Here is a 72,089-nt window from a genome sequence, read left to right on the forward strand (position 1 = left end):
GGTGGGAGGGATGAGAGGTTGGGGGGTGGCTGAAAGCCGGGGGAGGGGTGGGGGTCGGGAGTCAGAGGAGGAATTGGAGGTGGGGGGATGCTTTGTGGGGGTTTGGAGGTTGGGGGCTGGAGCATTGTGGGGGATGTTGGGGGTAGTCCCTTGGGGTCGGTCTGGGTCTTTACAACAGTTACCCAGAAGTTAGAAGAGGTTTTGAGTTGCGGTTTAAACTGCATTTTTGGATGGTTCCCAATGCAGGATAATTGTCCAGAGGAAGTTTGCACTTTTGGGCAATTGCCATCCAAACCCTTACCTGGGAACTACCGAGAGGGATTCCCCAGCAAATCTTTGGGCTACGCTGGGGAGTGCGGAGGTTACGGCCCATTCTATGTTCCAACAGATTGACTGGGAAATGAATCGACATCAAACTTGCCTCGGTAGTGAAGAGTTCACCAACCAAATCAAGCTGTGACTAGAACTGTGCAGCAACACAAGCAGTTTAGCAATGTGCCTTTGTCTTTTTAATCCTTCCCCCTCATATCCGGAGCTTCAGCTGTTATTAACCTTCATTTATTTATTTGGTTCCAATACACCAGTGACTGAGATAAAAAAAAATAAGCAAAATTAATTTGCTGGGTTCTCAAAATGCTGCACCGTGTGGGTAAGTGTGACTCACAGTTATCGTGACTGCAATCAGGAGAAACAACATAAACTACTTTAAATTCAGTCTTTAATTTTTATTGCAGGATTTTAATCAGTAGCTGCACCGTCAGACCAGTGTTCAACTTGTTCAGTTGCAGGTTGCTCAGTTAATCGGTGCGATAAGCTTTAAACTGAGAATTATTAACTATTTTTCACAGTGCTAACTGGACTGACCATCCGGTGCTTCTCGCTTGGTTCTGAAAGATGCTAAAACAGCTGTCTCTATGGTGAGTCATTTGCTGCTGGGAGACAATGAGTTACAGCAAAATGCCTGGACACCTTTCGTGTAAAACTAATAGGGTGCAGGAACTGTGAAAAGTGAATAGAGTGAGGGACTTACTGCTCAGAGAGAGGATCAGAATGAAACAGTCCACAGCACGAATAGAGACACAAGTTAGCTTGTGATATACAGGGAGAAGATAAAGATTAAAGAGTGAGTGATCCTGTAACATACAAAACTCTTTGGGAAGCTTTCAGCTCACTACTGAAAAAAAACAGCCCTCAGTGATGTACTGTGAAGGGTGAATGTAAATAGTCTATATCATCAGTGATGTAAGATTACATGACAACAGAGCATGCTGAGAAATAGTTCTGTGTGAAGCTTCAGGCTAAGCCTTATCCTGTACATAGAATAATAGTTAATAAAGGTTAATGTTTACCAACAGCCTTGCCTCTGGCAGTCTCTATTCATCTTAATAAAGGACAGCTTAACAGCTGTCCCACAATGATGATAACAGAAGTGAAAACTGAGCTGCCTTATTGGCATAACACATGAGAAGAAATCAAAACTGTATGGATCAAATTTTTTTTGCTATTTCAACATTTTGCTGAACCACAAAATGGCGGCTACAGGTCACATGACTCACAAGATTGGCCATCTGTTCTGGAAAGTTCCAACAGAGACTACAAGAACAAAAGAGTTCCACTCCTATCCTTGTGGAATCTCACACCCCATTGTAAGGTCACAGTATAATCACATAACTAGATGACTAACAAACAAACTGACTCCCACAAGCAGGATGGTAACAAAGACAGAGACAGCAAAACTCGTTATACATGAAGAAGTGTTAACAGCCACCATTTTGCTTCTAAAGGAGACAATGGGTTTTAGCCTAGCACAGAAACTGCTTGCGAGGCTGCATGTAACTCATTAATGGGCCACGTTACATAAAGTCCTGCTTATAGCCTTTTGGATCATTTTAATATTACATTTCTAGCCTCACAGATCAGATTGCTGATTTAACATCAACTAGAAAGAACTCTAGCAACTCCCGGCTGATCAAGCAGCCAACCACCATCTCTCAACTCCTCGAAACCTGTTTGACCTTAAAAGTCTCTGATCAATGCCTGCCAAGTGGTCTAAGCACAGAAACTCCATCATGCTGTATTGTCATTCATTTCAAGGATTCTTGTGCTGTTATCTCCAACCAAAAACTCAACTGGATTGAACTCCACCATGAAGGCAACACCCTCTGGACTTTGACATCTCGGACTCTGGAAATCACATGAACGAATATTCATTTTTGTGGTTCTTTTACTGTCATTGCCCATAGTTGTAAATCTTCCTCTTCCCTATCCCCCCTTTCTGTATATGTCTGTGTGTACACATGTGTGTGTGTGTGTGTGTGTGTGTGTGTGCACGTGTGTTGAAGTAAGTCTGGGTACTAGATTTTAGTGTAGCCCAAACTTTTTCAAGTTAATTTCAGTTATATTCATTGTAATAAGCTAACAAGGTCAAAACTCCATTTTGTGCTAACACTGGGGTAAGAAACCATTTTGACGTTGTTAACCTTTTACAATAAACTAACCCAAAACAGTATTATAAAGCAGTCACTGACTAGCAACAAATGATTGACCAAAAAGTGTACCTCAGTTAAGTTACAACTGAAGGATAAGTAATTAATAATCAGTAGTTAATTAGAAGTCACTCTATTTTATTTCTGTATTTCTCCAGTAGCTTTTCTTATAAGAAAATTAAAGTGCTGTAACAGCTGGGAAAGAAATCGGATAAGCCTTGGACGATCTCCCTATCAGGAACACACACTGTACTTGATTGTTGAGTCTGTCTTAATGAATGGGATCCCTGTAAAGATAACAAGATAAGAGACATAGCTTAAAGGAAGGCATTGTCTTAAGTTTAAGACAATGTGCGCAATTAGCTAGAACCAATGGAGCTCTGAAGAAGAGCCATATGGACTCGAAATGTTAACTCTGTTTTTTTTTCTCTCCACAGATGCTGTTTGACCTCCTGAGTTTTTTCAGCATTTTCTGTTTTTGTTTCAGATTTCCAGCATCCGTAGTATTTTGCTTTTATCCTTTCTTGCTATTCTACTTATTCCATCTCGTACTACCGGAGCTACCCCACCAACCTTTCCTTCCTGGCTGTCCTTTCGAAAAGTCACATACCCTTGAATATTTAGTTCCCAGCTTGATCTCCTTGTAACCATAATGGCTATAAGATCATACCCATTAACCTCTATTTGTGCCATTAATTAATTTGTTTTGCTCCGAATACTACATGTATTTAAGTAAAGAGCCGTTAATTTTGCCTTTTTATATTTTTTTTCCACCTTTGACCCTATTTGCTGCTGCTTTTTATGTTTGTACGTTCTGTCCCTTCCTGTCACATTCTGGGCATCGATACCTAAATAGCTGCCCTGCAATGCTGCCATATCCTTTTGCTTTGTAAACCTACATATCCTTTCTCCAGAACCCTCCCCCCGCCCCCTTAATGGTTAGGCGGAGAAAGAACCTGTTTGCATTTGTGTATGAAAGTAATTATTGTGATTGTTGAGTTAGTTAAAGTTAAACTATGGGCAGCATCTTCGGGTCGGTGAGCTTGCCACTGTGTAAAATGACGCAGGATGATGTCGGGTGGAACTCCCAATGTCACTCCGCGTCATTTCAATTTTTAGGTCGGTCAGGGTGCAGCTGAGTCAGCTACATGCCCGCCGACCTGTCAATGGCCAACTGAAACCATTGAGAAACTAAATAACATCACTAATGCACCTGCCCATCCAACCTTAAGCAAATGAGTTATACCATCATTTCAGTTTAATGAGATTGTGGCCTTCTTAAGAGACTGAGTTTGCTCGGCTTGTTGAGCTAAGTGGCAGAAATCCAGCTTGAACTGCAAAAAACCATCCTATTTAATTTGGAACGTGTGAAATTTCTAAATTAAATTTGGCGTTTTAAGGTTAATGAACCTGTTTAAGTTATAAGCTAGAAGCCTAATTGCTGGACTCACAGTGAGACCTTTAGTTACAACGTCACCGTGTATGTGGAAATCTTTCATTCTGGATAAAAAGACACACACATATGCTGGGCAGTTTTAAATTTAGATGTTCAATTGTGTCGATTGGAAATTGACTCTGGTTAATGGTTGTACCAGAAAAAGTAAATTTTCTAAATAATTATTACACAGGCAAATAAAAAAGCTTTGGGGTATAGTAAGGTTTCATCTAAGGTGCAAAATGCCTTCTTTTATAGTTAATGCCAGTAAGGATTATTTTTCTTGTGCTTAGTTCCCTAGGAATTTGGATGGGAGAGAAAAGTAAAACATTTGAAAAGCAGGGTTTAAAAAAATGGCGTTTAGATCTAAAAGCAAAATAGTGCGGATGCTGGAAATCTGAAACAAAAACAAAAATAGCTGGAAAAACTCAGCAAGTCTGACAACATCTGCGGAGAGGAATGCAGTTAACGTTTCGAGTCCGTATGATTCTTCATCAGAACTAAGGAAATATAGAAATGAGGTTAAATATAAGCTGGTTGAGTGGGGTGGGATGGGTAGAACTGGAAAGAGGGCCAGTGATAGGTGGAGACAAAGAAGAGATTGCCAAAGATGTCATAGACAAAAGGACAAAGGGGTGTTGACGGTGGTGATATTAGCTAAGGAATGTGCTAATGATGACATTAAGGGTAGAAAGCAGAACGACAAGGTACAGATAGCCCTAGTGGGTGTAGGGTGGGGGGAAAGGATTGAAATAGGCTAAAAGGTAGAGATAAAACAATGCATGGAAATACAAATAAAAATTATGGAAAAAGGTAGGAAAAGAAAAATATATATTAAAAAAAATATAAATTATTGGAAAAGGGGGGATTGGAAGGGGAGTGGGGATGGAGGAGAGAGTTTATGATCTGAAGTTGTTGAACTCATTGTTAAGTCCGGAAGGCTGCAAAGTGCCTAGTTGGAAGATGAGGTGCTGTTCCTCCAGTTTGCGTTGAGCTTCACTGGAACATTGCAGCAGACCAAGGACGGACATGTGGGTATGAGAGCAGGGTGGTGTGTTGAAATGGCAAGCAACAGGGAGGTCTGGGTCATGCTTGCGGACAGACCGAAGGTGATCTGCAAAGCGGTCACCCAGTCTGCGTTTGGTCTCTCCAATGTAGAGGAGCCAGAATTGGGAGCAGCGAATGCAGTAGACTAAGTTGGGGGAAATGCAAGTAAAATGTTGCTTCACTTGAAAAGAGTGTTTGGGCCCTTGGACGGTGAGGAGAGAGGAAGTGAAGGGGCAGGTGTTACATCTTTTGCGTGGGCATGGGGAGGTGCCATAGGTGGGGGTTGAGGAGCAGGGGGTGATGGAGGAGTGGACCAGGGTGTCCCGGAGGGAACGATCACTACGGAATGCCGACAGTGGGGGTGAAGGGAAGATGTGTTTGGTAGTGGCATCATGCTGGAGTTGGCGGAAATGGCGGAGGATGATCCTTTGAATGCGGAGGTTGGTGGGGTGATAAGTGAGGACAAGGGGGACCCTATCATGTTTCTGGGAGGGAGAAGAAGGTGTGAGGGCGGATGCGTGGGAGATGAGCCGGACACGGTTGAGGGCCCTGTCAACCACCGTGGGTGGAATACCTTGGTTACAGAAGAAGGAAGACATGTCAGAGGAACTGTTTTGGAAAGTGGCATCATCATAACAGATGCGATGGAGGCAAAGGAACTGAGAGAATGGGATGGAGTCCTTACAGGCCTTTGTTTGAAAAGATCACGTAAGTTTTGGCAACTGTGAGCCTCCAAGAATGGTTTGCTCTGCCCATTTAAGTTCTGCAGAGAAGTTAACCCTTTCAGCAGGCAACTGATCTTTTAATATCACCACACAGCTTTTGTATTTTCAGTGTAGCTTGTTATATATTGAATATTATTAATTCGTAAGAAGTTTTTGACAGGTAGCACTGTATCTGTATTCAGGCATTGGGCTCCTGACCAGAGCCACAATGGATTTTTGTTTTTTTTCTACAGGTCCCACGGATCCAGTTTGATGTGAAGAATAAGATGCACATATGCTCTTTAGTTTAAGCAAATAATATTGAACTAAATTACACCGGACCTTTTTATCATTCAATATTAATTTAGTAAGTTGCTTTTGAGAAATGGAAATATCATCTAAAATAAAGAATGAATAAGCAAAATATACTAACACCTGGAATTGAATAGAAATAGTTGATTTCTATTTTAAAGATATGATGAGGATATCTTATTGGACTATAAAGTTTCTCCAGGGCTCATGAACGAGGTATGATGTTAACTATTGCTTGTGTAAAATAGTATGAGGAGATAGAATTAGGGAAAAGGACACAACACCAAATGGGAATTGGAATAACCTATCTTGAATGTAATCAATGGAATATATCAATCTGAAGTTAAGGTATATTCTAGTGAAGGGGAAGTGTAGACGAGATTAGTAAATTAAAAGATTCCTCTTGGAGATGTTGTGTCCTTGCCCAGGAACCTTTTTAAAAAAGAGAACTGAATTTGATAGACTGGCCAATACCTGAAGCACCGGGACCATACATGGAGAGATAAGTAAAGAGTTCAAGACCTTTTGATAAGAGCACCTGAGAGTCAAGAATGTGTGGCATGATATTGAGACGCTGCATACACTGCATATATGTGAAGCAACCAACAGAATATAGAGGAAATCAGTTCAAAAATGGGCTGGCTCAAAGGGCAGGAGATACTTAGTGAAATGCATTGAAGAGCAGGTCTCAGTCATGTGCAACTACTTGACAAATGGCATGAAATGGTTAATGTGACCAGCAGGGTGAGAGAACATCCTCAAATCAGGGCCCTGAAACACCCTCCATAGAGAAACTGACTTTAAGACAATTAGGATGTTAGTGGTTAGAGAAAGTCAAATTAAAAGTAAAAGTCAAACGAATTTTGGATTGGGACAAATGAAGGCCAGGAAGGAATGATACTGAGCACGGAAGATCCACAAATTGCATAGTTTTAAAGAGAGAGAGCTGAAGGATCTTTTAAATCCATTTGGTTTGATAGAGAAGACATTAATACTTATATGTAAATAACTTAGAAAACACATTTGCAAGAGAATTTTATTGATTGAGGCAATCTGTAGGTGAGGACAATCACTGCAGTTGAATAGTGACTAAAAGCCACATTCACTCAAGAAATTTTCACTCAAATGCAAAAATGATTTGGAATCGCATACAAACTTTATATCAATCATCATCCACTGCCTTCTGGAGTGGAGAGAGGGAACAGAACTTTAAAAGCAAAATTGAATATTTGTGCACAGAATGCCTCACTCAATAGGCTAACATGTTACTACTATGAAAGGCAAAAGTAAAGATTGCAAAGTGCATCGTATTAATCAGTTAAAAACTGTGAATGAGTCAATACTACACTTTGCTTTGCAACAGATGTATATCCTGATACCCTACATCCTCATATCCACGGCCTGCCCGAACTTCTTCTCAAGGATTAACATTGTACCAATAGGGATGGAAGCCCCTGAATCAATGCCACCTCCCAAGAGACTATAGGCAGGAGTGTTGGTGAGCGGGGGTGGGGCCCGCTCTCTGACGCGTAAAATGACACGCAGTGACGTTGGGGTTAACTCCTGACGTCACCGCGCCCCATTTAAATTTTCAGGAAGGCGGGAGCGCAGCAAAATCAGCTGTGGTGCACGCCGACCTGTCAGTGGCCAATTGAGGCCATTGATAGAGGCTATTAAGTCACGAAAGGACCTGCCCGTCCAACCTTAATGTTGCTGGGCACGCCAGGAGCCCCGGCGCGAATTGGGAAAAGCATGAAAACTCATCCACCAGCAGGATGAGGTCTCATGTAGCTTTTAAAAAGTTTAAATAAAGCTTTTGTGAAAATTATGGACCTGTCCCACCTCACATGACACTGTCACATGAGTATTCATATAAGGGAAATTTTATTTTTCTATTTTTATCTTTTTGACATTTACAGCCAATCTTCCTGAGGCTGCACTTAGCCTCAGGGAGATTAGTGTGCTCTTTTGTGTTCATGTGCGAAAGAGCGTGCTCTCGATTTTGGGATTTCCTCCCCCGCCTGCATAGGGAGTGCACAGCGCTTCTGTGTGGACGCCGATCGGAAGTGTGCCTGTGCGTGCCCACCCTTCAACGTCCCCCCCAAGGGGGGGGAAAGTTCAGTCCTATGTGACCGGACAAATTTTGGCAATTTCACCGGTCATTAATGCAACTGCTGTAACATGACTGTCTTTTGTGACAAATGTAACTGGGCCACAGATGGTGTCGATAGAATAATTACGGTCAAAGAAGGTGAAGGACTGAGAATTGAACATGATTGCATGAGTTTTGGCAATAAATTCTCATGCATCAAAATAAAAAAGATAGAGATCAAATAAGTAGTGAGGGATCAGTAGATAAAAACAAAAAACTGCGGGTGCTGGAAATCCAAAACAAAAACAGAATTACCTGGAAAAACTCAGCAGGTCTGGCAGCATCGGCGGAGAAGAAAAGAGTTGACGATTCGAGTCCTCATGACCTTTCGACAGAACTAAGTAGAAATAGGAAAGGGGTGAAATATAAGCTGGTTTAAGGGGTGTGTGTGTGTGGGGGGTGGGGGGGTGGGTTGGGTGGGGATAGAGAAGTGGAGGGGGACGTGTGGTTGTAGGGACAAGCAAGCAGTGATAGAAGCAGATCATCAAAAGATGTCACAGACAACAGAACAAAAGAACACAGAGGTGTTGAAGTTGGTGATATATATCTAAACGAATGTTCTAATTAAGAATGGTTGGTAGGGCACTCAAGTTATAGCTCTAGTGGGGGTGAGGGGAGCATGAAAGATTTAAAAATATTTAAAAATAATGGAAATAGGTGGGAAAAAGAAAAATCTATATAAGTTATTGGAAAAAAAAACAAAAGGAAGGGGGAAGAAACAGAAAGGGGGTGGGGATGGAGGAGGGAGATCAAGAACTAAAGTTGTTCAATTCAATATTCAGTCCGGAAGGCTGTAAAGTGCCTAGTCGGAAGATGAGGTGTTGTTCCTCCAGTTTGCGTTGGGCTTCACTGGAACAATGCAGCAGGCCAAGGACAGACATGTGGGCAAGAGAGCAGGGTGGAGTGTTAAAATGGCAAGCGACAGGGAGGTTTGGGTCATTCTTGCGGACAGACCGAAGGTGTTCTGCAAAGCAGTCACCCAGTTTATGTTTGGTCTCTCCAATGTAGAGGAGACCGCATTGGGAGCAACGAATACAGTAGACTAAGTTGAGGGAAATGCAAGTGAAATGTTGCTTCACTTGAAAAGAGTGTTTGGGCCCTTGGACGGTGAGGAGAGAGGAAGTGAAGGGACAGGTGTTACATCTTTTGCGTGGGCAGGGGGAGGTGCCATAGGTGGGGGTTGAGGAGTAGGGGGTGATGGAGGAGTGAACCAGGGTGTCCCGGAGGGAACGATCCCTACGGAATGCCGACAGTGGGGATGAAGGGAAGATGTGTTTGGTGGTGGCATCATGCTGGAGTTGGCAGAAATGGCGGAGGATGATCCTTTGAATGCGGAGGCTGGTGGGGTGATAAGTGAGGACAAGGGGGACCCTATCATGTTTCTGGGAGGGAGGAGAAGGCGTGAGGGTGGATGCGCGGGAGATGGGCCGGACACGGTTGAGGGCCCTGTCAACGACCGTGGGTGGAAAACCTCAGTTAAGGAAGAAGGAGGACATGTCAGAGGAACTGTTTTTGAAGGTAGCATCATCGGAACAGATGCGACGGGGGCGAAGGAACTGAGAGAATGGATGGAGTCCTTACAGGAAGCGGGGTGTGAGGAGCTGTAGTCAAGGTAGTTGTGGGAGTCGGTAGGCTTGTAATGGATATTGGTGGACAGTCTATCACCAGAGATTGAGACAACGAGGTCAAGGAAGGGAAGGGAAGTGTCAGAGATGGACCATGTGAAAATGATGGAGGGGTGGAGATTGGAAGCAAAATTAATAAATTTTTCCAAGTCGTGACGAGAGCATGAAGCAGCACCGAAGTAATAATCAATGTACCGGAGAAAGAGTTGTGGTGGTGCTGTTGTTGTCTGGCGCACTGACCTCTACCTCGCGGATGCTGAGCATCAACTCGCAGACACTTCCTCCTACCTCTCCTTGGACCATGACCCCACCACTGAACATCAAGCCATTGTTTCCAGGACTGTCACTGACCTCATCTCCTCTGGGGATCTTCCTCCCACAGCTTCCAACCTGATAGTCGCCCAAACTCGGATGGCCCGCTTCTATCTCCTACCCAAAATCCACAAACAGAACTGTCCCGGTAGACCGATCGTGTCAGCTTGCTCCTGCCCCACAGAACTCATTTCTCGTTATCTTGACTCCCTTCTCTCTCCCCTTGTCCAGTGCCTTCCCACCTACATCATTGATTCCTCTGACACCTTACGTCACATCAACAATTTCCAGTTCCCTGGCCCCAGCCGCTTCCTCTTCACCATGTATGTCCAATCCCTCTACACCTCCATCCCCCACCAGGATGGTCTGAGGGCCCCTAGCTTCTTCCTCGAACAGAGGCCCGAACAATCCCCATCCACCACTACTCTCCTCCATCTGGCTGAACTTGTTCTCACACTGAACAATTTCTCCTTCAACTCCTCTCACTTCCTCCAAATAAAAGCTGTGGCTATGGGTACCCACATGGCCCCAGCTATGCCTGTCTCTTTATGGGGTATGTGGAACATTTCTTGTTCCAGTCCTACTCCGGCACCCTTCCACAACTCTTTCTCCGGTACATCGATGATTACTTCAGTGCTACTTCAAGCTCTCGTCGGGACTTGGAAAAATTTATTAATTTTGCTTCCAATCTCCACCCCTCCATCATTTTCACGTGGTCCATCTCTGACACTTCCCTTCCCTTCCTTGACCTCTCTGTCTCAATCTCTGGTGATAGACTGTCCACCAATATCCATTACAAGCCTACCGACTCCCACAGCTACCTTGACTACAGCTCCTCACACCCCTCTTCCTGTAAGGACTCCATCCCATTCTCTCAGTTCACCCCCGTCGCATCTGTTCTGATGATGCTACCTTCAAAAACAGTTCCTCTGACATGTCCTCCTTCTTCCTTAACTGAGGTTTTCCACCCACGGTCGTTGACAGGGCCCTCAACCGTGTCCGGCCCATCTCCCGCACATCCGCCCTCACGCCTTCTCCTCCCTCCCAGAAACATGATAGGGTCCCCCTTGTCCTCACTTATCACCCCACCAGCCTCCGCATTCAAAGGATCATCCTCCGCTATTTCCGCCAACTCCAGTATGATGCCACCACCAAACACATCTTCCCTTCACCCCCACTATCGGCATTCCATAGGGATCGTTCCCTCCGGGACACCCTGGTTCACTCCTCCTTCACCCCCTACTCCTCAACCCCCACCTATGGCACCTCCCCATGCCCACGCAAAAGATGTAACACCTGCCCCTTCACTTCCTCTCTCCTCACCGTCCAAGGGCTCAAACACTCCTTTCAAGTGAAGCAACATTTCACTTGCATTTCCCCCAACTTAGTCTACTGCATTCGTTGCTCCCAATGCAGTCTCCTCTACATTGGAGAGACCAAACGTAAACTGGGCGACCACTTTGCAGAACACCTTCGGTCTGTCCGCAAGAATGACCCAAACCTCCCTGTCGCTTGCCATTTCAACACTCCACCCTGCTCTCTTGCCCACATGTCTGTCCTTGGCTTGCTGCATTGTTCCAGTGAAGCCCAACGCAAACTGGAGGAACAATACCTCATCTTCCGACTAGGCACTTTACAGCCTTCCGGACTGAATATTGAATTCAACAACTTTAGGTCTTGACCTCGCTCCTCCATCCCCACCCCCTTTCTGTTTCTTCCCCCTTCCTTTTATTTTTTTTCCAATAAATTATATAGATTTTTTTTTCCCACCTATTTCCATTAATTTTAAATATTTTAAAATCTTTTATGCTCCCCCCATCCCCACTAGAGCTATACCTTGAGTGCCTTACCATCCATTCCTAATTAGCACATTCATTTAGATATATATCACCAACTTCAACACCTATGAGTTCTTTTGTTCTGTTGTCTGTGACATCTTTTGATGATCTGCTTCTATCACTGCTTGCTTGTCCCTACAACCACACATCCCCCTCCACTTCTCTATCCCCACCCAACCCACCTACCCCCCCCACCATACACACACACACACACACACACACACCTTAAACCAGCTTATATTTCACCCCTTTCCTATTTCTACTTAGTTCTGTCGAAGGGTCATGAGGACTCGAAACGTCAACTCTTTTCTTCTGTGCCGATGCTGCCAGACCTGCTGAGTTTTTCCAGGTAATTCTGTTTTTGTGAGGGATCAGTATATTGGGGATATATTTCAGCCTCAACCCGGGAGTTGTAAGTAAATCTGGGTACTAGATTTTAGTGTAACCCAACCATTTTCAGATTAATTTAAGCTTTATTCATTCTAATAAGCTAACAAGGTCAAAACTCCATTTTGTGCTAACACTGAGGTAAGGACCCGACAACAAACTAACCCAAAACAGTATTATGAAGTATTGTCCAAATGGTATACCTCAAGTACAACTGACGGATAAATAATTAATCATCAGTAGTTAATTAGAAGTCAATTTATTTTATTTTGGTATTTCTCCGTTAGCTTTTATTAGGAGAAAATTAAAGTGCTGTAACAGCTGGGAAAGAAATCGGATAAGCCTTGGACGCTCTCCCTATCAGGAACACACACTGTAATTGATCCAACATTTTCACGTGGTCCATCTCTGACACTTCCCTTCCCTTCCTTGACCTCTCTGTCTCAATCTCTGGTGATAGACTGTCCACCAATATCCATTACAAACCCACTGACTCCCACAGCTATCTCGACTACAGCTCCTCACACCCCGCTTCCTGTAAGGACTCCATCCCATTCTCTCAGTTCCTTCGCCTCCGTCGCATCTGTTCCGATGATGCTACATTCAAAAACAGTTCCTCTGACATGTCCTCCTTCTTCCTTAACTGAGGTTTTCCACCCACGGTCGTTGACAGGGCCCTCAACCGTGTCCGGCCCATCTCCCGCGCATCCACCCTCACGCCTTCTCCTCCCTCCCAGAAACATGATAGGGTCCCCCTTGTCCTCACTTATCACCCCACCAGCCTCCGCATTCAAAGGATCATCCTCCGCCATTTCTGCCAACTCCAGCATGATGCCACCACCAAACACATCTTCCCTTCACCCCCCTTATCGGCATTCCGTAGGGATCATTCCCTCCGGGACACCCTGGTCCACTCCTCCATCACCCCCTACTCCTCAACCCCCTCCTATGGTACCACCCCATGCCCACGCAAAAGATGCAATACCTGCCCCTTCACTTCCTCTCTCCTCACCGTCCAAGGACCCAAACACTCCTTTCAAGTGAAGCAGCATTTCACTTGCATTTCCCCCAACTTAGTCTACTGCATTCGTTGCTCCCAATGTGGTCTCCTCTACATTGGAGAGACCAAACGTAAACTGGGCGACCGCTTTGCAGAACACCTTCGGTCTGTCCGCAAGAATGACCCAAACCTCCCTGTCGCTTGCCATTTTAACACTCCACCCTGCTCTCTTGCCCACATGTCTGTCCTTGGCTTGCTGCATTGTTCCAGTGAAGCCCAACGCAAACTGGAGGAACAACACCTCATCTTCCGACTAGGCACTCTACAGCCATCCGGACTGAATATTGAATTCAACAACTTTAGGTCGTGAGCTCCCTCCCCCATCCCCACCCCCTTTCTGTTTCCCCCTTCCCTTTTTTTTCCAATAAATTATAAAGATTTTCCTTTTCCCACCTATTTCCATTATAAAAAAAACCCCACTAGAGCTATACCTTGAGTGCCCTACCATCCATTCTTAATTAGCACATTCGTTTAGATAATATCACCAACTTTAACTTTAACACCTATGTGTTCTATTGTACTATTGTCATTGACATCTTTTGATGATCTGCTTCTATCACTGCTTGTTTGTCCCTACAACCACACCCCCCCTCCACCTCTCTGTCTCTCTATCTCTCCGCCCCCAACACACACACTTTAAACCAGCTTATATTTCAACTCTTTCTTGGACTCGAACTCAAGTTCTGTCGAAGGGTCATGAGGACTCGAAACGTCAACTCTTTTCTTCTCCGCCGATGCTGCCAGACCTGCTGAGTTTTTCCAGGTAATTCTGTTTTTGTTTTGGATTTCCAGCATCTGCAGTTTTTTTGTTTTTATCACTGTACTTGATTGTTGAGTCTGTCTTAATGAATGGGATCACTGTAAAGATAACAAGATAAGAGACATAGCTTAAAGGAAGGCATTGTATTAAGTTTAAGACAATGTGTGTAATTAGCTAGAACCAATGGAGTTAACACAGCACATTATTGACGAAATAGCCATTTCCAACAACTTGGCTAAGGTAGGTTTTCAACATCTTTTGAGCATAAGAAAAGGGGTTGTGGGAACCATCTTTGTGTACATCAAGTACATTAAGTTTAGACCTTCAGGGATAGGTGAGAATCCCATCAGTGTGAAGGTCATTTCCAATAAACATCAGGGGCAGGTGAGTAGTTAGTACTGGGACAGGGTCAGTGATGGATTCCCTGCCTGTAGGAATCCCAGGAAGATGTAGTGCTTCTCAGAGGCAATGACAGTTTCTCTATCGGCGAGAGGACTTGAGGATTGTTGTCCACTTCTCTTGGATTGATCACCCGTTTGAAAGTGTGGAGTTGGTAGAGTTTCATTGATAAATGAACTTTACTTATATTCTGCTTCTGTTGATTAGTAGATAAGTTTCTAAAACTTGATTATAATCAATAAAGTTCAATACTTTTCACTGATATGGTTCCTGAGTCTTTGCCTGATGGTGAGATCTCTGTCAAATTCAAACCATTTAAAAGGACAGTTTGAGTTCAAGTTTTAGGCAGTGCACAGCTGAATTGGGATGGTCTAAAGTAACAAATACTCCATTTATATTTTTAACATGTGTGAGGTTGCAAACACTACCCCCCCCCTCTCCCCAAAGGGTTTGAATGTGAAGTAAAACTAAGCTTCTGTGTTAAATATAGCACAGGTTTGCTGCGATTTATTATTATATTGGAGCACACTAACTTAGGGTTGGGGAATCACGCCAGACTACTTTAAAAATAGTTCAAAAACACCTCTGCTTACGGACAGATGGGGAGAGAAAAAAGAAGTTCAGCTTCTCTCTGTCCTGTCCGTAGCAATTGTACAGCACTAAACTCAAGTTTACCCTCTGAAAGGTCACTGACAGCCTTCCACACTGCTGTTGGTGTCACATACAGGCCTGCTATGATTTAATGTATGAAGTAGGAGTCTGTAGAAACTAACAACAGGATGTGGTGGAGAGAGGCTCAGTGACACCGCCCAGTGAATGCGGAAGCTGATCCCTTGCCTCTAACTACAGGCTGCCAAAAAAACTCGACCCAACACGACTAACGGTGCAAGCGCGTATTCTATGTCCCCAACATCGACAATTGGTCACAGATGTAAGTCTTGTTTGTCCTTGATAGAATCACAGATTTTTAATGGTACAGAAGGAGGCCATTCAGCCCATCGTCTGCACACTGGCTCTCCAAATGAGCATTATGGCCTAGTGCCGTTGCCCTGCCTTTTTGCCGTGCCCCTGCACGTTGTTTCTTTTCAAATGATCGTCTAATGAAGAGGAAAATGACCATGTTCATCATCTGGGGTATTTGGTAGGATTCCAGTGGGTGCTAAGATGACTGCTAGGGCAAATTGTACCCAGAAGGTTCTGCTGCAAATGGGACATGATACTGCAGGCGATTGATTTTTGGACATGCTTCTGATATGCACTTGTTTTCGAAGGAGGCCAAACCATTTTTAATTTGGTTGTGCAGGTGCAGTGACCCTGGGTGAGTTTCTCCACGGACTCAGGGTCGATATCAACACTCGTACGCGAAGCCTTCAGAGTATCCTTACCAGCACTTCCTTTGATCATCAAGAGAGTGCACCCCAGATTCTCCATAAAAGATTTGCTTTGGTAAGTGAGTGTCAGGTGTTCTGGCTACATGACTAGCCCAACTCAGTTGTGACTGTCTCAATATGGTGTGATTGCTTGGCATGCCAGCACAGGTGGACACCTCAGTGTCAGGTATTTTGCCCTGCCACCTGATCTTCAAAAGCTTGTGAGGGCAGCTCAAGTGAAAGTGGCTGAGCTTTTTGGCATGACACTGGTGCAAGTCTCACACATGTAGAGAAGAGTGACTGATTCATGAACTTATCAATCGTTCTCCTCTCTCTTTATCCTCTCGCTCCAATCCCTCCTGTCTCTATCTGTCCCTCCTCTCTCTCTTTGAAACTATAACCCCCATTTATATATTTCCCCATGATGGGAATTGTTCTCTCAGCACCTACCCTGATGTAACGACCAGGATTAGAGGTGTGCACAAATTGTCAAGCTCCACTCGCTGCAGGCAGGACCATTTATTTAAATGTATTAATTAATTTCCCACTGAAATGGCCAATGGCGTACCTGTACCTCTAGTACCCAGAAGAAAAGAGACTCTGACCAGGCTTCTTTCAAAAACCCAGAATGATTAATTTATTTTAAAACAAAACTTATTTTAACAAATTGCAAGTATTGGTTATCACACAATTGTGGTCGGGCACTGTAATTATCTATCTCTTCCTAAATAATTCTCCCAGCACACACCCAAACAAACAGAGGGCAAATAGACAGTCTCTTGGCAGAGATGGGCTTTGGAGGATGGACATTATAAAATAAAGGATAAATTTCGTAGGGTCTCGAAGCTGTCGACCTGGAGTTCTCTCGTGTGTAGACGAATGTAGAAAATGCTGGTCCTGGTGAATGTCTGGAAGTTCTCACCAACTGGTCCAGCTTTGCAGGCCCAAATGCAAACTAGTTACACTCAGATGAGGGGTCCCTGGCAACAGGCTCATGGCCACACATAATTTTAGGTAAGGTAGAGAGAGTGAGCTGGTCAGGGTAGCCTTCTTTCCTCAGCCTGTTCCCCAGCAAGGCTGAAAGCAAAACCACAGGTTCAAACTCAAGGTTTTCCTCCCCCATGTGATTACCTTTTTGTCTTCCAGCTTTTCATTAATGAAAGTTCTTTGCAATTCAAAACAAACAAACAACTCCTCAAGTACCATATAGGTCAGATGATTTCTTGGAAGGGCCCTGCTTGTTGGCACTTCCAAGGTGAACTTATGACCTTCTTTAAAAAAAACTCACATTAGTATTCACATGTCCAGACAATGCCAAATCCATTAATTTTGTAAAAGAGAACTTCTGTCTTGAGAGATATGATTCTAACACCTGTCAATTCAGATTCTTATATAATTCAATAAGATCACCTCTCATCTAAACTCCAATGGATATAGGCCCAACCCAACTTGCACAATCTTTCCATATAAGATAGCCCCTTCATCCCTGGAATCAACCTCGTGAACCTTCTCTGAACTGCTTCCAATGCAATCAGAGACCAAAACCGTACACAGTGTTCTAGGTGTGGTCTCACCAATGCCCTGCACAATTGTAGCAAAACTCCCCTGCTTTTCTACTCCACCCCCTCGCAATAAAGGCCAACGTTCTATTTGGCTTCCTAATTATTTGCTGTAACTGCATGCGGACTTTTTGTGATTCATGTCCATGCCACCCAGAAAGCATAATAGTTACCCAGGAAAAGTTAGGAGTATTAAAATGGCAGCGTGGACCTGTTCAGGGGCGCTGATCGAGTCAGCGTCCACCCAAGCCCACCCCTACACAACCCCCCCGATAGGGGCAAAACTCTGCCCATAAAATTAAACCATACAGTGCTGGAAGCTTTGAAAGATCTATTTAATTAGTCCCATTCTCCTGTTTCTTCCCCAATGGCTTGTAAATATTCCCCTTCAAGTATTTAACTAATTTCCTTTTGAAAACTTTGCGTTGAGCATGCTGCCATCAACCTTTCAGGCAGAACATTCCAGATCACCACAACTCAGTGTGTAAAAAAACTCTCATTATCCCCCAGGACAACTCTCCCCACCCCATCCCCCTAATCTATTTGCTATTTATCTTATACCCGGTTCCTCTGGTGACCAATCCTACTTGTGGAAACATTTTCTCTTTACTCTATCAAAACTATTCATGATTTTGAATACCTCTATTACATCATCTCTTAACCTCTGTATGTGTGTGTGTGTGTGTGTGTGTGTGCACAGCCACACAGCAGCTTGGAAAGTATACAGGGAAACCTTGCCCAATTTAAACACTGCATGTGTGCTGCCACACAGAACAATTTAAAGGGACCACACACTGAAGAAACTGGTCATGCAGAGCAAGGACATTTTTAAAAGGAACATTAATCTTAACCTCCTCTAGGCTAAGATGAACAGTTCCAGCTTCTCTTGTGCCTCTATCTAACTAACCATTACCATTCTACTCTTCAACACTGAACCAATGACATATTACTGTTTAGCATAACTCCCATGCTTTATTACTCCACGGTCCTGTTTATCAAACCATGGATGTTGTCTGCCTTTATGAATGAAAGTTTCTTCATAAAAACTTCCAAGACATCTTTTCATGGAGTTATGTGATGATCCTTTACAAGGGGCTGTTGAGAGAGAGGGTGGGAGAGAGGGAGAGAAGATGGGAAAAGAATTGGAAAAAGGCTGGAGGAGAGGGCGATAGAAGGCAAAAGAGAGAGAGAGAGACAGAGAGAGTGGGGGATAAAATCAACAGGTACTTGGAGATGCTTGAGTTAATTGAAAAGAATCAAAAAGAATTTGTAAAAGGCAGGACATGAGAAATAGAAGCAGAAGAAAACCACATGAACTATTGAGCCTGCTCTGCTGTTCAATATGATCATGGCTGCTCATTAGCTTTAACTCCTCTTTCCCATCTGCTCCTCTTTCCTTTGATCCTCTGAAAGACTAAAAATCTGTCTTTTCCATCTTGAAATATATTCAACAATGGAACATCCACAGCACTCTGGGGTAGAGAATTCCAAAACTTCACAACCCTTAGAGTGAAGAAATTTCTCCTCAACTCAATCCTAAATGGTCGCCCCCTTATCCTGAGACAGTGCCCCTGTGCTCTTGATTCCCCGACCAGGGGAAATTATCTCCGAGTATCTACCCTCCCAAGCATCTTCGTAATATAGAATGCTTCAATGAGACCACCTTGCATTCTTCTAAACTGGAGAGAATATAGACAGTTTACTCAGCATCTCACCATAGGACAAACCTCACATCCCATGGACAATCTAATGAACATTTGCTGTACCTCCAACAGAAGTCTCTCCTTCATAAAATCTGGATACCAAGGTTGCACACAGTATTTCAGGTGTGGTATCACCAAAGCCCTGCACAACTGTAACAAGACTTCTTCATTTCACTTCCAATAAAGGACAACATACCATTTACCTTCCTAATTGCTTGCTGTACCTGCATGCTATCTGCCTGTGTTCCCTGTATGAGTACACCCAAACCCCTCTGAACATCAACATTTACAAGTCTCACACCTTCTAAAAAATGTTCTGCTTTTCCATTCTTAGGCCCAAAGTGGATGATCTCACACTTTCCCACAATATATTCCGTCTGCTACCATGTTGCCTACTCACTTAACCTGTCTATATCTCTTTGCAACCTGTCTGTGTCCTCCTCACAGCTTACATTTGAATCTAGCTTTGTGTTGTCAGCAAATTTAGATACATTACTCTCTGTCTCTTTGGATGGAATATTCCGTGCCTGCTGGCATTGGGCGTGATTGGTGGCCTGAGTGGACAATTTGGCGTAATCGGTTTTACGACGGTGGGAAACCAGTTCACAATCATTCACTCAGCCCGTCGATGGCAGGCCGAGTTTCCTGCCATAAAAGGCGTGCGCTTGGCCACCTGCTATGAGGGGAGCTCGGAGGTAAGTACACAGTAATGTTATGCAGTGCTCACCAGGGTCACCTGTTGGGCTTCAAGGGTGTCGGTAGGGTTAAGGCCAGCTCTGCCATTGAGGTGAATCGTGGCGGGGTGGGGTTAAGGCCAGCCTTGCCATTGAGGTGAATCGTGGCGGGGGTGGGGGTTAAGGCCAGCCCTGCCATTGAGTTGACTTGTGGGGGGCAAGGGCAGACCTGCCATTGAACATGGCAAAGAAGCATTTGGGGTGGGAGTAGGGTTGCCGAGGGAAGTGGTCAAGCATTAGGGAAACCTGTATAACGTGACCGTTCCTCTGCAGCTAAGACAGTTCAAGCGCATGCACGTTGATATGATTGGAGTCGGGCCTCTAGCTTATCTGCCCCACTCAAGCAATGCAGAGGCATCCAAGTGCCACCAAGTGCTCTGGATCTTCCCCCCTCCAACCCCCACCCCCCATCTCTGCCCAAGCTCCCCCTGCAAGACCCAGCACAGACTGCAAAGGCATGAGCATTTTAGTGGACTACAGAACAGTTGGACAACTGCACACATTGTACAATCTCCTTGCTAAAGCTGGCCATGGAGCAGTCACTGGTAGAGGTGCTCACAGCCCCTTGCGATGTCATCATCCCGATTTGGACCAGTCTCCCCCATGGTTCAAGCTAACAGCCTTGCAGCGCACTAATCTCTGGCCATCCAAGTGGTGACTAGCACTCTCTGGGAAGTATTAAGGGGCCATCACACTTAACCAGGACATGTCCTTAGTACACCCATGCTAACCCACGTGTCTCTCTCTTTCATCCTGCAGGAGGAGTACATCAGGATCATGGAGACTGGTGAACTAGCTGTATGCCTGATGGCCTACAGAGAGCAGAGATGATGGAGGAGAGAGCGACAGAGGCTCCTGGCTGTGCAAAGGCAGGAGCAGCAACCTCAGAAAGAAGGGGTGGCTGGGGTTCCCGCACACACCACATCGAGCCATTGCTGGTTGGTGCCTAGCTAGACCCAGGGTCTATAGACACCACCTTTCATTCCTGCAGATGTTCAAGAACCAGTGTCGCCAAAGACTGTGCATGGCCAGGGAACTGGTCGGTCACATCTGCCACCTGCTGCAGGATTTGGTGCCAAGGGGACATGGAGGGCATCCACTGCCAGTGTCTGTGAAAGTGACCATGGTGCTCAATTTCTACACCAGTGGCTCCTTTCAGGGCTGCACAGTGACCTCTGTGGGATTTCACAAGCCTCCAATCACAAATGCATCCATGAGGTCACGGATGGAATCTTTGCGAGGGCACACAACTTTGTGCATTTCACCCAAGACTGGGACCGCCAGGTTAAAAGAGTGATTGGATTCGCCTAGATCACAGGTTTCCCACAGGTGCAGGATGTGATTGACTGCACTCACATGGCACTCAGGTCTCTGTCACAACACGTGGTGAACTATATTAGCTGCAAGGGGTTCCACTTGCTGAATGTGCAGCTGGTGAGCGACCACCACAAACACATCCTGCAGGTGGGCACACAGTTTCCAGGGAGTGTGCACGACTCCTACACTTTCAGTCAGTCACAGATCCCTGGAGTTTTCCAGGGTCCACAGAAGCTACAGGGTTGGCTCCTCAGGGACAAGGGCTACTCACAGAGGATGTGGCTGATGACACCTGTGCGGTGGCCTCAGACTGCAGCAGAGCAACGCTATAATGAGGCTCATGCTGCAGCTCACAACTTGGTGGAGCAGACCATCGGGATGCTGAAGATGAGGTTCCAGTGCCTGGACCAGTCTGGTGGAGCCCTGCAATACAGTCCACAGAGGGTGTCATTGTCTACTGCACCCTTTACAACCTGGCACTGCAACAGGGAGAGGAGCTGGCTGAAGAGGAGATGGAGGAGTTGGAGATCTCCTCTGATGAGGAGGATGTCAATTGGGATGAGGGTGAGGAGGTCCTCGAAGGTGACGATGATGGGATGAGGCCCTTGCACTGGCCAGATGAGGCCGGCACACTTGGGAGGCACTCATAGCTGCTAGATTTGTGGAGGATGATGACAACATGCAGTAAGGTGTCCCCACAGATCCTCACATCGCATCTGTGAATGTTTGACTCCAGTCTGGCTTATGGCAGCGCAAATACCCTCTGTGAGAATGCTCCTGTCATGGAGATGCTGTGGAGGCCTGAATAATCACTTCAGGATCACAGCATCACTGGTCACAGATGCTGAAGAGATGGGGGCCAGCCCCACCTTAAAGGTTCTGAGAGCACACAGAGAGAATGGGGGAACTCTTTGACGCCTGTCCACGACATTCTGGCAGCAATGACCAGCATCATCGAGGTGCAGGCATCAGTAATGTGTCTAGGGAGTGTGAGGCTGGACCATCACTTTGGCTTGAAGGCTGCAAAAAGCACAGGGAAGAGGCCCTGGACTGAGACACCTGCCTTTATCTTGTGCAGAAAGGTTTCACACCTGAGTGAGAAGAACACAGCTCATCAGAACAAGGAGCCACAGGCAGGGTGACATTCATGGGAGTTTATTTACAATAGTGAACATTATGTACAAGTGATCAACACCCGTGATTAGGCTGTTGAACTAATTCTTCTTAAACTTCCTAACCATGCCGCTACGTCTTGGTGCTCCCTGAGCATCCACAGTGGTGGTGGAGGCAGCCTGCTGACTGCGACGCCCTGTCTGTGATGACTTTGGCGGGCTTCCTCTGGAGGGCCGAGACCTGGAGAGCCCCGGCCTGCTCTCAGGGGCCTGCTGTGTGGCAGTGGCACCCTCCTCATGCTGTGGAGCTGGAGCTGCTGGGGTCACAGGAAGAGGGGGTTCGGATGGGCCGGACACTCCCAGAGTCACCTGGGTGGGTGGCTCCAGGGTGTGCACCTGCTGATCCTCCTCCCTTGGGTGCCTGAGGGCCCCAGGCTGACTTCTTGAGGATAAGTGATAGCTGGAGTGCGATCAAGCTGCCCTGCACCCTTCTCGCGTTGACACTGTTGGAGGCCAAATATGGCATCAGCGATAGAGTTAAGCCCATGCAGCTGTGCAGGAGTGATGTCTTGGCCACTATCCTACCAGTGTTGACCTCAGTGCATTGGCATGCCAGTGCTATCACCTCAGACTGAAGGCAGATGGACTCCTCCATTGTGCCTTGTAATCTGAGGAGTGCAGCCGACATCCCTTCCTGATGTTCCTGAGTTTGCCTTTGCAGCTCCAGCAACTGAGACATGACCGAGTCCAGAGGCTCATTATTTGACTTGGACTCAGCAGATTTCTGCTCTCCAGCAGTCCTCCAAGTGCCAGACACCTGGGAAGTCCCTGCCTCCACCTGCTGTGGATCAGAAAGTGCGATTTGCTCACCAGATTGTGATCCTGAGGCTACTCTAAAGCTGGGTATGTGTCTCTGCGCTGGTGGAGGGTGCGGGTGAGCACTGTGATGGGTCTTCAGGAAGGGTGCCTTCAGGTTCCTCTTCAGAGGTTTCTTCCAGGCTTGATTGGAGGCCCTGGGTCATGGACTCTGGAGAAAGGATGATGAAAGATTGGATAGGCTGGGCTTGTTTTCCTTGGAATGGAGGAAGCTGAAGGGTGCCCCGATTGAGATGTACTAGATTAGGTGTCCAGATATAGTAGCAGGGATGCCCTGTTTCCCCTAGCAGAGGGATCAATTACCAGATCGCACAGATTTGAGGTGATTGATGGAAGGATTAGAGGGGACATGAGGAAAAACTTCTTCACCCAGAGTGTGGTGGGTGTTTGGAATTCACTGGCTGGTTTGGTGGTGGAGGCAGAAACCCTCAACTCATTTAAAAGGCACCTGGATCAGCACCTAAATTGCTGTAACCTGCAAGGCTACGGGCTGGGTGCTGGAAGGTGGGATATGAATAGGCAACTAGTTTTTTTTTTATTGTTTTCTTCTTTGGCTGATGCAGACATGATGGGCTGAATGAGCTGAGAGGGAGGAATTATTGCTGAGTGGAGAAGCAGCAGCTATTGCTCTGAGGAGCAGAGCAAACTGTGTTTGTGTCAACAAATAAACAGAATGCTTGTAAAAGTTGATTTTTCTGTTTGAAACGAAGAAGATAAAACTGATGGGAATTCTTGAGATTATCATGAATAAGGAGTCACTGAGGTGAACCTTCCTGGTGGATTCCGTTCTGAATAATCAGTCTGAGTGGAATGATTTTCAAATGATACTGGAAGATTTGACCTAGTGTGGTAGAGAGAATTGAGCCTGCTCGAAAGCTGTGATTAACTTGGAACTTAATCTTGTATTGTGACATCTTCCAGAAACATGACGTAAAGTAAAAAATGTTTCATTGGCATATTGCAATTGTATTCATCAGTTAATGAGAAAGTACCTTATCTTTAGTTTGGCCTATTAGTTCTCTTTTATGTAATGTTTTGTCTCTGCTGATTTCTGCTTGTTACAGTAAAAGCCTTAAAACACGACCCTTGGGAGATTTTGCCATGTGAAAAGTTGTATAAAGGTCAAGGGTTTTTTTTGTAACCATCACCTGATGATGTGTTGACTGGACTAATTGGGACAATGAGTGGGAAAGGCTGGAGGTGTTTCTGAGCTGGCCAGTTGATTTAAGTTTGCAGAATCCTACCGACTGTTTCTGTGTTGCTTTGGTATGCTTCCCATTTGTATGTGGGGCTTGAATGAAGCTGGAAGGATGGTGGATTATTTATATTAATGAGTGTTCCTTATTCATTGAACAATGTTCAACCTCCAAATGAAATGCTTCATCCTGACCTATCCTTTATTCTCTCCCTGATATGGGACAACTTTGAGTTGGGTCCATGGTTAAATTTTGATGTCATTTTATGGCAGCGTGACATTTCTCACCAATTTCTTTCATCTCATTGCTGCCTTAACTGAAAATCTACATTGATCAAAAATTTCTCAATAGAAAAAAAGCAAGAAAAGTTGCTTGAGTGTCGTGGGTGTGAGTTTGGGGCAAAGTTCAATGCCTGTAGTCATTTGTCACTTTTAGAATGAAATAATTGTGGAGGATGAGCTCCTTTCAAAGAATGAGGGAGGTTCTACTTGCTGTTGTTAGTCTGCCATTTTCCCAATTTTAATTGCACTGCCTCTGAACTTAATGCTTAACTTATGCAAGTGGTGGATAATAATTTTGTTCACTTCCTGCTGTCAGAAATGATTTACTTTTTTTTATTCATTCATGGGATGTCAGCATGGCAGGCTAGGTCAGCATTTATTGGCCATCCCTAATTGCCCTTGAGAAGGTGGTGGTGAGCTGCCTTCTTGAACCCCTATAGTCCGTGTGGTGTAGGTACACCCTCAGTGCTGTTAGGCAGGGAGTTCCAGGATTTTGACCCAGCGACAGTGAAGGAACGGTGATATATTTCCAAGTCAGGATATAGAGTGGCTTGGAGGGGAACTTCCAGGTGGTGGCATTCCCATACATCTGCTGTGCTTGTCCTTCTAGATAGTAGTGGTTGTGGGTTTGGAAGATGCCGTCTAAGGAGGTTTGGTGAGTTCCTGCAGTGCATCTTGAAAATGGTACACGCTACTGCTACTGTGTGTCAGTGGTGGAAGGAGTGTTTGTGGATGGGGTGCCAATCAAGCTGGTTACTTTGCTCTGGATTGTGTAAGCTTCTTGAGTGTTATTGGAGCTACACTCATCCAGAAAAGTGGAGAGTATTGCATCATACTTCTGACTTGTGCTTTATAGATAGTGGACAGGCTTTGGGAAGCCAGAGGTGAGTTACTCACTGCAGGATTCCTAGCCTCTGACCTGCTTTTGTAGTCACAGTATTTATATGGTTAGTCCAGTTCAGCTTCTGGTCAATGGTAACCCCCAAGATGTTGACAGCAGGGGATTCAGCTATTGTAATGCCACTGAGTTTCAAGGGGCGATGGCTAGACTCTCTATTGCTGGAGATGGTCATTGGCTGACACTTGAATGGCATGATTGTTACTTGCCACTTGTCAGCCCAAGGCTGGAAATTGTCTAAGTCTTGCAGCATTTGGACATGGACTGCTTCAGTATCTGAGGAGTCGCAAATGGTGCTGAACATTGTGCAATCATCAGCGAACATCCCCACTTCTGACCTTATAATGGAAGGAAGGTCATTGAAGAAGCAACTGAATCTGGTTGGGCCTAGGGCACTGCTCTGAGGAACTCCTGCAGTGATGTCCTGGAGCTGAGATGATTAACTTCCAACAGCCACCATAACCATCTTATTTACTGTTTAGATCAGGGAAATTGTGAAAGAAATCAGAAGGACCACCTGGCATTGACCTAGGCACCGGAAACGACAACGGCAAACTCAGCCCTGTCGACCCTGCAAAGTCCTCCTTACTAACATCTGGGGTCTGTGCCAAAATTGGGAGAGCTGTCTCACAGGCTAGTCAAGAAACAGACTGACATAGTCATCCTCATGAAATCATGCCTTACAGATAATGTCCCAGATACCACCATCACCCTCCCTGAGTATGTCCTGTCCCACCGGCAGGACAGACCCAGCAGAGGTGGCAGCACCGTGGTATACAGCCGGCAGGGCGTTGCCCTGGGAATCCCCAACATCGACTCTGGACCCCATGAAGTCTCATGGCATCAGGCCAAGCATGAGCAAGGAAACTTCCTGCTGATTACCATGCACTGCCCTCCCTCAGCTGTTGAATCAATGTTCCTCCATGTTGAAAACCTCTTGGAGGAAGCACTGAGGGTGGCAAGGGCGCAGAATGTACTCTGGGTGGGGGGCTTCACTGTCTATCACTAAGAGTGGGTCAGTAGCGCCACCATTGACTGAGCTGGCTGAGTCCTAAAGGACATAGCTGCTAGACTGGGTCTGTGGCAGGTGGTGAGGGATCCACCAAGAGGGAAAAACATAGTTGACCTCATCCTCATCAACCTGCCTGCCGCGGATGCATCTGTCCATAACAATATTGGTAGGAGTGACCACCACACAGTCATTGTGGAGACGAAGTTCCACCTTCACATTGAGGATACCCTCCATCGTGTTGTATGGCACTTCCACCATGCTAAATTGGATAGGTTTCGAACAGATCGAGCAACTCAACACTGGGCATCCATGAGGTGCTGTGGGCCACCACAGCAGCAGAATTGCACTTGAATATATTCTGTAACCTCATGGCCTGGCATATCCTCCACTCTACCATTACAATAAAGCCAGTGGATCAGCCGTGATTCAATGAAGAATGCAAGAGGGCATGCCAGGAGCAGTACCACGCAAACCTAAAAATAAGGTCCATAAGACCATAAGACCATAAGACATAGGAGCAGAAATTAGGCCATTCGGCCCATTGAGTCTGCTCCACCATTCAATCATGGCTGATAAGTTTTTCAACCCCATTCTCCCGCCTTCTCCCCGTAACTAATCCAGAACCTATCTATCTCAGTCTTAATTACACTCAATGACCTGGCCCCCACAGCCTTCTGTGGCAATGAATTCCATAGATTCACTACCTCTCTGGCTAAAGAAGTTTCTCCTCATCTCTGTTCTAAAAGGTCTTCCCTTTAATCTGAGGCTGTGCCCTCAGGTCTTAGTCTCTCCTACTAATGGAAACAACTTCCCCACGTCCACTCTATCCAGGCCTTTCAGTATTCTGTAAGTTTCAATCAGATCTCCCCTCATCTTTCTAAACTCCATCGAGTATAGACCCTGAGTCCTCAAACGTTGCTCATATGTTAAGCCTTTTATTCCTGGGATTGTTCTCGTGAACCTCCTCTGGACCCTCTCCAGGGCCAGAACATCCTTCCTGAGATATGGGGCCCAAAATAGCTCACAATATTCTAAATGTGGTCTGACCAGAGCCTTATAAAGCCTCAGCAGCATATCCCTGCTTTTATATTCTAGTCCTCTCAAAATAAATGCCAACATTGCATTTGCCTTCCTAACTACCGATTCAACCTGCAAGTTAACCTTAAGAGAATCCTGGACTAAGACTCCCAAGTCCTTTTGCACTCCAGATTTCTGAATTCTCTCCTCATTTAGAAAATAGTCTATGCCTCTATTCTTCCTACCAAAGTGCATGACCTCACACTTCCTCACTTTATATTCCACTTCTTTGCCCATTCTCCTAACCTGTCCAAATCCTTCTGCAGCCTCCCTGCCTCCTCAATACTACCTGTCCCTCCACCTATCTTTGTGTTATCTGCAAACTTAAGCCAGGATGCCCTCAGTTCCTTCATCTAGACCATTAACGTATAAGGTGAAAAGTTGTGGTGCCAAAACTGACCCCTGCGGAACTCCACTAGTCACCGGCCGCCATCCTGAGAAGGACCCCCTTATCCCCACTCTCTGCCTCCTGCCAGACAGCCAATCTTCTATCCATGCTGGTACCTTGCCTCTAACACCATGGGCTCTTATCTTTCTGAGCAGCCTCCTGTGCGGCACCTTGTCAAAGGCCTTCTGGAAGTCCAAGTAGATAACATCCATTGGCTCTCCTTTGTCTAACCTGCTCATTACCTCCTCAAAGAATTCTAACAGATTTGTCAGGCATGACTACCCCTTGATGAAACCATGTTAACTTTGCCTGATTTCACCATGCACTTCCAAGTATTCTGAAATCTCATCCTTAATAATAGACTCTAAAATCTTACCAATGACCGAGGTCAGGCTAATCAGCCTGTAATTTCCCATCTTTTGCCTCACTCCCTTCTTAAACAGGGATGTTACATTAACGATTTTCCAGTCCTCTGGGACCCTCCCTGACTCCAGTGCTTCCTGAAAGATCACCACTAACACCTCCACTATCTCTTCAGCTATCTCCTTCAGAACTCTGGGGTGTAATCCATCTGGCCCAGGTGATTTATCCACCTTCAGACCTTTCAGTGTTTCTAGCACCTTCTCCTTGGTAATGGCCACCATACTCACCTCTGCCCCTCTTGAACTTTGGGGATGTTACTCGTGTCTTCCACCGTGAGGACTGACGCAAAGTACCTATTCAGTTCCTCCGCCATTTCTTTGTTCCCCACTACTAATTCTTTTGCCTCTCTCTTACCCTTTATATATCTAAAAAAAACTCCTGCAATCTTCTTTTATATTACTGGCTAGTTTACCCTCATATTTAATCTTCTCTTTCCTTATTTCTTTTTTAGTTGTCCTCTGTAGGTCTTTGTAGGCTTCCCAATCCCCTGGTTTCCCAATGCTCTTTGCCACACTGTATGCTTTCTCTTTAGCTTTTATGCTGTCCTTGACTTCCCTTGTCAGCCATGGTTGCCTCGTCCTCCCTTTAGTATGCTTCTTCTTCCTAGGGATGAATTTTTGCTGTGTCTCCCAAATTTCTCCCAGAAACTCCTGCCATTGCTGTTCCACTGTCTTTCCTGCTAGGCTCATCTCCCAGTCAATTCTGGCCAGCTCCTCCCTCATGCCTCTGTAGTTGCCTTTATTCAATTGTAATACCGCTACATCTGATTCCAGCTTTTTCCTCTCAAATTGCAGGGTAAATTCTGTCATATTATGGTCACTTCCTCCTAAGGGTTCCTTCACCTTAAGCTCCCTTATCAAATCTGCCTCATTACACATCACTAAATCTAGAATTGCCTGTTCCCTAGTGGGCTCCACCACAAGCTGCTCCAAAAAGCCATCTCGTAGGCATTCCACAAATTCCTTTTCTTAGGATCCACTACCAACCTGATTTTCCCAGTCTACCTGCATATTGAAATCCCCTATGATCACTGTAACCTTTCCTTTATTACACACCTTTTCTACCTCCTGGTGTATCTTGTGCCCCACATCCTGACTACTGTTCGGAGGCCTGTACATAACTCCCATTATGTTTTTTTTACCTTTGTAGTTCCTCAACTCTACCCACACAGATTCTACATCATCTGGCCCTACGTCATATCTTGCTATTTCTTGCTAGGTCAACCTGGTGAAGCTATAACACAGGACAACTTGCGCACCAGACAGCATAAGCAGCAAGTGATATACAGAGCTAAGTGATCCCACAACCAACGGATCAGATCTAAGCTCTGCAGTCCTGTCATATCCATTCATGAATGGTGGTGGATAATTAAACAACTCATTGGAGGAGGAGGCACCACAAATATCCCCATCACCAATGATGGAGGAGCACAGCTCATCAGTGCAAAAACAAGGCTGAAGCATTTGATAATCCATCTCATCCTCCTCCAGATGTCCCCAGCATCACAGATGCCAGTTTTCAGCCAATTCGATTCACTCTACATGTATCAAGAACGGTTGAAGGCACTGAAGCCTTTGGACGTTTACAACATTCCAGCAATTGCACTGAAGACTTCTGCTCCAGAACTTGCTGCACCCCAAGCCAAGCTGCTCCAGTACAGCTACAACACTGGCATCTACCCGGCTATGTGGAAAATTGCCCAGGTATGTCCTGTACACAAAAAGCAGGATAAATCCAACCCGGCCAATTACTGCCCCATCAGTCTACTCTCCATCATCAGTAAAGTGATGGAAGGGGTCATCAACAGTGCTATCAAGAGGCACTTGCTCAGCAATAACCTGCTCACTGATGCCCAGTTTGAGTTCCACCAGGGCCACTTAACTCCTGATCTCATTACAGCCTTGGCTCAAACATGGACAAAAGGGCTGCACTCGCAAGGTGAGGTGAGAGTGTCTGCCCTTGACATCAAGGCCGCATTTGATAGAGTGTGGCATCAAGGAGCCCTAGCAAAACTGGAGTCAATGGGAATCAGGGGGAAACTCCCCACTGGTTGGAGTCAAAAGAAGATAGTTGTGGTTGTTGGAGGTCAGTCATCTTAGCTTCAGGACATCACTGTAGGAGTTCCTCAGGGTAGTACCCTTGGTGCGACCATCTTCAGCTGCTTCATCAATGACTGTCCTTCTTTAATAAGGTCAGGAGTGGGGATATTCGCTGATGTTTGCACAATGTCAGCACCATTCATGACTCATCAGATACTGAAGTAGTTCATTTCCAAATGCAACAAGACCTGAACAATATCCAGGCTTGGGCTGACAATTGGCAAGTAACATTCATACCATATAAGTGTCAGGCAATGACCATCTCCAACAAGAGAGAATCTAACCATTGCCCCTTGCTGTTCAATGGCATTATCATCACTGAATCCCCCACTATCAACATCCTGGGGGTTTTCATTGGCCAGAAGCCGAACTGGACTTGCCATATAAATACTACTTTTGCCTACAAGAGCAGGTCAGAGGCTAGGAATCGTGCAACAAGTAACTTGCCTCCTGACTCCCCAGAGCCTGTCCACCATCTATAAGGCACAAGTCAGGAGTGCGATGGAATACTCGCCACTTGCCTGGATGAGTGCAGCTCCCACAACACTCAACAAGCTTGACACATCCAGGACAAAGCAGCCCGCTAGATTGGCACCACATCCACAAACATTCACTCCCTCCACCACTGATACACAGTAGCAGCAGTGTGTACCATCTACAAGATGCACTGCAGGAACTTTGACAGCAGCCTCCAAACCCACAACCACTACCATCTAGAAGGACAAGGGCAGCAGATACATGGGAACACCACCACCTGGAAGTTCCCCTCCAAGTCACTCACCATCCTGACTTGGAAATATATCTCCGTTCCTTCACTGTCACTGGGTCAAAATCCAGGAACTCCCTTCCTAACAGCACTGTGGGTGTACCTACACCACATGGACTGCAGCGGTTCAAGAAGGCAGCTCAGCACCATCTTCTCAAGGGCAATTAGGGATGGGCAATAAATGCTGGCCCATCAAGCGAAGCCCACATCCCGTGGATGAATAACAATTTTTTAAATCATGGAAAGTACATCCTATCAACTCATAAGTGATAATACAAACAGAAAATGCTGGAAATATTGAGTTGCTCAGGCAACATCTTGGAGAGAGGAACAGAGACATCATTTCACGTCAATGATCTTTCATTCAAACTGAAACATAAATTTTGTTTCTCTATCCACAGATGCTGCTGTGTATTTGCAGCTTTTTCTATTTTTATTTCTATTTCCACCTTTGCAGTGTTTTGTTTTTGAGCTCATAATTGATGTTTGTCACGGGTATGATTGTATAAAATCACAATTGGGCTGTTTTATTTCCTTACTGAAGCATTCTTTCTTTTCGCAGTCATCATCGAAGAACCATCTACAGTTATGAGGAGGAGTCCTAAATTACTGTTATTTTTCCTAATACTAGTATTTGGCATCACCTTCCCGCTTTGGCCAAATTCCCCTTTGAAGGTGGTATCCATTTCGTTCCATGGATATGGCACAAATTATTACAAACATTTAAGGCTAGATGAGCTGACAAATAACTTGGCAAAATATAGAAACCGAATGAACTTGTTTCACCAAATCTTCTCCAGAGATGATCCAAACCATTTAGTCAGTTTGAAAGCTCCACACCCATCCACAGAGCCCGGAATTATGTTTGTGCAGACCTCCGATGAACTAAACCCTTCGCCATTGGCTAAGTGTGCCGTCGAATCAGCTGCTCGAAGAAACCCAAATAAAACTGTTTATTACTTCATGAAAGGATTCAATGGGAACATATCAGCCTATCAAAAGCCTGAATTCAATGCCATCCCTCTGCTTTCTTCAATCCCGAATGTTGTCATCTTGCCCTTGAATCTTGATGAATTATTCAGCAGCACTCGCTTGGCTGACTGGTATAAAGAGGTAAGAAATTGGACAAGCTGGCTGCTTGATTTGTGCTTGGCAAAAGCTGCTATTGGTCATCAGTATGAAAATTAAAATAGCAAGCTTTACACTGACAAACCACACAGCAGTTTCTATATGTAAGATGATGTATAATTGCTAAATTAGAATTTCTTGTGTGTTTTGGATTTAAGTTCAGTTTCTCAGAAACAAAATTTCAGGTTCAGAGAAATCATTTACAGAATCAGAAAGATGGTCAGGGTCATTTTCTTTTGAAAGTCAGTGTTTATCTCAATTATTCAGGCTGCACTTTGTTCATTACTGTTATGGGGACTATTAAGAAACTCCTTGACCTGCAGAATGTTAATCAATCCTTGCCCAGCAAAGGTTAGACAAAACTTTTTGATTTGTGTTTTTCACATATTCTTTTGAGACAATGGGGATATTCTAATTAATTCCACAATGTTGAAATGTCTTCATTCATGTGAGCACAGAGGGTGTGGCTTAGCTGAGTAGACTGTGGGTGCAGGAGGAACCATTCCCAGGGCTGTGGTAGCCATATTTGTTGACAACTCAACTAGTTAATCCCTGACACTGAGCTGGGGGAGAGTCAGGTTCAAGTCTTTGTGTTTGTCAGTAAAACAGGGAGTCAGAATCTGCAGAAATTCAAATTGAAGTTGGTTAGTGAGGTGGAGAAGACAATAGAGTCAGTCAGTTCAATAAGTACAGATTTGGAAGAAGCAAAGCATTTAGACTCCCAGAGGAAAGGTTGTCTATCCCACTAATAGAATCCTTTTAACCCAATCAGCACAATACAGTTTTCCATCTGGTTATGCCACAGTGCCATAGCTTTGTTGGTGATTTTTCTTGCCGGAGGTGCTTTTGCATCTGTGTCATTGATATCCATTACTGTACACCCATTAAAATCAATTATGGCACCTTAGGGAGTTCTTTCATGCCTCCATCAAATTCCTTCTCTTTTCCCCAATATATCTCTCTACCTCACTATTTCCCCATGGTAACAGGATGACCATGTCCTGCACGGTGTTCTCTAACACCAGCTCCTCTTTCCCATTTAATATGGTGCATCTCCAACTGTTTCTGAAGCTCAGGAGCTTTCAACCTAACACAAGTTCACCTGGAGACAATCCTTCTGTCCGTGGTGATTCTGGACACGCCATCATTTCCAGATTCTCCCACGTTTTGTAAATCTGGCACAGCTCTTGTTTCCACTCCCCTGACAGAATAAATGATGGACTTGGAAATTCAGTGAGAGCGATTTCAAACCAGCTACAATTCATTGCTCACCTCCAGTGTCGTAATCTTAAAACTGCTCAAAACAATATGGATGCTGTAAACAGCCAGCTGTACAAATACAGGTAGCTCTTTTAAAGTGGGTCAGTTATAAAATATACCGTCTCCTGCACTTTCACACCTCAGTTCACAATACCAACTTATCAATCAAATTAGTCTAGTCACAATTGATAATTTCATGCTTAACCACTTATTTCAGTTCAAGCCAACTCACTTTCACTTGAAATGGATTATAACCCTAGCATCAATGGGGACTACCCTGAATCAGGAGCACTCCCTTAACAAGCGCCCTCAATCGAGTTCAAAGCAGCAACCTCACAGACACTTATTTTGGGTCTGAGAAATTGAACTATGTCTCCCTCAAGGGAAATGACCATCAAGAGATATTACCTTCTTCCACATAGCCTGTTAAATAATTTGTGAGCCAAGTTATAATTGCCCCGATATTATAAGGGTCCAAGGGTCTCTCTTCAAATATTGTATCTTCACACTTTAAGAAAATACAAGAGAGGTGGGTTCTTAAACTGCATACAGAGGATTACAGGAGAAGTTATACTTTTCCAACTTATTTACAAATTTATTAAAGAACTATTTAACATCCAATACACTTTAAAGTGGATAAGTACATCACAAGGTTAAAGACGATAAGAAGATAAAAAACATAGGCTGGGCTTTTCCGTACACACCGGCGTTGGGCGTGTTCAGTGGTGTGAGCGGACAATATGGCGTCATCAGTTTCATGACGGCGTGAAACCAGTTTGCAATTGTCCGCTCAGTCCACTGGCAGTGGGCTGCATTCTTGCCATCGGATGTCGGGAACCTCATTGTAATACATCAGCATATCATTATTAGTGCTGCCCACTGGGAATCATCCCCCTCCACCCTCTTCCCAACGTTTCATTGTTCGCCCACTTCAGCGAGAAAACAGGCCAGTGCAGAACACATCTTGACAACTGTGATGTGCAGAAGTCGGGACTTACCTGCCAGGGCCTTACTCACATCACGGACATCCGAGGAGCAGAAGACGCTAGAGTCCAACAGCAATGGCACAGTGGAGGAACATCCATAGCATGCTGGGTGGGTTCCCTTGAACATGGCCCTGCTGTGAAGCAGCTCATGGAAGTTGGAAAGTCACCGTTGATGCTCACAATGGATGATTGTTGAGGGAATGGGAATGAGAAGGCTAGGATCAACTGGAAGAGGAAGCGGTATTGGGGGGCTGAGGTTGGGAGGGGGGAATGAAGGTGTCAGTGGGGGGAGTTTGGTGAGGGTGAATGGGGGGAGGAGGGGGTAATGGGGGAGGAGACTGCAACTGGGGAGGTAGGAGTAAAGGGGGTGGAAGGTGCAAGGAAAGGAGTGCAGAGAAGGGAGGGTATATGAGAGGAGGAAGGGGTGCGGGGGGAGGGAGTAAGGGTTGAGGAAGTAGTAAGAGCGGAGGAAGGAGTCAGGAAGGCAATAGGAGTAAGGCTGGAGGAAAGAGTGAGGCTGGAGGAAGGAGTCAGGAGGAGGGAGTGATTTAGTGTGGCTGAAGAGGTAAGGCTGGAGGAAGGAGTTGGGTAGGGTGGCTGAAGAGATAAGGGTAGAGAGAGTCAGGTAGGGGGAGGGGGAGTCCAGGAGGAGAAGGTGTGTGAAGAGAGGAAGGGTTTCCAGGGTGAGAAGGGGTGTGGGGTCTGGGTTGCGTGGAACGTGCAGATGAACTTGCATGGAAGGGGTCGAATACGTCCATGTCTGACTTCCAGGGAGTGAACCGAGGGTAAGCGTGGTCTGGAGGAAGGGTGAGAATGACCAAGGGCAGGGTGAGGTGGTAGGGTGGGAGGGTGAGGGTTCAATGGTAGTGGTAAAAGGGATGGCGAGGACGGTTGGTGGGTACTCGGAGGCAGACACAGACCCTAGGGGTGGGAAGGAGGAGGTTGGGGAGGTGAATGTGGATGGGGGTGGGATTTTCACAGGCACATGTACCTGGACATCCCCAGAGGAAAAGAGTTGTGGATGGTAGGTGACAGAGGGGAGGTGGAAGGTGATGTTGAGGTGTGGGGGCAGTTGGGGGGGTAGGGGTGTCAACTATGATGGGAGAGAGGAAATGGGTGAATGGGGGGAGGGCAAAAGACAGGGGAGTGTACAATGAACTGGATCAAGAGATGCTGTTCAAATCAACAGTGAAACGACAGTTGTGGTGGCTGAGATCAGATGTTGCATGGGAGTGTGACCATTGGGTGGGCGGAGATGCAGCTCAGCTCAGATGGACAACTGGTGAATCCCAGCAGGCAACATTGAAAATGCTCAGGACATTGAGATGAGTGTGAAACGTGAAGGATCCATGTGTGTGAGAGAGGCTTGCATGAGGCTCCAAAAGGCCCTGCCACATACACACTTATCCCTCCAGAATCACTAGTGCGCCGGCTGATTCCTCTGTGGTGATGGATCTTTCGGGCTGTTTATTTCCACCTCTTCACTGTGTCAAGAGATATAATAATATCTATATGCTACTGGAAATTATTTAAAAATAGAGTTTAGTAGCGTCTGTGTCTATGTGTTTGTATGTGTGTGCGTGTCTTAATTGGATTAGAGCCAGCTGGTCTACAAGTTTTGATGTATAGAAGGTTTGAAATGTTAATTAGGTAAACATGGGGCAACTTGCATTTATCCTTAAACAAACTACTGTAACTTGCATTCAAAGAATGGGTGAAATATTACACTTAGCCAGAAGAAGCCAAACAATGTGTTTACTTTTTCCAAAGCTTACTAATAAAATTAGTGCTATGGAAGGGCTTTGATGTTAGAAGAGGTAAAGTTAAAAAAAAACCTAGTGATACAATGAGAATACGCATTCAAAGAGAAAATATGTATAAAGGAAGGGAAAGCTGTTGGTAAAGGAAAGGGATTCTAAGATCTAAAGCCTCCAGCCTGTAAGACTCAAGCTGTTGTCTGCAAGGACCCAGAGCTGAAAGAAACTCATTTTGAATGTGACTGTCCAGTGTGTGCTTTGCCAGGGGCCTGTTTAAATCTGTGTTTTACTGTTGCTTTAACAAAGGGGTAACTAGGAGTCAGATTAATTAGAAGATTTTTGTAGTTATTGCAGTAGTAATTTTGTAGACACATGTATTTTCTTACAATCTTTGTATTAATAAATGTTTAATTAAGTTTTATAAAAAACCTCTTGGAACACATGATCCAATTACTACTGGGTTCAAAGCCTGCATCTCGAAACATACAAATTGCAAAATTGGTTATGACAGTTGTTTCAAGTTTCCCTCTGAGATTTGAACAGCTCAGCATTTACCATCAGCTGTGTCATAATAACTGGAGGAGGAGTCCTCTTGGCTCCAGATGAGGACCTGGATGGAGCTGAGGGACTGGCTGGCTGAGGGTGTTGGTCACTTGGCAGAGCTCCCTGTGAACCAAAGTAGAGATAATTAGTGAATGGCAGCAGAGCCAAAAGCAGGAGAGAGAGCACTCACAGCTGTGTTGAGAGAGGGATGATGTGGTGCAGGATCCTTATGAGGGTGTTCACCGCTGACCTCACCGTCACTGCAGGCACAGTCCACGTCCTCACCAGTCAGGCCAATGACACACTCTTCAAAGCAAGTGAGGGGCCTAATGTGAGCCACTCCACCTCCAGTCTGGGGCCTCTCCCTGCTGATGTGAGCCAGCTTCTCCTGCATAAAAACAGATGGAGAGAGTGTGAGCAGGACACATGGCACTGTGTGGAATGTTTGTGTGGTGAGTGGAGACATGGATGGGATGAGGATGTGAGCTCCAGAGAATATGATCCTGATGGAGATGTGAGGGTGTGTGTGACAGTTAGTGGTGTTGCCCCTTGAGGTGTGAGATCCCTGTGGATGTGTGATGGGTGTGTGAGTGTGTGAGTTGAGAATGATGAGAAGAGTGAGTTAACCTGGCAGAATGGATGAGTCCATTCAACCTGTAGTGGCACTGGGTGGCTGTCCTCTTTTGCAGAGCACTGGCGCTGACCACTGCCTCCCAAGTCTGGCTGGTAACACTTGTAGTCCTGAGGCCAGAGCGGGAGGTAGGGGACATCCCATGGCTCCAAAAGGTGTTCCAGTGACATGTCATTAAACCTGGGGGCTGCAGTAGTTTTGTGGACATCTTCCCTGCAGCAGTTGTGGCCTGGAAGCACTGAGAGTCGTGCGCGTGGCTGGACTTTAAATATGGCGCCCGGCATGATGAAGCGGCGAAGTGATGGTGGGCGGGCAGGCGAATGAAAGTCCACCCACCATCAAAATGGCGTATTTCCCAGGAATGTGTAAATAATGTGGCGGGATTGGGACAATATGTTGTTTTACCCACCCACTACTGCACATAATGCAAATCTGAGATGATTTCGCCCTGTGTCTTAGTTCTAATACAGAATCCAGTGAAATAGACTTTAAAATACACTGCTACAGTTAAAATTAGTTGTGGATGTCTATCAAATATTCAAAGAAATGGTGTTACCTTAAATCCCCGAGTGGTTAAGTTGAAGGCCTTTTGGACACAAAAGCTGTCCGCTTTAAGATATCCAACCCCTCGACAACCAGAGAAATATTGGAGGGTTCTCAATACCTTTCTGCAATATCCCTGGTTTTCTGAAGGGGAACTTGACCATTTATACCCTTCTAAAACCAGGTTACATCATCTTTGGCATCTATGGTGCTGCCTCCTTGACTAACCCTTAAAATTCACTATTTTTTAATTGTTAAAATGGTTTTACTATATCAACACTGTGAGCTGATATGTGGTCCATGTGTACTTATAATACGTTCCAATGTCTTTCCTGGTTTCTTCCAATTGCTTCTAATTCTTCGTAAAGTGATTTTAAACTTTTAACAGAAAAATAGAGACTTTCTAAATTGTATCGGGTGCCTGAACATGTCCAATTCTGATTCGCTGATCTAAGTTTTAGTGATATCTTCTTAATACATTTTGGGAATAGTAACAGGCTGTGCCATCATTAATCTTCCCTAAAGCTCTTTGGCTAGTGAATAAAACAATTAAGCTTTACCCTATTTCCAAAAAAGGAAAGAGGTCCAGTGATACCTAGTGGATGGTATGGATGAGGTAACATCTGTTTCGAGTCCGAAGCAGACTGTAAGGCTAGTGCTGTCCATGTATGTTTGAGGGATTCTGGGAGAATCTATGTCCATTTTCTCAATTCTAAAGTATAATGTCCCAAATATATATGCATATATATATATATATTTGTGCATTTCCTTCACACACTCATTTGTATTCTCATGCTACTGGTCATGTACAATTTAACTGCAGCATGCAAATGTTAAAATGTTAACAATGGTTCCAATTTTATTTTCATAATATGCAATGTAGCTTTGGTTCTCAACACTTAAGAACATAGACAAGAGCTGTTCTTATTTAGAATTGTGATCCTTTAATCCATAGACTAAAGACCAATGTTTTGCTATTCTCCCCCCCTCCCCCGTCCCCCGCACCCCATCAAGAAATCCATATCTGGCTTATGTTTTTATTTTGTTCCAGCATTCATGGTGCTTTCTTGCTGGCTGCTTTGTAAGTAAGGGAACAATAATTTGGGGCAGAGTTTTCCTTCATCAGGTGAGCACGTCGCATCTACCCCGAACGGGAGTGAAATAGTACACGGTGACGTGGGTGAGGGCGAGACGCATGCCGCTGACAATTAAGAGGCCTATTAAGGCCCCTAGTCAATTAATTAAATTAAATTTTTCAGTGCCTGTCCAACCGTTCGGTTGGTGGGCGGGTGAATAGGCCAGGCGGCCTTTGCATTTTTAATAAAACCCCATCCACGGCTGGGATGAGGTTTTGAGCAGATACTAGTGAACCAATAAACTTCTCAAAACTCATTTTTCACATGTCCCTGTTCATGTGACAGAGTCACATGTGGGAGACATGTTTTCCTTTTTTTTAAAATCTTTATTTCTCATGTTAAAGCTCCTCAGCCCCCTGAGGCAGCTCTGTACCTTCAGGGAGCTTTTACTGAGCGCACCCTCACGCACGCACACACCTCAGCCCTCGCGCTCCTCCCATCCCCACCCCGGCAGCGCTGAGGCTCTTAGTGCCCCTTTCACGTTGGCAGGCCGTTAACTAGCCAGCCAGCATGAAATCACAGTCAGGGTCCGATCGCGGGCAGTGGGTGGTTCCGTGGCCGTTCCCGAGCCCACCTGCTGCACCCGCCTGATGAAGTAAAATCCTGCCCTTGGTGTCTGTTCTATTCAAAGAACAGTATCCCCAAATTCAAATGATACCAGTTGGAAAGTCCCAGCTATTTAGATGCTTGACTAGTCTTGGAATCAAATGCATGGATTATTTAAGTTCAGTTTGGGTTTCCAGTCAATATTTTGTGACCCGTCTCAGATAATCTGTCAGGACAATAACATGGAGATAAAGAATTTTCTCTTCACTCTCTAGCAGAGAGTAACTCATCCCCTGACTCCCCAAAGCCTGTTCACCATCTACAAGTTTTATGAAATCAGTTCGTTCTGTCTATTATTTCAGTTAGCAATCTGTGGAGATTATAATAAGATGTTACATTTGTTCCTGCCCAGTAACAAGGATGGGACACTCTTGCAATGTAATGATAGGTCACCAGATCAGTTCAAGGGGCAGTGAACAGCAGTTCAGAGGCAGTCAGTTTTGGGGAGCCAGCCTGCACATGTCAGAGATAGGGACAGGAAGAGTCCCGATTAAGCTAAAAAGCATGAAAAGGGCTGCAGTTAGCAGACTTTAAGTGAAGTAGGGTTGAGAAAACCCAGAAGATTCACAAAGGCAGCCATGGATTGGTGACTCTGTGCTGTGGGCCTTTGGAGTAGTGGTGTTCTGTTTGGCATGGCTGAAAATCTGACATTGTGCTTATAAAGTGATGCCTGAGTGTACTCAGAAATCTAAGGGAATGGAATTTCAGAAGGTGAGATTGAAACCCTATGAGATGGGCATTGTTGAAGCTGTACAAGTGGGAGTGATTTTTATAGAGAATTCCAAGGTGGAATCTTCAAATGTGGAGATTGGAAACTTCCATGGGAAAGATGAAGTTGGTTGGCTCACAATGCGACAAACACCTGGCTGGGTTGTTGAGAAATTCACAGAAACTGTTTTCGTTACATCTATCGTTTATTGTGTATTGAGCATTGTGGTCTGTTGGACCGCAGTCCATCTGTTGATTCACATGTACCTCGTACTTACCCTGAATGTTAGAGAACAGGATAGATGTTGTAAATAATTTTATCTTTTTGAACTTGTATAGTAAAATATATTTTTTGCCTTATTCACTCAGTAAACATTTAGAATCTCAAACTTTGTCTACTTTAAAGAAAATGTTATTCGTCCCTAACCAGATCTCCACCCACGAACCCGGTCTGGTCAAGGTTCATAACACAAGGCACAAGTCAGGAGTGTAATAGAATACTGTCCACTTGCCTGGATGAGTGCAGCTCTCACAATACTCAAGAAGCTCAGCACTAACCAGGACCAAGCAGCCTGTTTGATTGGCACCCTATCCACCACAGTAACTATTCACTTCCTCCATCATCCATGCTGCAACAACTCACCAAGACTACTTCGACAGACCTCTACTACCTAGAAGGAGGAGGGAAACAGATGCACAGGGACATCACCACCTGCAACTTCCCCTCCAATACACACACCATCCTGACTTGGAAATATATCACCGTTCCTTCACTGTCACTGGGTCAAAATCCTGGAACTGGCTCCCTAACAGCAGTGGGTGTAGTTACACCATGCGGGCTGAAGCAGTTCAAGATGGAAGCTCACCACCAACTTCTCAAGGGCAATTTTTTATGGGCAATAAATGCTGGCCAGCAATATCCACAGCCTGTAATGAATAGAAAAAAAAACTTCTGTGTTTCTGGAGTTTTTCAATGCTGAATTAATTCTGTCTAATATTTGTCCGCTTGGAACTCAACAGCGTGTTACAATTGTGAGGTTGATAAGATTTTTTGGAGGGACTATGTCCTTATTGAAGGTAAAATGAAGGGATCATGTGACCATTTCTGAAGTCTATCTGACAGTAAGCCTGGGTGGTTTGATTGGTAGAGGTCAAAAGAATGCTTAGATTGTTTTACTGGGAAAAAATGCAGGGCATTTACAATTGGGGACAATAGCCTGTCCTAACATGGTAGATTGTGAGCCTCCAAAGTCTCAGAAAAGTGTTGAGAATGTCAGATTGTAAACAGTTGTGCTGTAAACTGTCCATTTAGTTCCAGTATGAAAAGGAATTGGGCTCTCAAGGATAGCTAGCTACAATTTCTATCTAGTTTTGAGGATCATGTGATTCAAGCTGCCATGGGGAAGGAAGCAAAGGAAACCATTCGAAAGATTAGATTATAAGCTTTCCTTGAATATCACTGAATATCACAGTGTTTTGAGTCTGCTGGATCCGGGAGGGAGTGGAATATGGTAGAAGTTTGCATTCTGATTGAAAAAATCAAATTCGCATGGAGTTAAAACAAGGCTGGAAGAGTCACCTAGCTTGGGCTAGAGGGAGAAACTTTGGAAAGGCTTTGCTGAGGGCGGAGATCATAGGGGCTCTGACCCAAATTTTTAATTCCCCTCTGGCCAGAGGGGAGGTGCCAGAGGACTGGAAAACAGCTAATGTGGTTCCGCTATTTAAGAAAGTTTGTAGAGATAAGCCAAGGAGCTACAGGCCAGTGAGTCTCACGTCAGAGGTAGGGAAACTATTGGAAAAAATTCTGAAGGAGAGAGCCTATCTCCACTTGGAGAGGCAAGGTTTGATCAGGAATAGTCAGCATGACTTTGCCAGAGGGAGGTCATGTCTAACAAATTTGATTGAATTTTTTGAGGTGACCAGGTGTGTATATGAGGGTAGTGCAGTTGATGTAGTTTATATGGATTTCAACAAAACCTTTGACAAGGTCCCACATTGGAGACTTATAAAGAAGGCAAAGACACATGGGATACAGGGTAATTTGATAAGGTGGATGCAAAATTGGCTTAGTTGTAGGAGGCAGAGGGTGATGACAGAAGGATGCTTTAGTGACTGGAAGCCAGTGTCCAATGGCGTACCATAGGGATCTGTGCTGGGTCCCCTATTAGTTGTTATTTATATAAACGGCATAGATGACTATGTGGGGGGTAGGATTAGTAAGTTTGTGGATGACACAAAGGTTGGCCGGGTGGTTAACAGTGAGGTTGAGTGTCTTGGTTCTACAGGAAGATATAGATGGGATGGTCAATTGGGCAGATAAGTGGTAGATGGAATTTAACCCTGAAAAGTGTGAGATGATACACTTTGGAAGGAGTAATTTGACAAGGAAGTATTCAATGAAAGGCATGACACTAGGAAGTTCTGAGGAACAGAGGGACCTTGGCATGTGTGTCCATAGATCTCTGAAAGTGGAGGGGCATATAAGCGGGGTGGTGGAAAAGGCATAGATTGAGGCATAGATTACAAAAGTAGGGAGGTCATGTTGGAGTTGTATAGAACTTTGGTGAGGCCACAGCTGGACTACTACTGTGTGTGTGTAGTTCTGGTCGCCAGATTATAGGAAGGATGTGATTGCACTAGAGGAGGTGCAGAGGAAATTCAGCAGGATGTTGCCTGGGATGAAACATTTAAGTTATGAAGAGAGGTTGGATATACTCTGGTTGTTTTCGTTGGAGCAGAGAAGACTGAGGGGTGACCTGATCGTGGTGTACAAGATTATGACTGGCATGGACAGGGTGGGTAGGGAGCAGCTGTTCTCCTTACTTGAAGGGTCAGTCACAAGGGGACACAAGTTCAAGGTGAGGGGCAGGAGGTTTAGGGGGGATGTGAGGAAAACATTTTTACCCAGAGAGTGGTGACGGTCTGGAATGTGCTGCCTGAGAGGGTGGTGGAGGCAGGTTGCCTCACATCCTTTCAAAAGTACCTGGATGAGCACTTGGCATTTCATAACATTCAAGGCTATGGGCCAAGTGCTGGTAAATGGGATTAGGTCGGTTGGTCAGGTGTTTCTCATGTGTCAGTGCAGACTTGATGGGCCAAATGATCTGCACTGTGTGAATTTGTGATTCTGTGAAGAGAAAGCCTCAATGTGAAAGACAATTCTAAGACTATAAGTTACTATAAGACTGAGAAAGGAAGAGGAATAAACCTTTAGGGGCTAAGAATTACTTTGGGTTGACCCTGGGAAGATTGAATGTCTACACAGAGGATCGTGTAAAGTGTACCTCTGAAGAGTTTTTTGTTTGGTTTTTGGATAGGAATGGGGTGGTGGTGGGAGATCGGGCACGGTGGAGTTATTGCATTCTGTGGTTTCAAGTATATGTGGCTGAAAAGATTGGTGTTTGGTGTGAGGGATTCTGTGTTTTCAAATTTCATTTTTATATTTTTGAGGCAGACCCTAACAGAAACTGAAACTGAAGTAAAAAGGCCACAGAAAGGGAAACTGAGCAACTAAACTTAGAAAGGAAACTGACTCTCCCAGTTTCTAATGAAACAAAAATTGAGGTTTGCAAGCCAAAACTTCTAGGCAACTAACCCTGGCTGAAAGATATAAAAAGACATAGATCAGTCCAAGCCAAGCAGTAGATGATCCATTGGTGCAGAACAGGCAGGATGAGAAGGCAAATTTCAGATCCAGAAGCTGAGAATATATTGCTATGGCCATTTCTGTTACTTGAAGGTAATATTTGTGGAACTACCCCATCCAGACTGTGTTGAACTAGTTCTCCAGACATGTGCCATTTGTGGTGAGGACTGTGCCCACTGAACTTGGCCTCATTGTGCACGACTGTCAGCTGAGGATCTGACAAGCTCTTGGAGGATCAGAGCTGTAACTCTTCATGAGGAAGACAAAGTTGAAGGACTTTGTGACTGACTGTGATCACTAAAATCTGAGTGGACTGTTGAGCCGATTTGTAAGACCTATCTTCATTGTATCTGCCATTTAATGTGCAAGTTATAGCTTATAATCAACCACAATTTGCACATGAATTAAACATAAATTAATGTTAATTTTTGATGTTAGAGTATCGGATAAATACAATCTAGTGTTTGTTTTCTTGACTCTTAAATAGTAAAGTTTCTTCTGTTTTAAACCGTTATATCTTGTGGTTTAATTCTTTTAGTACAGAACTGGGATTTTGTATTCCTTCTTTTAACAAAAAAAAGTTGCTGGTCTCTACCGAGATCATAACATTAGTTAATAGTGCTTTCAACCACCAGATCATAACATTAGTTAATAGTGCTTTCAACCACCAGTTACAGTAAACATCCATGAAATCTTGATGTCTATTTCTAAGTTTGAAATTTTTTTGTTATTAGTCTCTAGAGGGATCATAACAAGTGTATAAACTCCGAACTTAATAAGTTGGTTTCATCTGAGTGTGTTTGCTGTAAGCTGTCTCTTTTAACTACCTTGCTGAAGGATCCACTATATGAGAACGCGATGAGCTATTGAGTATGTGGTATATGATCATTCAGTGACACAATCTTGTGACATCTAACATTTTGGTTTCAAACAAAACATATTTTTGTATATTACACAAGCAATATTTCAGCATGAGCCATGGAACACAGCAATAATGTGGTCAGAAATCTTTAATTCACTATTGTTTTATCTGAAGCCTGAGGCAATGTGTTTGTGCATTTTAAACTACATTTGTAATTGGTAAGCATTGTGACATATCTCAGAGGACATTGGCTCTTGTGACATCTCCTCTATGTTTCCATCAATTTGAAAATGTAGACTTTGCAGGTTGCAGTAGGGAAAGAGGCTTCAGTTTCTCTCCATCGAAAGACCAGGCAAGTTTAAAGCTAAACCAGCCCAGGTTCTCCTATCCATGTGTAGCACCTTGCAGGTTGTTACAAAGTACTCTCGGTAATTGGTCCTCAACCAGGGAGCATTGTGTGGAGGGAGGGGACAGCATTTGACAGAAAGGACCATTTCAATATCAAAACTTGCAATTGATGAGTCTGCTGTTCTATTATTACACAGGTAGATCCTGACATGGAAGAATACTGGATTTATGTGCTATCCGATGCCTGTCGTATAGCGCTGCTTTGGAAGTACGGAGGAATCTATCTGGACACGGATGTCATTTCACTCAAGCCCTTGGAGTTCCAAAACTTCATCTGTGCACAATCAGAAAATGGTGCTAACGGTGCAGCTTTGGGATTTACCCGCAGTCATTCCTTTACAGAGATGTGTTTAACGGATTACGTTGAGAATTATGATGGAGAAGCCTGGGGCCATCAGGGTCCTGACCTGATGACTCGAATGTTGAAGAAATGGTGTGAAACTGATAATCTCGATAACTTCCTTGACAAAGAATGCAAAGGGATTTTGTACTTGTCCAGTAACTGGTTCTACCCAATTCCGTACACCAACTGGGAAAAATACTTTGAAAGAGATAGATGGAACAAGAATGATATTGAAAATGAATTCTCAAAGACCAGTGGGGCACATATCTGGAATTTTTTAAGTGGTCATTATGAAACTCAAATCAAAGGAAGTCTGTCATTAATGGAATACTTCTTCAGTAAATACTGTCCGAGCACATATAAATCTCTCCCAAAATGATTTTGTTTGCATATTGTGTTGAATATTAATTACTACAAAATCACTGCTAACCAAACCAATCATGATGACCTTTTCCTTTACTGAGATTGTATTCGATACACACTAGATGCAAACATTGATTTTTATATTTGATAAAAGTTTGATTTAGGCTATTTTATATATTACAGATGTCTGTTTAAGATTTTCAACAATTTTCAGTGAAATGGGGGAAAATTCTGCACTATTTTATCCTATTTATTAATCGGGTGATGTTTGAATGAGTCTATTTGTGCAATCAAATGGCCTTGCAGGTTCAAATTTTTTCATTGAACTGAATGGGGCTGTCGCTTTGTGAAATCGTGCTTGTAGTTCAGCAATTGGAAGAGAAAGATCCCACAAGCTGGGCAGATCTGCCCAACTCTTAACAGACAGCTTTCCCTCCAGCTAACGGTCTGGAGCCTGTATCTGAGTGAGATGCAGAACTGCTGCTCAGAGACATTGTGTCAACTTGCTGTACGCCACTGTAGGATCTTGGGTTTGGGAGCCAGAGATATCTAGTCAGTTTATAAAGCAGGAACAGTTTACATATGACATTTTGAGAAAGGTTTAATTAATAATCTTGTTGTGCGGGGTCCTTTAGGGGACAGTGACCATAACATGGTAGAATTCTTCATTAGGATGGAAAGTTAAGTAGTTCGATCCGAAACCGGGGTCCTAAATCTAAACAAAGGAAACTACAAAGGTATGAGGTGTGAGATGGCTAAGGCAGATTGGGGAACTTCATTAAAAGGTGTGATGGTGCATAGGCGATGGCTAATATTTAAGGAACGAATGTATGCATTGCAACAGTTACATATCCTTTTCTGGCACAAAAATAGAACTGGAAAAGTGGCCCAATCATGATGAACAAAAGAAATTAAGGATAGTATTGGATCCAAAGACGAATCATATAAAGTTTCTAGAAAAAGTAGCAAGCCTAAGGATTGGGAGCGGATTAAAATTCAGCAAAGGAGGACCAAGATATTGATTAAGAGGGGAAAATAGAGCATGAGGGTAAACTTGCAAGGAACATAAAAGCTTTTATAAGTTTGTAAAAAGAAATAGATTAGAAGACAAGTGTCGGTCCCTTACAGTCCGAAATGTGAGAGTTTACAATGGAGAATGAGGAAACAGCAGAAAAATTAAAGAACTACTTTAGTTCTGTCTTGACAGAGGAAGACACAAATAACTTCCCTGAAATACTAGGGAACCAAAGGCCTAGTGAGAAAGTGGAATTGAAGGAAATTAGTATTACAAAAACAATACTGCTGGAGAAATTAATGGGACTGAAAGCTGAAAAATTCCTAGGGACCGATAATCTACATCCTTGGGTACTAAAGGAAGTGGCTATGGAAATGATGGATGTGTTGGTTGTCATTTTCCAAAATTCTGTGGATTCTGGAACAGTCCCAACATTTGGAGGATGGCAAATGTAATCCCACTACCACTACACTCGTTATGGGGAGTGAAAAATACCCGTGGGGTGTGATTTTCTCATACAAGGAGGATTATGAAAGTTGCTTGTTCTCTCAAATTTTCATCCCTTGTGCCCTGAAGGCCTTCATCCCCTCGATGGGGTGTGGAAACCATCCCTCACCTTCTGAAGCTCTTATCTCCCTTGATGCTGCAGGGATACAAATCCTAACTTTAATAGGATTGGGTGAGAGGCACTGGTTAGAGTGTTGTGTTCATGTCTTTTCATTTTAAAAATGTGCCCCTTCTAGTTGGGAGCCAGCTGTGGACATATGTGAAACTTGTGATCAAAGTTGAGCTTTTCCACCTGTCCTTAGAGACCACCCAAAGAAAGGGACACTCTTTGAGACTAAAATGAATTGTCTGCCTTTCCCACAGCAATAAACACAAATATTTTGGACCTCTCTCCACTTTAAAACAATTAACTTTTCCAATCTTTGGACTGGCCCATGCTGAATGACATTCAGCAGCTGAGAGGATGTGTGGCTACAATCTCCCAGGCTTCTGTCACTGTAATCTTGATCCAAGTGGTGAGAGAATTGTGATGAGTGAAGTTTAAATGTTTTGCTCCTTAGTCATTATGAGCTGATCAAAGAGATGAGCTTTGAGTCTGGAGATTGAAGAATGGAGAAAGGGGGTTCTGTGTGTCTGCTTGGAGTAACTTTTTCCCAACAGTTCTGTTTAGTAATGTATTTGTAAGTGGGCAGGTGTTTCTGATTCAGTAAGATTAAACTCTTGTCACCTTTCCTCTTCCAATGAGAATGTCCTAATGTTATAATTGAGAAGTGTGTTGGAGTCATGATGGCAGAGGCAGCCACACATTGTAACAATCGGTACTGTGGTTTAGGTATTAAGAGATTATTACATTACGGTTCTGTTTTTTAATTTAGCTCTTTGCTGCTCATACTCCCTAAGAAGAACCTCTTTCCTAGACCTACCTTTGTCATGACAACTGGACCACCCCCTCCTCCCTCTAACTGCAAGTTCCTCTCCAGACCAGTGCTTATGACCTGAGATCTGGTACCAGGTAGCTAACACAGCCATCTGGACTCGCATACTTGGCTGCAGAGAACTGTGCCTATCCCCATGACTCCTACTACCACTACATTCCTATTCTGCCCCTGCTGGAATGGCTTCCTGTTCTAAGGGGCCATGGTCAGTTTGCTTATCCATCCTGCAGCCCCCACTCTCATCCATACAATCTGCAAGAACCACAAACCTGTTGGTCAATTGCGATGGCCAAGGCTCCTCCACCTTTACCTTCTCGAACCCCATTTCTACCTCACTCGCAGTCACACCCTCCTGTCCCTGACCATGAAACAAATCAGAAAACCCTAGAAGCTAACCTAAAAGGTGTCACCGCCTCCTGGAACAAAGTGCCCAAGTAACATTCCCCCTCCCTGATGCATCGAGTGTCCAAAGTGCAGACTCCAGCTCATTGACTCTGAGACGAAGTTCCTTGAGATCCAGCCACTTACTGCAGACATGTGTGCCTTGGGTCACACTGACACTCACGAGTACCCACGTAATGCAGCTGCAGCACATCTGCCCTGCCATCTTTATAGTATTTCAATTATTTTACTAATTAAATTTTAATTCATACCTCCTAGTCCTGCCTGCACTTCTATTTTTATTATTTCAGTTAATGTTCTATTTCCCCTGATTGAAGTTCCTTTATTTAGATAAGAGAAATGACTCACCCACCAATTGCCTAAATGCTTTCCTGCAAAATCACACCTTGATTTTTGTTTCTGAGTGTGGCTCTATCTGGCTCCTGGAAGAATAGCTGCTTTATCTCCCGAAAACCCGCTGCTCTGTCTCCTGCACTCTCTCTGCTCTGTCTCCTGTTGTCGTATGTGCCTGCATGCCAATGTAATGTAAAGGTGCTCAGCAGAGCAATGCTTAATGTGAAAATGGAGAATAGCACCACCTGTGGTATGATGTATAAAGTCATATGGTAATAGAATGAGAGAACAGTCTAGAGAGAACACTCTCGAGCCAGTCTGCATGGAGATTACAGTGCCACACATGACAGTAACCTGGGATCTGTGAATAGGTAAAGATTAACATTAAATGGTTCATTTTTAAATGTACAAATCTCAAGATCTCATCATTGAGATATCAAAAGAACCAATATTACAACACCTCCTTCACTCTCACTACTCTGCCTCCCACCCTCTGGCTGCACTCTGCCACCTGACAAAGTGTGTATGGGAAATTTCAGTTAGAGAAACAGCATCAATGCCAAGCACCTTTTGGTGCAATGACCTTTGACCTTCGTGGCCCCACAAGTATAGGTAGCTGAAGTTAAAATCAAGAAATTGTGTATATATTGCCTTTATATGACTGAATGTCAACTCCCTGTTAATAATTGATTCATGACTTTCCATTTAAGTCATTTTTTTTTGGTTCTGGCCTGTGCATCAGCTCTAACCCTGAGGCCTGGAAGAAGCTTCCAACCACACCCCAGGCAGCTCCAAGTCGGAGAGTCTCATTACTGAGTCAGGGTCATTTTTTGCCAAGCTTCCCCCTGTCCCCAGAGTTTCTTGAAAATTTATAGCTTCAATAAATCTATTCTTGCTGTGATTGTAATAAATGCATTCTAATAAGTTGTGCAGAATTAAATTTGCTTTAATTGTTACTACTGTAGTGAAGCTTTTATTCTCTAAACTACAGTACAGGAGTGGTCATTTTTATTAAATTGAGGATTTTTAATGAATGATACAGTGTTGATTACTCAGGTGACTAATGTTCATAAGTCTCACCGCGCCCCAGTATGGACCCGTCTCACCGCGCCCCAGTGCAGACCTGTCTCACCGCACCCCAGTGCGGACCTGTCTCACCACGCCCCAGTGCGGACCCGTCTCACCGCGCCCCAGTGCGGACCCGTCTCACCGCGCCCCAGTGCAGACCTGTCTCACTGTGCCCCAGTACGGACCCATCTCACTGCGCCCCAGTGCAGACCTGTCTCACCGCGCCCCAGTGCGGACCCGTCTCACCGCGCCCCAGTGCGGACCCGTCTCACCGCGCCCCAGTGCGGACCCGTTTCACCACGCCCCAGTGCGGACCCATCTCACCGCGCCCCAGTGCAGGCCTGTCTCACTGTGCCCCAGTGCATTTTAATTCCAATAATAGTACTTTGAAGAAGAATGAAGCTGAAGTTGGCCTGTACCTTAAAACAGGTTTATTTCCAAGGCAACCAAGTAAAGTCACAGGCTCTCCAAGTTCACTCCCAGACACCCAGAGTGAACTGGTTTATATATTCCTGCAATAATTCCCTAATCCTTCCCCAGTTGGGGACAACTGGACAACTTAATTATGTATGTATTCGATTGCAGCACAATCTCAACATTAACCGATTCCATTTGTTTTAAGCAACAAAAAAACACAGGTGCGTTTCCTCTCCCGAAAAAAAAACTGAAGGTAGAAAAATAAATGACCCATTTTCAGAAAAACTCACATCCTGAGTCTTCTTCTAATACCCCCAACAATTTTTCACTACGGTGAAGCAGTCTGATAATTGATGGCTTGTATCAACCCATTGGAGCTTAGAGGTTTCCTTTTCCTTCACCATTTATGTTAGAATGGCAACATCAGTTCAGAATTTTTTCTCACTCACAATCTTTGTGGAGTGTATGTCAACTCAAAGGGATCGATTGTCAACATAACATTCTGTTAGGACATTTTCTTCACCTCTTCCCCCCATGTACCATTTCCTCTAATGTTTCAGATGAAAAGAATGCCATGTCCATTGCCTCTACAATTGCGAAAGTCTCCGCAGCCAAGGTGCCTTTTACTACCTGCCTTATTTTCTTGGCTTCCCAAGCCAAGGGGCATTTCCTGTTTTCACCTACAAGAAGTGTTATAATACCCACAGCACTTGAAAACCCATCAAACAAGGTTTGTGCCAGAGACATCACTGAACACAATCAATTTTTATATTCTTAAGGTCGCCCAAAGATGGGATTTTGAATGCAAAGTTCTCAATCTTTGACTATTTTAATGTTTTGTTCACCTGTAGTATATCCTGGATTCTGGGATGCTTCATTATCATACTCAGTTCATGAACATCAAAACTTGCATCCAGCACTCATCTGAGTGCCCAGCCAGATTCATCGCCTAATCAGACTTCGTAGCTGCTCTGTCTCATCCTTGGAGCCATCAACATCTTTTTGTGCAGACCTAGCCTGCCTGGCTGCTATAGGGCTAACACTTTCTAAATATGATCGCTGATGCAAAGTGACTGCAGCTCTATGTTCTTTTATTTCTAATCCAACATATTTAAAGGCCCCATTAGCCTGACTCCCAACCTTAAAGTCTGTCCTAAACTTGTCAATAGTCCTGCTTTGAAATTCACTGGTGCCACTCCACAGAAAGCCATCAACATGCACCATGAAGATGCCGGCCAGTTTCCCTGCCATGATACCAGCAGAGCATGACAGGATCTAGCTCCCATTGGAGACAACTCAACTTTAACAACAATGACAAATCTGAAAAGTACCACACTCTAGAGGCACCATTTAAACCAGATACGCACTCATTCAGCTTCCAAAGTTTTCCCTCTACCTCTGTTGCCTCCTCAGGAGGTTTGAGAAACACTTCCCTCTGCAGGAATGCAGCTTTTACATCCATCGACTGACACTTCCAAAAAAACATTGCCAAAAGATTTTTCAAAATTACCATCCCTTCTGTGGGCAAGTCCATGTTGATCTCTTTATTTGCTAAGCATTCTTCAAATCCCCAGGCCACTAACCTAGCCTTGGCTTTAAGTTCCATCTGGTAGGACCTTTCCCATGCAGACCCACCTATTTGGTAATGCTGGCTGACCCCCTATCTGGGGTTTCTGAATACACACAAAACTCCCTCCAGCTCTCTCTGTATAGATTCTCGTATAGCTTTATTCCCTAACTTGTTAGTCATAACAAAAATCTCTTGGTCCTGGGGCTTTCCTGCTTCTGCTACTTTGCTGTAATGATTCAGCATTCTCCACTCTACTATGTCTTCTAGTCAGGCTGCGACCCCCGATTTCCTGTTTAAGTCTTTCCAGGCTCCTACTGTCAGGTCCCCTGTCTACCCCATCTGAGGCCCTATTCACTGTACATAAACGTTTCCTCACCTGGGATTCATCATCCAACCCATCACTGTAACTCGGCTACACTTCCTTATTTTCCATCCTAGTCCTTCTTTCTCCCAGTCAATGGCTTTCACTGCTTGTCCATCATCCTGGACATTCAGCCAATTCTTATATTTTTCAGTAGATTTTCCTGCCTGTCCCACTATTATTGCATCCCTCCAGTCATCCGATCCTTCTGTACGGTACGATACCCAGGAACTCATTTTGGGCAGCTGACCTTTGGACAAAATAGCCACTTCCTGTTTATTAGAAGCTGATTTTCCATCATTATCTAACTCCTGATCCATTATATCTTGTCCCTCAGGCTCTGCCCCACAAAATAGGAGTTTATGGTGCTTCATCATCTTCTAACACACTGTCAGTATTTGCAAATTCATAGTTCATTCCAATGACCTGTGAGGAATGGGCTTTTATTAACTTATTCCCATGTTGGATAATCCCAGTCTTTCCCTCACGTCCTATAACTTCGCCTGTGCCTTTCCACTCCATTTGCCCCTCTCTCTTATAATAGATTAGATCACTTTAACTAAATTTTACCTCAGACGGTCTTATGCAGTGTCGCGATGCTCTCTTAATTCTTTTGAAAACCTCCACCTTGGTGAAAGCTTTCCTGCCTGCATGCAGGGCATTCAAGTGGGTAGCAAAAACAGCTAATGGTAGTTCCTTCAGGAGCAGGGGAGCATCTGATAGCACTGAAGGCAACTGGTACAGGTTATACCCCAAAACCCTTGTAAGGAATTCTTTGCATGTACTGCCTGTGCCAACGCCCTTTGCAACTTGCAGCCCCATTGTTCAGCCAAAATCTTATGAAGCATGTCATCTATCACTTCATGATTCGTCTCACACAAACCATTGCTGGACGGGCTCTCAGCCGGAGTATGCAGGACTATGACATTCAAATTTTCACACATGTCCCAAATTTATCATTCGCAAATTCCCCTCTATTATCCATCAGGAATTTTGTTGGTGTTCCTAATCCAGTACCCACCCATTTCTCCATGATCTTATCGACCATGGTTCGCTTGTCCTTACCATTTATTACCTTAGATAGTCTAAATCTAGTTGCCATGTCTACAAAGTGCAGTAAAAAATACCTTGATCCTTGTCCATTGCCACCACATCATTAAATTCCCTGGTCAGTGACAGACTCACAACAGGATGTGGCAGTGTCCTTCGATATTTAACACAAATGTTGCATTGAGCCGTGGCTTGCTCAATAAGGTTGTTGTATTTTTTATCAACCATTCCAGAAACCCACAGCAGAGCTTTCAATTTTTGTGACGTTATATATGCAAATTGTCTATGCAACTTCCAAATAATCTCCATGTCCACCAAGTTTTTATCCCCAGAAGTTTACAAGGCTGCTCTGACGAGAAATATCTGGCTTTCTTATTAGCAGGCAGTAATGGCCTGACTGAGCAAAATGTAGAGCCACAGTTTTTCCAAACACAACCATTCTGCCATTCTCCATGTCTAGCTTCATCGGTGTTGTTTATCCAATCGAAGATTTGCACAACAGTAGAGATATCTCATTAGTGACCACATCAGAACTGATGAAGAGACAGGTCCCAGCTGCCTTCCAAGAGAGGACTACTCTTTTGGAAGATGTGAGCATGTTATCACCCCTAAACATTACGCATTTGGAGCTTCCATACTCCTTAACTTTCTGTCGATCTGCCTTGTTGAGAGACTCCAGGTAGCAGTTAAGCCAATCCACCCCACACACTCTGGATGTGCACCCACTATCTAAAACTGTGCAGATGAATGAATCAGCCATCAAAATACTCAGGACCAGATTCAAATTCCCAGTGACCAACACAATTCCTTTTTGCAGTCGCCATCATCATTTTCAGCCTCGGAGTTATCTGCTTCATGTGTTATTTCAAAAACACGATTATTTTGCTGCGCGCAGTTCATTGCGTAGTGATAATTACAATCACACCGGCAACAACGATTAACAATTCCCTGTACATTTCTGGGGTTCAGGCACTTACACTCGTCGTCCCAGCCCTGCTTTTTGTCTCGACTCTCAAATTGGCTAAAAGCAGAACCATCTTCAGATCACCTCTCAGTGACCCGGTCTTTCTACTGGAATCTGTATTTAATATTTTGTCAATCTCAGAATTCAGCCACCATCGAATTCTCCATCCATTGCTTGACTGCACAGTTGTCTGTATTTGATAGGAAAGTAGCTGGAAATGACAGTCTGCCCAAAAATGATTTTAGGGCAGTGGTCATTTGGTCTCACAGAGGGTCTGACCAACTTAAAGCATGTATTTGATTGCAGCACAATCTCAACATTAACATTGCAGGCCCGTCTCAATGGACCCCAATACAAACCCGTCTCAGTGCACCCCAATAAAGACCCATCTAACTGCACCCCAAAACAGACCCGTCTCACTGCACCCCAATACAGACCGATCTCACAGCACGCCAATACAGGCCCGTCTCACTGCACCCCAATAAAACACATCTCTCTGCACCCCAATACAGAACTGTCTCACTGCACCCGAGTACAGACCAGTCTCACTGCATCTCAATACAGATCCATCTCACTGCAGCCCAATACAGACCCGCCTCACTGTTCCCCAATACAGGCCTGTCTCACGACACCCCAATACAGACCTGTCTCACTGTACCCAAATACAGAGCTGTCTCACTGTACTCCAATACAGACCTGTTTCACTGCACCCCAATACAAACCCATCTCACTGCACCCCAATACAGACCCATCTCACTGCACCCCAATACAGACCCGTCTCAGTGTTCCCCAATACAGACAAGTCTCATTGCATCCCAAAATAGACCCGTCTCACTGCACCCTAATACAGACCCATCTCTCTGCACCCCAATACAGACCTGTTTCACTGCACCCCAATGCAGATTCGTCTCACTGCACCCCAATACAGATCCGTCTCACTGTTCCCCAATATAGACCCATCACACTGCACCTCAAAACAGTCTCGTCTCACTGCAGCCCAATAAAGACCTGTCTCAATGCACCCCAATACAATCCCATCTCATGGCACTCCAAAACAGACCCATCTCACTGCACCCCAAGAAAGATCTGTCTCACTGCACCCCAATACAGACACATCTCATTGTAACCCAATACAGAGCCGTCTCACTGCACCCCAATACAGACCCGTCTCACTGCTCCTCAATACAAACACGTTTCACTGCACACCAATACAGACCAGTCTCACTGCACCCCAATACAGGCCCGTCTCATTGTACCCCTATGGAGACCTGTTTCACTGTACCCCAATACAAACCTGTTTCACTGTACCCCAATACAGACCCGCGGCACTGTTCCCCAATACAGACCCGTCTCACTGCACCCCAATACAGACCCGTTTCACTGTAACCCAATACAGACCCACGGCACTGTTCCATAATACAGGCCCAATTCACTGCACCCAAATAGAGACCCGTTTCACTGTACCCCAATACAGACCTGATTCACTGCCCCCAATACAGACCCGCCTCACTGCACCCCAATACAGACCTGTCTCACTGTACCCCAAAACGAATCCTTCTCACTGTACTTCAATACACACCCGTCTCACTGCATCCCAATACAGACCTGACACACTGCACCCCAATACAGACCCGTCTCACTGCACCCCAATACAGACCCATCTCACTGATCCCCAATACAGACCGTGGCACTGCACCCAAAAACAAACCCGTCTCACTGCACCCCAATACAGACCCATCTCACTGTTCCCCAATACAGACCCGTCTCACTATTCCCCAATGCAGAGGTATCTCACTGCACCCCAAAACAGCTCCATCTCACTGCATCCCAATACAGACCCGTCTCACTGTACCCCAATAAAGGACCGTCTCACTGTTCCCCAATACAGGCTGTCATGTGGTACCCCAATACAGACCTGTTTCACTGTGCCAAAGTAGACACCTGTTTCACTGTACTCCAATATAGACCCGTCTCACTGTTCCCAGGTACAGACCCGTCTCACTGCACGCCAATACAGTTCCATCTCATGGCACCCGAAAACAGAACTGTCTCACTGTTCCCAAATACAAACCCGTCTCACTGCACCCCAATACAGACCCGTCTCACTGTTCCCCAATACAAACCCGTCTCACTGCACCCCAATACAGACCCGTCTCATTGTACCCAAAGAGATACCTGTTTCACGGTACCCCAATACAAACATGTTTCACTGCACCCAATACAGACCCGACCCACTGTACCCGAATACAGACCTGTCTCACTGTACCCCAATATGAATCCGTCTCACTGTTCTTCAATACAGACCCGTCTCACTGCATCCCAATACAGACCAGTCTCACTGCACCCCAGTACAGAGCTGTCTCACTGCAATCTAATACAGACCCATCTCACTGCACCCCAAAACAGACCCATCTCACTGCACCCCAATACAGGCCCATCTCACTGCACCCCAATACAGACCCACCTCACTGTTCCCCAAAACAGACCCGTTTCACGGCACCCCAATACAGACCAGTCTCATTGTACCCAAATTGAGACCTGTTTCACTGTTCCCCAATACAGGCCCATTTCACTGCAACCCAAAACAGACTCGTCTCACTGTACACAAATAGAGACCTGTTTCACTGTACCCAATACAGACTCACCTCACTGCACCCCATAAAGACCTTGTTCACTGTTCCCCAATACAGACCTGCTTCACTGCACCCCAATACAGAGCCTTCTCACTGCACCCCAATAAAGACATGTCTCACTGCACCCCAATACAGACCCGTCTCACGGCTCCCCAATACAGATGCGACTCACAGTTCCCCAATACAAACTCGTCTCACTACATCCCAAAACAGACCCGTCTCACTGCACCCCAATACAGACCCCTCTCACTGCACCCCAGTACAGAGCCGTCTCACTGCAATCCAATACAGACCCATCTCACTGCGCCCCAAAACAGACCCATCTCACTGCACCACAATACAGACCCATCTCACTGCACCCCAATACAGACCCATATCACTGCACCCCAATACAGACCCACCTCACTGTTCCCCAAAACAAGCCCGTTTCACGGCACCCCAATACAGACCTGTCTCACTGTACTCAAATTGAGACCTGTTTCACTGTTCCCCAAAATAAACCCGTTTCACTGCACCCAAATACAGACGCGCCTCACTGTTGCCCAATACATACCCGTCTCACTGCATCCCAATACAGGCCCGTCTCATTGTACCCCTATGGAGACCTGTTTCACTGTACCCCAATACAAACCTGTTTCACTGTACCCCAATACAGACCCGCGGCACTGTTCCCCAATACAGACCTGCTTCACTGCACCCCAATACAGAGCCGTCTCACTGCACCCGAATACAGACGTGCCTCATTGTTCCCCAATGCAGAACCATCTCACTGCACCCAATACAGAGCCTTCTCACTGCACCCCAATATAGGCATGTCTCACTGTACCCCAATACAGACCGGTCTCACGGCTCCCCAATACAGACGCGACTCACAGTTCCCCAATACAAACCCGTCTCACTGCACCCCAATACAGATCCGTCTCACTGCACCCCAATACAGACCCGTCTCACTGCACCCCAATACAGACCCGTTTCACTGCACCCAAATACAGACGCGCCTCACTGTTACCCAATACAGACCCGTCTCACTGCATCCCAAAACAGACCAGTCTCATTGTACCCAAATAGAGACCTGTTTCACTGTGCCCGAATAAAGACCCTTCTCACTGCACCCCAATACAGAACTTTTTTTACTGTACCCCAATATAGACCTGCCTCACTGTTCCCCAAAACAGGCCCGTTTCACGGCATCCCAATACAGACCTGTCTCACTGTACCCAAATTGAGACCTGTTTCACTGTACCCCAATACAGACCTGTTTCACTGCATCCAAATACAGATCCGTCTCACTGCACCCCAATACAGACGAGTCACACTGCACCCCAATACAGACCCGTCTCACTGCACCCCAATACAGATCCGTGTCACTGACCCCCAATACAGACCTGCCTCACTGCACCCTAATTTAGACCCGGCTCACTGTTCCCCAATACAGTCCCATCTCATTGCACCCCAATACAGAGTCGTTTCACTGCACTCCAAAACAGACCCGTCTTACTGCACCCCAATACAAAGCCGTCTCACTGCACCCCAATACAGAACCGGCACACTGTTCCCCAATATGGGCCCAACTCACCGCACCCCAATACAGACCCGTCTCACTGAACACCAATACAGCCCGTCTCCCTGCACCCCAATACAGAACCGGCTCACTGTTCCCCAATACAGGCCCATTTCACTGCACCCCAAAACAGACTCGTCTCACTGTACACAAATAGAGACCTGTTTCACTGTACCCAATACAGACTCACCTCACTGCACCCCATAAAGACCTTGTTCACTGTTCCCCAATACAGACCTGCTTCACTGCACCCCAATACAGAGCCGTCTCACTGCACCCGAATACAGACGCGCCTCATTGTTCCCCAATGCAGAACCATCTCACTGCACCCAATACAGAGGCTTCTCATTGCACCCCAATATAGACATGTCTCACTGCACCCCAATACAGACCCGTCTCACTGCACACCAATACAGACGCGACTCACAATTCCCCAATACAAACCCGTCTCACTACATCCCAAAACAGACCCGTCTCACTGTACCCAAATAGAGACCTGTTTCACTGCACCCCAATACAGATCCGTCTCAGTGCACCCCAATACAGACCCGTCTCACTGCACCCCAACACAGACTCGTCTCACTGCACCCCAATACAGAACGTTTTTTTAATGTACCCCAATACAGACCCGCCTCACTGTTCCCGAATACAGATCCATCTCACTGCACCCCAATGCAGACCCAGCTCACTGCACCCCAATACAGACCCGCCTCGCTGCACCACAATACAGACCCGTGTCACTGCACCCAATTAGAGACCTGTTTCACTGCACCGCAATACAGACCCGCCTCACTGTTCTGTAATACAGACCCATCTCACTGCACCCCAATACAGACGCATATCACTGCACCCCAATACAGACCCGCCTCACTGTTCCCCAAAACCGGCCTGTTTCACGGCACCCCAATAGAGATCTGTCTCACTGCAACCCAACTTAGACCAGTCTCACTGTTCCCCAATACAGACCAGTCTCACTGCACCTCAATACAGAACTTTTTTTACTGTACCCCAAAACAGACCCGTCTCACAGCACCCCAATGCTGAACCAACTCACTGTTCCCCATTACAGACCCATCTCACTGCACCCCAATACAGATCCACCTCGCTGCACCCCAGTACAGAGCTGTCTCACTGCACCCAAATAGAGACCTGTTTCACTGCACCCCAAAACAGACCCGTCCCCCTGCACTCAAATAGAGACCTGTTTCACTGTCCCCCAGTACAGAACCGCCTCACTGTAGCCCAATATGAACCAATCTCACTGTACCCAATACGAATCCGTCATATTGTACTTCAATACAGTCCTGTCTCGCTGCACCCCAATACAGACCCATCTCACTGCAACCCAATAGAGACCCGTCTCACTGCACCCCAATACAGACCTGTCTCACTGTACCCCCGTACAGATCCGTTTCACTGTTCTCCAATACAGACCCGTCTCACTGCACCCCAATACAGACCCAGCTCACTGCAACCCAATAAAGACCCATCTCAGTGCACCCAAATAGAGACCCGTCTCACTGTACCCCAATACAGACCCGTGTCACTGCACCCCAAAACAGACCCATCTCATTGCAGCACAATACAGACCCATCTCACTGCACCCCAATACAGATGCACCTCGTTGCACGCCAATAAAGACCTGTCTCACTGCACCAAATTAGAGAACTGTTTCACTGCACCCCAATACAGACCCGCCTCACTGTTCCCCAATACAGACCGGTCTCACTGCACCCCAATACAGACCCATCTCACTGCACCCGAATACAGACCCATATCACTGCCCCCCAATACAGACCAGACTCACTGTTCCCCAAAACAGGCCCGTCTCACCGCACACCAACACAGACCTGTCTCACTGCACCCAAATAGAGACCTGTTTCACTGTACTCCAATACAGATCCGACTCACTGTTCCCGAATACAGACCCGACTCACTGCACCCCAATACAGACCCGCCTCACTGTTTCCCAATACAGACCCGTCTCACTGAACCCCAATACGGACCTATCTCACTGCACCCCAATACAGACCCGTCTCACTGCACCCCAATACAGACCCGCCTCACTGTTCCCCAAAACAGGCCCGTCTCACGGCACCCCAATACAGACCTGTCTCACTGCACCCAAATAGAGACCTGTTTCACTGTACTCCAATACAGACCCGCCTCACTGTTCCCCAAAACAGGCCGCTCTCACTGCACCCCAATACAGACCCATCTCACTGCACCGCAATACAGACCCGTCTCGTTGTACCCAAAGAGAGCCGTGATTCACTGCACTTCATACAGACCCGCCTCAAAATACCCCAAAACAGACATGTCTCACTGTACCCCAATACAAATCCATCTCACTGCACTTCAATACAGACCCGTCTCACTGCATCCCAATACAGTCCCGTCTCACTGCTCCTCAATACAGAGCCGTCTCACTGTTCCCCAATACAGACCCATCTCACTGCACCCCAAGACAGACCCATCTCACTGCACCCCAATATAGAACCTCTCACTGCACCCCAAAACAGGCCCGTCTCACGGCACCCCAATACAGACCTGTCTCACTGTACCCAAATTGAGACCAGTTTCACTGTACTCCAATACAGACCTGTTTCACTGCATCCAAATACAGAACCATCTCACTGCACCCCAATACAGACCCGCCTCACTGCATCCTAATTTAGACCAGGCTCACTGTTCCCCAATACAGTCCCATCTCATTGCAACCCAATACAGAGCCGTTTCACTGAACTCCAATACAGACCCGTCTCACTGCACCCCAATACAGAGCCGTCTCACTGCACCCCAAAACAGACCCGTCTCACTGCACCCCAATACAGAACCGGCACACTGTTCCCCAATATGGGCCCAACTCACTGCACCCCAATACAGACCCGTCTCACTGCACCCCAATACAGAGCCGTCTCACTGCACCCCAAAACAGACCCGTCTCACTGCACCCCAATACAGAACCGGAACACTGTTCCCCAATATGGGCCCAACTCACTGCACCCCAATACAGACCCGTCTCAATGCACATCAATAAGCCCGTCTCACTGCACCCCAATACAGACGCGTCTCACTGTACACAAATAGAGACCTGTTTCACTGTACCCAATACAGACTCACCTCACTGCACCCCATAAAGACCTTGTTCACTGTTCCCCAATACAGACCTGCCTCATTGCTCCCCAATACAGACCCATCTCACTGCACCCCAATACAGAGCCATCTCACTGCTCCCCGATACATATCAGTGTCACTGCACCCCAGTACAAACCCGCCTCACTGCACAAAAATACAGACCTGTCTCACTGTTCCCCAATACAGACCGTGTCACTGGGCCCGAATACAGACCCCTCTCACTGCACCCCAATACAGAGCCTTCTCACTGCACCCCAATATAGACATGTCTCACTGCACCCCAATACAGTCCCATCTCATGGCACTCCAAAACAGACCCGTCTCACTGCACCCCAAGAAAGACCTGTCTCACTGCACCCCAATACAGAGCCTTCTCATTGCACCCCAATATAGACATGTCTCACTGCACCCCAATACAGACTCGTCTCACTGCACACCAATACAGACGCGACTCACAATTCCCCAATACAAACCCGTCTCACTACATCCCAAAACAGACCCGTCTCACTGTACCCAAATAGAGACCTGTTTCACTGCACCCCAATACAGATCCGTCTCAGTGCACCCCAATACAGACCCGTCTCACTGCACCCCAACACAGATCCGTCTCACTGCACACCAATACAGACGCACCTCACTGTTGCCCAATACAGACCCGTCTCACTGCACCCCAATACAGAACGTTTTTTTAACATACCCCAATACAGACCCGCCTCACTGTTCCCGAATACAGATCCATCTCACTGCACCCCAATGCAGACCCAGCTCACTGCACCCCAATACAGACCCGCCTCGCTGCACCACAGTACAGACCCGTGTCACTGCACCCAATTAGAGACCTGTTTCACTGCACCGCAATACAGACCCGCCTCACTGTTCCGTAATACAGACCCATCTCACTGCACCCCAATACAGACGCATATCACTGCACCCCAATACAGACCCGCCTCACTGTTCCCCAAAACCGACCCGTTTCACGGCACCCCAATAGAGATCTGTCTCACTGCAAACCAACTTAGACCAGTCTCACTGTTCCCCAATACAGACCCTTATCACTGTACCGCAATACAGACCAGTCTCACTGCACCTCAATACAGAACTTTTATTACTGTACCCCAAAACAGACCCGCCTCACCGTTCCCCAATACAAGCCCGTCTCAATGCATCCCAAAACAGACCCGTCTCTCTGCACCCCAATGCTGAACCAACTCACTGTTCCCCATTACAGACCCATCTCACTGCACCCCAATACAAATCCGCCTCGCTGCACCCCAGTACAGACCTGTCTCACTGCACCCAAATAGAGACCTGTTTCACTGCACCCCAAAACAGACCCGTCCCCCTGCACTCAAATAGAGACCTGTTTCACTGTCCCCCAGTACAGAACCGCCTCACTGTAGCCCAATATGAACCAATCTCACTGTACCCAATACGAATCCGTCATATTGTACTTCAATACAGTCCTGTCTCGCTGCACCCCAATACAGACCCATCTCACTGCAACCCAATACAGACCCGTCTTACTGTACCCCAATACAGACCCACCTCACTACACCCCAATACAGACCTGTCTCACTGCAGCCCAATTCAAACCCGTCTCACTGCACCCCAAACAGACCGTTCTCTCTGCACCCAAATAGAGACCTGTTTCACTGACCCCCAATACAGACCCGCCTCACTTTATAAGAATACAAACCAATCTCAATGTACCCAATACGAACCCGTCTCATTGTACTTCAATTCAGTCATGTCCCGCTGCACACCATACAGACCTGTCTCACTGTACCCAAATTGAGACCAGTTTCACTGTACTCCAATTCAGACCTGTTTCACTGCATCCAAATACAGATCCGTCTCACTGCACCCCAATACAGACCTATCACACTGCACTCCAATACAGACCAGTCTCACTGCACCCCAGTACAGATCCATGTCACTGCACCCCAATACAGACATGCCTCACTGCATCCTAATTTAGACCAGGCTCACTGTTCCCCAATACAGTCCCATCTCATTGCAACCCAATTCAGAGCCGTTTCACTGCACTCCAATACAGACCCGTCTCAATGCACATCAATAAGCCCGTCTCACTGCACCCCAATACAGACTCATCTCACTGTACACAAATAGAGACCTGTTTCACTGTACCCAATACAGACTCACCTCACTGCACCCCATAAAGACCTTGTTCACTGTTCCCCAATACGGACCTGCCTCATTCCTCCCCAATACAGACCCATCTCACTGCACCCCAATACAGAGCCATCTCACTGCTCCCCGATACATATCAGTGTCACTGCACCCCAGTACAAACCCGCCTCACTGCACAACAATACAGACCTGTCTCACTGTTCCCCAATACAGACTGTGTCACTGGTCCCGAATACAGACCCCTCTCACTGCACCCCAATACAGAGCCTTCTCACTGCACCCCAATATAGACATGTCTCACTGCACCCCAATACAGTCCCATCTCATGGCACTCCAAAACAGACCGGCTCACTGCACCCCAAGAAAGACCTGTCTCACTGCACCCCAATACAGACACATCTCATTGTAACTCAATACAGAGTCGTCTCACTGCACCCCAATACAGACCCGTCTCACTGCTCCTCAATACAAACACGTTTCACTGCACACCAATAGAGACCAGTCTCACTGCACCCCAATACAGGCCTGTCTCATTGTACCCCTATGGAGACCTGTTTCACTGTACCCCAATACAAACCTGTTTCACTGTACCCCAATACAGACCCGCGGCACTGTTCCCCAATACAGACCCGTCTCACTGCACCCCAATACAGACCCGTTTCACTGTACTCCAATACAGACCCACAGCACTGTTCCCTAATACAGGCCCATCTCACTGCACCCAAATAGAGACCCGTTTCACTGTACCCCAATACAGAATCACGGCACTGTTCCCTAATACAGGCCCATCTCACTGCACCCAAATAGAGACCCGTTTCACTGTACCCCAATACAGACCTGATTCACTGCCCCCAATACAGACCAGCCTCACTGCACCCCAGTACAGACCTGTCTCACTGTACCCCAAAACGAATCCTTCTCACTGTACTTCAATACACACCCGTCTCACTGCATCCCAATACAGACCTGTCTCACTGCAACCCAATACAGACCCATCTCACTGTTCCCCAATACAGACCGTGGCAATGCACGCAAAAACAAACCCGTCTCACTGCACCCCAATACAGACCCATCTCACTGCACCCCAATACAGACCCATCTCACTGCAACCCAATACAGACCCGTCTTACTGTACCCCAATACAGACCCACCACACTACACCCCAATACAGACCTGTCTCACTGCAGCCCAATTCAAACCCGTCTCACTGCACCCCAATACAGAAGCATCTCACTGCACCCCAAACAGACCGTTCTCTCTGCACCCAAATAGAGACCTGTTTCACTGACCCCCAATACAGACCCGCCTCACTTTATAAGAATACAAACCAATCTCAATGTACCCAATACGAACCCGTCTCATTGTACTTCAATTCAGTCATGTCCCGCTGCACACCATACAGACCTGTCTCACTGTACCCAAATTGAGACCAGTTTCACTGTACTCCAATTCAGACCTGTTTCACTGCATCCAAATACAGATCCGTCTCACTGCACCCCAATACAGACCTATCACACTGCACTCCAATACAGACCAGTCTCACTGCACCCCAGTACAGATCCATGTCACTGCACCCCAATACAGACATGCCTCACTGCATCCTAATTTAGACCAGGCTCACTGTTCCCCAATACAGTCCCATCTCATTGCAACCCAATACAGAGCCGTTTCACTGCACTCCAATACAGACCCGTCTCAATGCACATCAATAAGCCCGTCTCACTGCACCCCAATACAGACTCATCTCACTGTACACAAATAGAGACCTGTTTCACTGTACCCAATACAGACTCACCTCACTGCACCCCATAAAGACCTTGTTCACTGTTCCCCAATACGGACCTGCCTCATTCCTCCCCAATACAGACCCATCTCACTGCACCCCAATACAGAGCCATCTCACTGCTCCCCGATACATATCAGTGTCACTGCACCCCAGTACAAACCCGCCTCACTGCACAACAATACAGACCTGTCTCACTGTTCCCCAATACAGACTGTGTCACTGGTCCCGAATACAGACCCCTCTCACTGCACCCCAATACAGAGCCTTCTCACTGCACCCCAATACAGTCCCATCTCATGGCACTCCAAAACAGACCGGCTCACTGCACCCCAAGAAAGACCTGTCTCACTGCACCCCAATACAGACACATCTCATTGTAACTCAATACAGAGTCGTCTCACTGCACCCCAATACAGACCCGTCTCACTGCTCCTCAATACAAACACGTTTCACTGCACACCAATAGAGACCAGTCTCACTGCACCCCAATACAGGCCCGTCTCATTGTACCCCTATAGAGACCTGTTTCACTGTACCCCAATACAAACCTGTTTCACTGTACCCCAATACAGACCCGCGGCACTGTTCCCCAATACAGACCCGTCTCACTGCACCCCAATACAGACCCGTTTCACTGTACTCCAATACAGACCCACAGCACTGTTCCCTAATACAGGCCCATCTCACTGCACCCAAATAGAGACCCGTTTCACTGTACCCCAATACAGAATCACGGCACTGTTCCCTAATACAGGCCCATCTCACTGCACCCAAATAGAGACCCGTTTCACTGTACCCCAATACAGACCTGATTCACTGCCCCCAATACAGACCAGCCTCACTGCACCCCAGTACAGACCTGTCTCACTGTACCCCAAAACGAATCCTTCTCACTGTACTTCAATACACACCCGTCTCACTGCATCCCAATACAGACCTGTCTCACTGCAACCCAATACAGACCCATCTCACTGTTCCCCAATACAGACCGTGGCAATGCACGCAAAAACAAACCCGTCTCACTGCACCCCAATACAGACCCATCTCACTGCACCCCAATACAGACCCATCTCACTGTTCCCCAATACAGACCCGTCTCACTATTCCCCAATACAGAGGCATCTCACTGCATCCCAAAACAGCTCCATCTCACTGCACCCCAATACAGACCCGTCTCACTGCACCCCAATAAAGACCCGTCTCACTGTTCCCCAGTACTGACCCGTCTCACTGCACTCCAATACAGTCCCAACTCATGGCACCCGAAAACAGAACTGTCTCACTGTTCCCCAATACAAACCCGTCTCACTGCACCCCAATACAGACCCGTCTCATTGTACCCAAAGAGAGACCTGTTTCACGGTACCCCAATACAAACCTGTTTCACTGCACCCAATACAGACCCGCCCCACTGTACCCGAATACAGACCTGTCTCACTGCACCCCAATACGAAGCCGTCTCACTGTTCTTCAATACAGACCCGTCTCACTGCATCCCAATACAGACCCGTCTCACTGTACCCCAGTACAGAGCCGTCTCACTGCAATCCAATACAGACCCATCTCACTGCACCCCAAAACAGACCCATCTCACTGCACCCCAATACAGACCCATCTCACTGCACCCCAATACAGACCCATATCACTGCACCCCAATACAGACCCACCTCACTGTTCCCCAAAACAGACCCGTTTCAATGCACCCCAATACAGAACTTTTTTTACTGTAGCCCAATACACACCTGCCTCACTGTTCCCCAATACAGGCCTGTCTCACTGCATCCCAAAACAGACCCGTCTCACTGTACACAAATGGAGAGCCGTTTCATTGAAAATCAATACAGACCCGTCTCAGTGCACCCCAATACAGAACTTTTTTTACTGTACCCCAATACAGACCCGCCTCACTGCTCCCCAATACAGACCCATCTCACTGCACCCCAATACAGATCCGCCTCGCTGCACCCCAGAACAGTCCTGTCTCACTGCACCCAAATAGAGACCTGTTTCACTGCACCCCAAAACAGAGCCGTCTCTCTGCACTCAAATAGAGACCTGTTTCACTGTCCCCAGTACAGACCCGCCTCACTGTAGCCCAATATGAACCAATCTCACTGTACCCAATACAAATCCGTCTCATTGTATTTCAATACAGTCCTGTCTCGCCGCACCCCAATACAGACGGTCTCACTGCAACCCAATACAGACCAGTCTTACTGCACCCCAATACAGAACCGTCTCACTGCACCCCAATACAGACGCATCTCACTGCACCCCAAAACAGGCCGTTCTCTCTGCACCCAAATAGAGACCCGTGTCACTGTTCCCCAATACAGACCCGTGTCACTGCACCCCAAAACAGACCCATCTCAGTGCAGCCCAATACAGACCCATATCACTTAATAACAGTACAGACTTGTCTCACTACACCCCAATACAGACACGTCTCACTGCACCCCAATACAGATGCGCTTCACTGCACTCCAATACAGACCTGTCTCACTGTACCCCCATACAGACCCGCCTAACTGCTCCCCAATACAGACCCATCTCACTGCACCCCAATACAGAGCCATCTCACTGCTCCCTGATACACATCAGTGTCACTGCACCCCAGTACAAACCCGCCTCACCGCACAACAATACAGACCCGTCTCACTGTTCCCCAATGCAGACCCCTCACACTGCACCCCAATAAAGAGCCTTCTCACTGCACCCCAATATAGACATGTCTCACTGCACCCCAATACAGACCCGTCTCACTGCACCCCAATAAAGACCGTCTCACTGCGCCCCAATACAGACGCGACTCACAGTTCCCCAATACAGACCCGTCTCACTGCATCCCAAAACAGACTCGTCTCACTGTACCTAAATAGAGACCTATTTCACTGCACCCAAATACAGAGCCGTCTCACTGCACCCAATACAGACCCGTCTCACTGCACCCCAATACAGACGCGCCTCACTGTTACCCAATACAGACCCATCTCACTGCATCCCAAAACAGACCAGTCTCATTGTACCCAAGTAGAGACCTGTTTCACTGTGCCCCAATAAAGACCCGTCTCACTGCACCCCAATACAGAACTTTTTTTACTGTACCCAAATATAGACCAGACTCACTGTTCCCCAATACAGACCCATCTCACTGCACCCCAAAACAGATCCGCCTCGCTGCACCCCAGAACAGACCTGTCTCACTGCACCCAAATAGAGACTGTTTCAATGCACCCCAATACAGACCCGTCTCACTGCACCCCAATACAGACCCGTCTCACTGCACCCCAATACAGACCCGTGTCACTGCCCCCCAATACAGACCCCACTCACTGCACACCAATTTAGACCAGTCTAACTGTTCCCCAATACAGACCCGTCTCACTGCACCCCAATACAGAACTTTTTTTACTGTACCCCAATACAGACCCGCCTCGCTGCACCCCAGTACAGTCCTGTCTCACTGCACCCAAATAGAGACCTGTTTCACTGCACCCCAAAACAGAGCCGTCTCTCTGCACTCAAATAGAGACCTGTTTCACTGTCCCCAGTACAGACCCACCTCACTGTAGCCCAATATGAACCAATCTCACTGTACCCAATACAAATCCGTCTCATTGTATTTCAATAGAGTCCTGTCTCGCCGCACCCCATTACAGACGGTCTCACTGCAACCCAATACAGACCAGTCTTACTGCACCCCAATACAGAACCGTCTCACTGCACCCCAATACAAACCCGTCTCACTGGACCCCAAAACAGACCCATCTCAGAGCACCCAAATAGAGACCCGTGTCACTGTTCCCCAATACAGACCCGTGTCACTGCACCCCAAAACAGACCCATCTCAGTGCAGCCCAATACAGACCCATATCACTGCATAACAGTACAGACTTGACTCACTGCACCCCAATACAGACACATCTCACTGCACCCCAATACAGATGCGCTTCACTGCACACCAATACAGACCTGTCTCACTGTACCCCCGTACAGACCCGCTTCACTGTTCTCCAATACAGACCCGTTTCACTGGACCCCAATACAGAACCATCTCACTGCTCCCCTTTACATATCAGTGTCACTGCACCCTAGTACAAACCCGCCTCACTGCACACCAATACAGACCCGTCTCACTGTTCCCCAATATGGGCCCAAATCACTGCACCCCAATACAGACCTGTCTCACTGCACACCAATACAGCCCGTCTCACTGCACCCCAATACAGAACAGCTCACTGTTCCCCAATACAGGCCAATTTCACTACACCCCAATACAGACTCGTCTCAATGTACACAAATACAGACCTGTCTCACTGCACCCAAATACAGACCCATCTCACTGCACCCCAATACAGAGCCACCTCACTGCTCGCCAATACATATCAGTGTCACTGCACCCTAGTACAAACCCGCCTCACTGCACACCAATACAGACCCGTCTCACTGTTCCCCAATACAGACCGTGTCACTGGTCCCGAATACAGACCCGTCTCACTGTTCCCTAATACAGGCCCGTCTCAGTGCAACCCAATACAGAGCCTTCTCACTGTACCCCAATATAGACATGCCTCACTGCACCCCAATACAGACCCATCTCACTACACACCAATACAGACCCGTCCCACTGGACACCAATACAGACACGTCTCACTGTACCCAAATACAGATGCGCTTCACTGCACACCAATACAGACCTGTCTCACTGTACCCCCGTACAGACCCGCTTCACTGCACCCCAATACAGACCCGTTTCACTGCACACCAATACAGACCCGTCTCACTGTTCCCCAATATGGGCCCAAATCACTGCACCCCAATACAGACCTGTCTCACTGCACACCAATACAGCCCGTCTCACTGCACCCCAATACAGAACAGCTCACTGTTCCCCAATACAGGCCAATTTCACTACACCCCAATACAGACTCGTCTCAATGTACACAAATACAGACCTGTCTCACTGCACACCAATACAGCCCGTCTCACTGCACCCAAATACAGACCCATCTCACTGCACCCCAATACAGAGCCACCTCACTGCTCACCAATACATATCAGTGTCACTGCACCCCAGTACAAACCCGCCTCACTGCACACCAATACAGACCCGTCTCACTGTTTCCCAATACAGACCGTGTCACTGGTCCCGAATACAGACCCATCTCACTGTTCCCCAATACAGGCCTGTCTCACTGCACCCCAATACAGAGCCTTCTCACTGTACCCCAATATAGACATGTCTCACTGCACCCCAATACAGACCTGTCTCACTGCACCCCAATACAGATGCGACTCACAGTTCCCCAACACAGACCCGTCTCACTGCATCCCAAAACATACCCATCTCACTGTATCCACATAGAGACCTGTTTCACTGCACCCCAATACAGACCCGCCTCACTGCACCCCAATACAGACCTGTCTCACTGCATCCTAATAAAGACCCGTCTCACTGCACCCCAATACAGACGTGACTCACAGTTCCCCAACACAAACCCGTCTCACTGCATCCCAAAACATACCCATCTCACTGTACCCACATAGAGACCTGTTTCACTGCACCGAATACAGGCCCGTCTCACTGCACCACAATACAGACCCGTCTCACTGCACCCTAATAAAGACCCGTCTCACTGCACCCCAATATAGACGCGCCTCACTGTTGCCCAATACAGACCCGTCTCACTGTTCCCCAAAACAGACTAGTCTCATTGTACCCAAAAAGAGACCTGTTTCACTGTATCCCAATAAAGACCCGTCTCACTGCACCCCAATACAGACCTGCCTCACATCTCCCCAATACAGAGCCATCTCACTGCACCCAAATAGAGACCGGTCTCACTGTTCCCGAATACAAACCCGTGTCACTGTACCCCAAAACAGACCCGTCTCACTGTACCCGAATAGAGACCTCTTTCACTGTACCCCAATACAGACCCATCTCACT

General features: G+C 46.0%; 1 protein-coding gene across 2 annotated transcripts; it reads left to right on the plus strand.

Moving 5' to 3' along the window:
* The first annotated feature begins 15,324 nt into the window (after positions 1-15,324).
* On the plus strand, positions 15,325-50,396 carry LOC121274293 (lactosylceramide 4-alpha-galactosyltransferase-like). Of its 2 annotated transcripts, XM_041181535.1 has the most exons (4): positions 15,325-15,448; positions 15,821-15,963; positions 31,891-32,441; positions 45,680-50,396. In XM_041181535.1, the coding sequence occupies exons 3-4, from the start codon at positions 31,917-31,919 to the stop codon at positions 46,262-46,264; spliced, it is 1,110 nt and encodes a 369-aa protein (XP_041037469.1). In that variant the 5' UTR covers positions 15,325-15,448; positions 15,821-15,963; positions 31,891-31,916; the 3' UTR covers positions 46,265-50,396. The 2 variants fall into 2 exon arrangements, with proteins under 2 accessions (XP_041037469.1, XP_041037461.1); XM_041181527.1 differs by lacking the exon at positions 15,821-15,963 and having other exon boundaries at positions 15,329-15,448.
* Positions 50,397-72,089: the final 21,693 nt, after the last annotated feature.

This window comes from Carcharodon carcharias, chromosome 2 (genome assembly GCF_017639515.1).
Source record: "Carcharodon carcharias isolate sCarCar2 chromosome 2, sCarCar2.pri, whole genome shotgun sequence".
In the NCBI taxonomy this organism is placed as follows: Eukaryota; Metazoa; Chordata; class Chondrichthyes; order Lamniformes; family Lamnidae; genus Carcharodon; species Carcharodon carcharias.

Coding starts and splice junctions, on each gene's coding strand:
- LOC121274293 (XM_041181527.1), top strand. CDS start 15,418: ATGTCCCCAACATCGACAATTGGTCACAGAT. Junction 15,449..31,890: donor ATCGACAATTGGTCACAGAT/GTAAGTCTTGTT, acceptor TTCTTTTCGCAG/TCATCATCGAAGAACCATCT. Junction 32,442..45,679: donor TGGCTGACTGGTATAAAGAG/GTAAGAAATTGG, acceptor ATTATTACACAG/GTAGATCCTGACATGGAAGA.